This window comes from Tiliqua scincoides, chromosome 5 (assembly GCF_035046505.1).
Source record: "Tiliqua scincoides isolate rTilSci1 chromosome 5, rTilSci1.hap2, whole genome shotgun sequence".
Lineage (NCBI taxonomy): Eukaryota > Metazoa > Chordata > Lepidosauria > Squamata > Scincidae > Tiliqua > Tiliqua scincoides.
This window is the reverse complement of record NC_089825.1, coordinates 117242278-117301634: the sequence shown is the minus strand read 5'-3', so window position 1 is coordinate 117301634 and position 59357 is coordinate 117242278. Positions and strand designations below refer to the sequence as shown.

At 43.5% G+C, this 59357-nt stretch overlaps 2 protein-coding genes across 2 annotated transcripts; both read right to left on the bottom strand.

The window, feature by feature from the left end:
* Positions 1–9665: 9665 nt before the first annotated feature.
* LOC136653402 (vomeronasal type-2 receptor 26-like) lies at positions 9666–19533 on the bottom strand. Its single transcript, XM_066630306.1, has 5 exons — positions 19470–19533; positions 17890–18134; positions 13894–14112; positions 11153–11279; positions 9666–10567 (listed from the first exon to the last, which is right to left on the bottom strand). Exons 1-5 carry the CDS (start codon positions 19531–19533, stop codon positions 9666–9668), a joined length of 1557 nt encoding a protein of 518 aa, XP_066486403.1.
* Positions 19534–23514: 3981 nt separating this feature from the next.
* Positions 23515–50322, bottom strand: LOC136653401 (vomeronasal type-2 receptor 26-like). Its single transcript, XM_066630304.1, has 8 exons — positions 49624–50322; positions 49087–49380; positions 32698–32801; positions 31369–31660; positions 29257–29676; positions 28076–28294; positions 27070–27196; positions 23515–24416 (listed from the first exon to the last, which is right to left on the bottom strand). The coding sequence occupies exons 1-8, from the start codon at positions 50320–50322 to the stop codon at positions 23515–23517; spliced, it is 3057 nt and encodes a 1018-aa protein (XP_066486401.1).
* Positions 50323–59357: the final 9035 nt, after the last annotated feature.

Sequence of the window (59357 nt, the reverse complement as noted above, 5' to 3'; positions counted from 1 at the left end):
AGTGCCCTTCATGTCCTTGTGGAAGGATCTGATGATGCTGAGGAGCCTGGGTGGACATCCAATCTTGGGGAGAATCTTGAAGAGGCCATCCCTGCTGACCAGGTCGAAAGCCTTCATGAGATCTATGAAGGCTATAAAGAGTGGCTGTCGTTGTTCCCTGCATTCTCCTGCAGTTGTCTAAGGGAGAATGCCATATCAGTGGTGGACCTGTTGGCTCGGAATCCACACTGTGATTCTGGATAAATGCTCTCTGCAAGTACCTGGAGCCTCTTTAGTGCAACTCGGGCAAACAACTTTCCTACAACGCTAAGGAGAGAGATGCCACCGTAGTTGTTGCAGTCACCCCTGTCGCCTTTGTTCTTGTACAGCGTGATGATGTTTGCATCCCTCATGTCTTGAGGTACTCCACCTTCTCTCCAGCAGAGACAAAGGATTTCATGCAGCTCAGTGATGATGATCTCTTTGCAGCACTTTAGGACTTCAGCAGGGATGCTGTCTTTTCCAGGTGCCTTGCCAAAGGCAAGGGAGTCCAGGGCCACGTGAAGTTCTTCTAGGGTTGGTTCACTGTCAAGCTCCTCCAGCACAGGCAGGCACTCAATGTTGTTCAGCGCTTCTTCGGTGATTACATTTTCTCTGGAATATAGCTCAGAGTAGTGCTGCACCCAGCGTTCCATCTGCTGCGCCCAATCCTGGATGACCTCGCCTGTTGCAGACTTCAGAGGGGCAATTTTCTTCTGTGTTGGACCTAGGGCCTGCTTGATACCATCATACATCCCCTTGATGTTGCCCGTGTCAGCTGCTATCTGTATCTCGGAACAGAGCTGGAGCCAGTAGTCATTAGCACATCTCCTGGCAGTCTGCTGGACTTTGCTGCGAGCACCTCGGAGGACCTGCAGGTTGTGCTCACTGGGACAGGCCTTGTATGCTGCTTGAGCTCTCCTCTTTTCCTCAATGACTGGTGTCAACTCCTCAGAGTGGGCTTCAAACCAGTCTTAAAGCTTACAATATTAAAGCTTACATTACAATATTACAATATTAAAGCTTACATTAAAGCTTACATTAAAGCTTACATTAAATTAAATTAATATTAAAGCTTACATTAAAGCTTACAATATTGATTTCTCAGCATTAACACTCATTAATCTCCAACACAAATAGACAGTCTTTTTAGCATTCCTTCTTCCAGAGTCTTCTTAAAGGAGTCACAAAAAAAAAATAAAAATAAAAATAAAAACCCCACAATATCAAAGTTATATTTTTTCTCCACTAGATGTCTCTCTACTTCATGGTATCCTTATTCGGTGTTTGAAATATCCCTTACAGTCTGTAGATTATTCTTCCTTACTTGTTGATTGCAGCTTAAAAAGACAGCAAGGCCATCTCAGCACGTCGCTCTGAATTTCCCAAAGTTATTATTTCCTTAATTAGTCTTATCTTTAGTCTTTCAAATTATAAATCACAGCATCTTTGATGTGGGTTTCTGAGGGAACGCCAAGCCCATCTCTTCACTTCCTCCTCTCTCCACCAAGAACAAATTCCCTCAGTCTATTAAACAACTGTATCTTCTAAACAACCCGGTCTTCAAAGACATCAAACTGGGAGATTACTCACTCCTTGACTGAAGAATTGAGAAACAGCCCCAAATGTTTTTTTTCCTTCCTTCGGAGCAGCAGTCCCAGTGATAGGGGAAGAAGGAGGGGAGAAACCAGGCTGTCTCTGCCAGAAGTATTGGCAACCTTCAGTCTCGAAAGACTATGGTATCACGCTCTGAAAGGTGGTTCTGGCACAGCGTCTAGTGTGGCTGAAAAGGCCAATCCGGGAGTGACAATCCCTTCCACACCGGGAGCAAGTGCAGTCTGTCCCTGGTCTGTCTCCCTGGCTATGGGCCTGCCAGAAGAGTTCCTTTGATTTGTTGCTATGAAGACAGGCTTTGCCCCGCTCCTGGGGTTGCTTTCCCCAAGAGTTAGCTAGCCTCCAGTCTCAAGCACTTTCCTGGCCTCTCCTAGCCAGAAAAAGCCCCTCCAAATCCTTGGAGGAGTTTACAAACCAGAGGGACCAATGGAGCTCTAAAAGCTGTGTCTTGTTGCCTGGGCTGTAGCTCCTCCCCCTACACCAAAAGATGTAAGTAAGGATAACTATGATCGAGGAAAAAATAAAGAAACTCTAGAGGATACAACATCCTTAGAGAAAGAATCAGAAGTAGGATCGGACCACAGCCTAGAAGATGAAGAAGCAGAAGGGGAAGAGGAAGAGGAAGAGGAAGAGGAGCAGGATGATGAATCTGAAAAGAAACCATTAAAATTAAACAACAAAGATGTCAACCAAGAAGAGAAGTGAAAATAAAAAGGAAAAGTATAGAATGATAGCTTCAGATACCCAACTTGATATTTTATCCATAAATCTTAATGGATTAAACGCACCACAAAAGAGAAAAAGGATTTTTCATCAGTTAGAAAAAGAGCATAAAGATCTAATAGCAATTCAAGAAACACATATATTGAAAAAAGATTGGAAATTTTTACAAAATAAGAAGTTAGGTGAACTATTCTATACAGCAGAAACAAAAAGGAAGAAAAAAGGCTTAGCCTTATATGTTAAACCTTGGTTGAGTCCAAAATTGATCTATACAGATGAAGATGCCAGAATATTGATAGTAGAAATCACATATGCTGAAAAGAAATTATTGGTGGTAAATATATATGCTCCTAATGACTCTCGTGAAATTTTTTTTGAAAAATTACATAGAAAATTGGCTACTCTAAATGAATTTGACTTGATCTTGTTAGGTGATTTTAACTCAACGTTTGACATAAATCTAGACAGATCGGTTAAAAGGAAAAAAAAAGGAGGGAATCTACCTAAATCATTCTTACAAATGGCAGAAGAATTTAATTGATTGATACATGGAGAGTCCAAAATCCAGAGAAAAGGCAATATACTTATTTTTCAACACGACATATAGTATGGTCAAGAATAGATATGTGTTGGATTACAGCAACAACAGAAGCATTTGAAGCAGAAATATTACCAAATACCTTCGCGGATCATAATCCAACTAGTTTAAAATTTAATAGATCTCGGAGGAAAGGGCTCTGGAGATTGATTTTCAACAAATTTTTGAAATTTTTTTCAACAATTATACAAGAAATATAATGTAGATCCGGACCTGCAAACAGATTATTTATTAAAAAACAATATGTTAAAATTGACATCAGAACAGAAACAAATTTTAGATCAAAAAATTTCCATGCAAGAACTATCAGAAGCAATCAAAAGACAGAAAAATCAGAAATCCCCGGCACCAGATGCAATTCCAGCAGAATATTATAAATTATTTGAAGAGATGATACAATTACCATTTAAGAATCTGGATAATGATATATGGGAAACGGGAAATATTCCAGACTCATGGAAAGAAGCTTTAATTACGTTAATACATAAACAAGGCACAGAAAAGAAAGAAATTAGAAATTACAGGCCAATTTCTCTTTTGAATACAGACTACAAGGTTTTTGCATCAATATTGGCTGGAAGATTAAAGAGAGTTCTGCTGCAAATAATACACCAAGATCAAACGGGCTTCTTGCCAAAACGACACTTAAAAGATAATGTGAGAGTTATTATTAATATAATAGAATATTTTGAGGCACACTCAGAGAAAAAATTAGGATTAATTTTCGTAGATGCGCATAAAGCATTTGATAGAGTAAATTGGAACTTTATGATTCAACAAATGTACCAGATGAACTTTGGGCCAAAGTTTATAAGGGTTATAGAGAAGATATATACCAAACAGACTGCAAGAATAAAGATAAATGGGGATATAACAAGAATGATAGAAATTCAGCAGGGAACAAGACAAGGATGTCCTTTATCTCCATTATTGTTTATTTTAACTCTAGAAATATTAAATAATATAGTAAGAAGAGATGAAAGAATTGTGGGAGTGAAGGTCCAAAATGAAGAATTTAAAATTCAAGCTTATGCAGATGATCTCACTTTTATCTTGGAGAATCCAAACCAGTCTTTAAAATATTTGATAGAGAATCTGACAGAATATGGCGAAATGGCAGGATTGAAGATAAATTATGATAAAACAAAAATATTAGTGAAAAATATGAGAAAACAAGAGAAACAGCAACTACAGGAATTTGGTATTAATATCACAAAGAAAGTTAAATATTTGGGAATTACTGCATCAGATAAATGTAGTGAGTTGATGGAAAATAATTATCTAAAGTTAATGATGGAGATTAAGAATGACCTAAAAAGATGGAATGGATTAAATTTATCATTGTTGGGTAGAATAGCAACAGTTAAGTCAAATGTGCTGCCAAGAATATTATTCTTATTTCAGACAATCCCAATTTTATTAAAAAAAGGCTTTCTTTCAAGATTTGAATAAAATGATGGCTAATTTCATTTGGCAAGGGAAAAAAGCTAGAATAAAGATGAAATTATTACAAGATGTTAAAGAACGAGCTGGTTTTGGAATGCCAAATTGGGAAATTTATTACTATGCAGCGGCATTAAATTGGATAAAGGATTGGGCAGAAGCTGAAAAATCTAGAGAGTTAAATTTAGAACTACACAATTTGCAGGTTGGTCCACATGCCTTTTTGATTTATGATAAAGCCAAATATCATAGTTATTTCAAACAACATCTGATAAGAAGAGCATTGTTGTTTGTCTGGGAACAAATCAGATATAAAGTTTACGAGAAGATTCCAAGATGGGTGAAACCGTTAGAAATTGATACTAGACCAATGTGGTTGCGAGGTTCACAGAATGGGAGATATGATGAACTATTAGATGAGAAAGCAGATATGTACTCAAAAGAGGTATTGTGGGAGAAAGGGATTGGACTGGATTGGTTGACGGACTTACAGATTAAAACAAGATGGTTGAAAGATAAAAAAGAAGGAATCTACCCAGAGGAGATGGAATTTGATAAAATATTTTTATCAAATGAGCAAAATTATATCAGAAGGATGTATCAATATTTGTTGAGTATGGAAATGGAAGACGAATCGGTAAAAGAGGTAATGATTATATGGGCAAAAAATATTGGACATAATATAACAATGAATAATTGGGACCAGCTTTGGAAGAGAAATATGAAGATAATTAAGGCAGTAACAATGAAAGAAAACATATACAAAATGTTTTATAGATGGTACCTGTCTCCAGATAGATTAGCAAAAATGTATCCCGGCAAATGCGATAAATGTTGGAAATGTAAAGAGGTGAAAGGTTTTTTTTATCATATGTGGTAGCTTTGCCCAAAGGCCAAAGAATTTCGGGAAAAAATATATAGAACTATTCAAATTATTTTTAATTGTGAAATACATTTCCAACCAGAATTGTTTCTCTTGAACATTTTTCCCGAAAGTTATAATAATGATCCTAGACATATTTTGTTGTATGCAATTATTGCAGCGAGATTGGTCTGTGCTAGATTGTGGAAGAACCCTGTTACTCCCACTGTAGAGATGTGGATTGAGAAATTACATGAGATTGTCGAAATATATGTGTTGACGGAAAGATTGGGAGATGGCGAAATAGAGAGAATACAGAAATTGTGGAAACCATTGTATGAGTGGTTGGATAAACAATAAGTTATTCAAGGATGATAGGTAGGGAAACATAATAGTATCGGCTACAGTTCTGCGATTTCCTGGTGTTTTTCCCCTTGTGTATTACCCTGTACATATATGTTTGTGATTTTTCCTGTACCCATGTCTTAAAGTAAATTAATAAAAGAAAAAAAAGAAAAGAAAAAAATAAAGAAACTGGCGGAATCCTGGTGGGTCATTGGTGTGAATTATGAAGGATATCGCACCATGGAATGCTTCTGCATCCCAAGTCCTTTGATAGGGCTTCAGTACAAACTCTAACTGGGCAGTCATTATGCAAACTTTACCTTATCCTGTACTTGTCACGTGTTCCTGTTCTGACAGATATGGGAACCATCTCAGAAGTGTCATCGCATCGGATTCTCCACAGACAACCACCACATTGGCTTTAGTGCCCATGATTATATCATGTACTTTTACCCCACGTTGCATCCTGTCAGTCATTTCAGAGACAAACGTTATTCGGGGAATTCGTTCTATGAAGGCGAAACAGATGCCTCTCTGGGAAAACAGTGGAACCACCATCTGCACGAATCTCTCTCCATCATCATTTTCCATAGTGAGGAGCCCAATCCAAGTCCAGCTGAAATGAAGAAGTAGGGAGAGAATCCCTGAGTACTGAACCTCTCCCTTGGGGACCATCTGGTAGAAGGGAATTCCTGGTGTTTTAATCTTCATCATTGGAGCAGGGCCATAAATGAGCTAACGAGGAAAGAAAATAATAATAAACTTTATGCAACTTTTTCAAGTATTAAAAACACTACCATCTGTTCCAGCAATTCTTTCAACAACCCTGCACTGAAAGTTATATTCTATTCCTATCTTACAGAGAAGTCTCAGAGGATGGAAGAACCAGGTTTTCCTAGAAATCCTTTAGTGGATTCTGGGTTCAGAAACCCCATTCCTTAACCATTACACTATCCCAGAGATGGCGCCCCCCAAAGTACCACTCACTTGCCTTCGCAGGTTCACCCCCTCTGTGCTAAAAATGAAACAAAGAGAGGGACTTCCTGGTTTTCCAGCAGCATGCAAGTAGCAAGTCAAACAGAGGAACAGTCTTCTTGCTTGAGAAGGCAGATCACTGCAGTTTGCACTTGCAGCCAGTGGGGGAAGTGGCAGCAGCTTATTCAGGGTCCAAGTTATCCTGTATCTGCTCTCCTTGGAGCTCTCAAAATGTGCCACGGATACAACCCACATCAGCTAGCCTCATGAACTGGCAAGCGCTGAACTGCACCGCTGTTCACAGAGAAAGATGTTGCACAACACGTAAATATGTGTGTGCCCCAATACCTACATATGTAATAGTGTACCTGTTAAATTCACAGAACAGTCTGCCGCTTTCACGCAGGTTCAATCCAGAACTTCCTTCAATAATTGGCTAGGCACATCATTACAAATGAAACAAACTCTCACTGATTTTCAGATAACCTTTCCTTCCTTCAAAACCTTGGTAAACATGGTCTTGCAAGGGTAGAGAGCTTGGGGACAGGTTTTAGCTCAGTGGCATGGTGTGCTGAAGAGGACCTAGGGTTATGTGCTGAAATGTTTCTCGGGTATCTGTTATATTGGCCACATCAGCTTTTTCTACCTAAACATCATGTGCACTTAGAGGTTGCAACAGAACACAACAAGACCACTGTGTCCCCTCTCTATGGTGTGAGCATTTGGGCAGGCAGATAGAGAGCACAATTTTGTCACCACTGTGCCACGTTCCTGGCACTTTCCAAGGGCCAGAAGTGACATCATTAAGCAAGAAGTGACATCATTCAGCTGATGATGGGCAGAAATAAGCACTTTGTTAAGAACATAAGAAGAGCCCTGCTGGTTCAGGCCAGAGGCCCATCTAGTCCAGTTGTACCTCACCTGTATCTCACGGTGGCCCACCAAATGCCCCAGGGAGCACACAAGACAACAGAAACAACCTGCGTGCATCCTGTTGCCCTCCACTGCATCTGGCAATCAGAGGCAGCCTGCCTCTAAAACCAAGAGCTTGCACATATCTACTGACTTGTAAGCCGTAATGAACTTTTCCTCCAGAAATGTGTCCAATCCCTTCTTCGAGGCATCCAGGCAAGACGCCATCACTACTTCCTGTGGCAAAGAGTTCCACAAACTAATTGGAGAACTCCAACACACACAACCCCTGGCAGCAGCCCCATTTTTTTCCAGTGTTGGCTTTTTAGAGGGGGAGACTTGACTCGAGTTCTTTAGAGTCATGAAAGGGCATGCTGGTAATTTCTTTTATTATTATTATTATTATTATTATTATTATTATTATTATTATTATTATTATTATTATTATTATTATTATATCTTCATTTTTTTAAAAAAATGGTAATTATTCATATGCATTCAGTAGGCAAAATGATCAGTAGATGATGCAGAAAACATTAATAACATGAAGCATGAAAGCATTGAACAGGGTGTTTCTGTGAATGTGGTTGGTAATACTGCAAGGATTCCTGAGTTCACCAACTGAGTGGCTGCCCACAAGAATATGATACTGAATTCCCTTTCCAAATGTTCCCATTCTAATGCATTTTTTTCTGAAATTCTAATGCATTTTTTTCTGAAATCTGAAGGGAGAAAGGAAGTGTGAAGGAAGTGTTACAGCCCCATATCCCATAAACAGAGACACTCTACCTGTGGAACCTTATAGATATCCAAGGCAATTGCCACATGAAGAGAGACTTGGGAGTCCAGTCCCCCAATGACTGCTGTCAGCTTATGCTGGATGTCACACTTGTAGTTGGGGACAAATCTCTCCAGAGAAGATAGAAGCAGCATCGTGACATGATAGGTCCATTTTGTGCTGAAATAGTTGTCATAGATGTGGAAGCCCAGAGTGACATTGGGTAAGATGTGGGGATTCTCATTGATCTCCTTCACTGCAAATGCCAAGTCCAGGACATGCTGGTAATGTTTTGTTATTATCCTAGAATGAGAGTTGCATTCTTTATCAGAGAGGTATTCCAAACCATAGCTTAATTATTGAAGCTGGGTACTGCACAAGTTTAAAGCTTTTCTCATTTTTTTTTATGTATGTATTTTTTTTTATGTATGTATTTTTTTTTATGTATGTATGCAGTGACAGTATTAAAGAAGATTCCTTGTACTGTACTGCTATGTTGCAAGCACTCAGCTCCTACTATTCGAGAGGGTGTCTCCTGGGTCCTAAATCTCTCAATTGGCGGGGGGGGGGCGTGCGAGACATGAGGCTTGCTGCCTGGGGTCCTACACCCCCAGCCCACCTAGCGGTCTGAGGAAGCTTTCTTGTTTCCATCCATCTATTTAGGCCATTTCTGCCCAACGTTGCATATACGTAACAGGGACCAAATGCGTACACTTGTGGGCCGGGCAAAAATGGGTTCAGTTATGGAAGAGTTGGAGGTAAAATGTCTACCTGTGCCCATCTTGTAAATCTTAAAAATTGGGAGGGGGCTTGTGAACATAATCCTTCTTCCCCTCTGAATGTTCCCAGAATAAAGATGGTGTAAATGGTGCTTGTAAGTTTGAGTGAATGAGAGCAAGGAGAACTGTTGCAATTTTGAGAAAGGTGCCACGAAACGTGATGGAGAAGAGTCACCCATTCTTGAAAAAATAAAACACTTTCAATATGATTTGGAATTGTGCCTCTGAGGACAAGAATGATATATTTAACCTTTTCCCCAATGAAGATTTGCTGATGAAAAATTACAATTCCATTGAGTACACGGAGGAAGATTTTCAGGCATGACATATATGTTTTAACAGAGTCTCACTAGATCGATATACACCCAGTCACTGAGCCATGACATTGGCCACCACTCAGTTCCTAAGTAATAAATAGTAGCAATTAAGTAGTAGTTTCTCTTTAAAGAAATGTTTATTAAGCTATCTACATGCATATTTAATATAGGGAGCATTTTGGAGTCCTTCAAGAAAGATCTATATATGGTAACTGCTGGGACAGAAACTCTCACAGATAGTGTTTTGTACAGTGTTTTGTACACACACACAAGGTCAAAGAACACCAAAGCGTGAAATGCTTCAGTCTTTTCTTCTTGTTAGTTTTTCTCTGTTGTTCAGCTCAGGTCTCAGCACAATGATGTAACATTTGGGGAAAAAGATCCAGCCCAGCAGACCAGCACTGGAGGCCACGATAGAGAAGATCTCCACAGCTACCATGTATTTTCCTTTGGTGCTTAGGTAGGTTGGGACAAAGGAAAGCCAAACACTGCAAAAGACCAGCATGCTGAAAGTGATGAACTTGGCTTCATTGAAGCTGTCAGGAAGTTTTCTGGCAAGGAATGCCACCGTGAAACTGCCAATAGCCAAGAAGCCCATATAGCCCAAGACACAGTAAAACATAGTTACAGACCCTTCATTACATTCCAATACAATTTCCATAAGCACTGAGTGTGTGTCAGTGTCTGGGAAAGGAGGGGAAGTTGTGAACCACAAAATACATATGCAGGTCTGAATAAGAGAGCAGGAACCAACAATGGATGTGGACAGTCTTGTCCCCACCCACTTCCTCATCCTGTTTCCTGGCTTGGTTGCCATGAAAGCCAGAACTACCGTGATGGTCTTTGCCAACACGCAAGAAACAGCCACTGAGAAGATGATGCCAAAAGCAGCTTGTCGGAGGAGACACGTCACTGTCATGGGCCGTCCGATGAAGAGCAACACGCAGAGGAAGCAGAGCAGGAGGGAGATGAGGAGGGTGTAGGTGAGGTTGCGGTTGTTGGCTTTGACAATTGGAGTGTCGTGGTGTTTCACAAACGTTCTTAGTACCAGAGCTGTGACCAATGAAAGACAAAGAGCAATGAAAGCCAAACAGATCCCCAGAGGGTCTTCGTAGGACAAGAAGGCCACAGCCTTGGGAATACATGCATCTCTTTTTTGGCTCGGATAGCTTTCATCTGTGCATTCATAACAGTCATTCATGTCTACAGAGGAAAAGATGCGGTCTTGATTATACCAACATGCCATGAAAGTCCACAAAATACCATCATACCTAATCCTCTGACCAATAGCATTTCCAGTTGTGGGCTTAAATCAGTAATTTGGCTTATTAAAAGGGTACTTATCAATGAATTTTCTTTGATGCAGTACCAACTTTGGGTCACGGATAAGCATAAGAATTGCAATCAGTGAGGGAGCTACTCTTCGCCCTTGAAAGATTCATTTTGTCTTTTGATTTCACCCAAACCACTCACCATTCTTATTACAATTTTTTTTCCAGAATTAATTATAATTTTATTGACAGTAAATAGTGGTAACTTATGCATGTGCACATATACACATATTTACGTGAGACATCACATTATTTCTTCTTCATCAGCATTCTACCTTCTAACTGGGTTTAAGGATTGCAAAGGGGGTGTGTCCTGTGTTTAGTGGGAAGACCAAATTGATTTATATTATCCAGTGTAGCATTGTTCCCTGTGAAGGTGGAAGTAACCCTAGCATTTTCCTGATCTGATAGGATTACAGTCCTCCTGTTGGATACCTCTGTGCAGTCCATTTCTTACCCTTCTGGTCTGAAATCTTCCCTTCTGGACATGGGATGCAATCATAGCAGCAAAATGGTTCCCCTTCCTTCACTTTCTTGCTAAATCCAGGATGGCAGCTCTCACTACATACAGAACGAGGTTGAACCTGAAACATATGTGAAAGATGAGATGGAGAATCATGGGGAAAATGTGCTTTAAATCCTTAGCTTTCTGGAGCCTTTTTGTATTCATGAAAGAGATGAAGCATCTTAGCAATATGTGAATGGACTCAATATGGACCACTTGGTATACTATAAACAGTTGCTCTTTTTCTTTTGAAAACAGAAAGGAGCCAATCAGGGGACAGATTAGAGGAGGGTTGAGGGCAGTTCACCCAGAGGTTCAGGTGGGGAGCTGGAGACAGTATGGTGTTGGAAAGGCGTGATCTTGGCACATACCACATCCCCTCTGTCCTTCCCTAGCCCCCTGACTCTCTTCAGACTTACACCAGATAAGGAGCTGGTATAGGTCTGAGGATTCCTTGCAGGTGACCGACAGAGAGTTAAATATGATCTTAACCTATTTCTCTTGAGCCATCTTGTCTACTGTGGACCCAGCTTTACTGTGTAACATTATTACAATGCTATAAAAACTTATTAGTTTTCAAAAAAATTCCTATGTGAGTTCCACTGTTCATTGATTTGTCCGTGGTTCTCCAAAGTGCTCCATCACAAATCTGCAGCAGGTGCTACTGGATCTGAAATTTCAGGAGTTGGCCAAGTGGTTAGATCTTCCGATGGCTAATAACAGTTGACAGTGTCTCATGTGACCAACCCTTGACATTTGTCAGGGTCCCCCTGACTTACCTGGGGGAAACCTGGAGGGAACAGGCTTGCAGGGTGAGAGGGAAGCTCAAGGCAAGGAGGAGACCGGCCCCAAGGCCAGCAGCAGGTGGAGTACTGGCCTGGAGAGTCAGGAGAGGAAGAAGAGGGGAGGAACACTAGGCTCCAACCTTTTGGCTCTCACAAGCAGTGAGGGGAAGGGCCAGAAGAGGCCAGTCAGCCTTTTAACCCTCCCATGGAGGAAGGGGCGGGGCCTGGAGGGGCTGGTCATGAGCATAAAGCCCAGCTGGGCCAAGGATGAAGCCAGTCTGGGGCAGCTGGAGGGAGCAGAACCCAGCCTATGAACTAAAGACTGGCTAGGAGCCAAAAAGCCTTAGCAGCTGGGGGAGAAGGGCCCGGGTGATTCAACCCCCTTCCCTCCCCCCCACTCTCTGCTGAGGCCCCAGTGGCTGGGCCATTGCTCTGGGAGACAGAACCTCCAGGGCCCCGCCACTGCCTCTTGCAAATACAAGTGACCCTCCTCAAACCAGGACCCCACAACAGTCATGGGGTAATGTGAAACCAAGGCATTCAATACTTCCCCTCCTTTGTGTTGCCTCTCCTTCATTGCCCACCGCAGGAAACAGGACGGTTAACACTGAACACAATGAAACTAATTCACACACCTGCTTTGAGTGGAAATGATTAGTAGATGCAGAGAATGGAAGCATATTGGCATACCCCTGCTAATTGGGCAAGAGGCACTTTTTCAAGTGGGTGCTCGCTCCTCTTTTTAGCAGGGGGAGAGTAACTGGCCCACCTCACCCCAGCACTGTCTCTTCTAGTGGCTGTCTGCTGGTGTTCTTTTGCATCTTTTTAGATTGTGAGCCCTTTTGGGACAGGGAGCCATTTAGTTATTTGATTTTTCTCTGTAAACCGCTTTGTGAACTTTTAGTTGAAAAGCGGTATATAAATACTGTAATAATAATAATAATAATAATAATAATAATAATAATAATAATAATAATGAGCAGAAGCCATGCATTTTGAGCAACATTAACTTTGGTCCTAATGATGGAATTAGCTGAATGCTGAAGAACATTCATTTTGAGCTTAGATCCATTCACCAGAATAGCGATTTAGGGCGCAATCTGATCCTGCTCTGTTCCAGCAAGCCAATGGGCTTGTACTGTATCCAGTGCAGGATAGGGGCCCAAAGTGGCTCAGCCAGAGCTAAGGGGAAACTTTCCCCCTTATCTCTGGGTAAGGCACCCTGGCCCCTATGGGTCTGCTCAGACTTGCGCCATCTCCTGAGGTGGTACAAGTCCAAGGAGAGCAGAGCGGCTTCAAGCCACTCCGAACTCCCCGGGAACGGGGGTTGGAAACCGGCATAACTGCTGGATCCCAGCCTCGCCTCCCGCTCCCCACCCACCTGCCCCAGGGCCACCCACCACTCGACATCTCCCCGTCCCAGTATGCCTCCTCCCTGCCCACCCCAGAATCTTGTGTTGGCTGACGCAAGGCTTGGTGCCTCTGTCAGCACTGAGGATTATGTCATTCTCTGCAGGCTGGTGCACCTCTGCCGTGCCAGCCTAACCGACTCATGAGGAGGCACATTTCTGCCTCCTCCACATTTGTGCCTTATGGCATGTTTGTGACCCTCTTGGGTCAGCAAAAGGGACTTGCACTGGGCCAACGTGCAGTCTGGGTTGCACTGTTAAATAATATAGTCAGTCCCACTAAACTTTTCTGAATCCAATGCATGCAAGAGCACAGCAAGCAAGCCAAAAGCAGCTGGAGCATCAGCTGTTTTTTCAATGCATAAAATGTCTCCATCGTAGTAAGTATTTATAGGGAATTCTATTCCCTGAAAGTAACTTTGCATATCAAGGCCAAAACTTATATAGTGCTCATTCAGTACAGGAAGTCTTCCTGGACTTGCCAACAACATCATCCTACCTGATTAAACCATCTGTGCCATGTGATGGCATCTTCGTTGATGGTGAATGCCTGGTCTGAAGAAGCCTGGGGATCCATACTCCCAACTTTCACTCTATGAAAGGATTGATTGGAGGAAATAATCCAGTTGATAATATCAAATCCAGCAATTAACTCCCCATTGTGGTCAAAAGAAACTTTGTCCCCAGCACTGTTATTAAATGAGACGATTCTTAGGAACTAGATGGAAAAAGAACGTGTTGAAAGAACATGTAGAAAGCCTGCAGCTGGATATTTGAGATGATCATTTATTAATTTGCTTTATATTTTTTTTTTTTGTCTATTAGAATGTAGACTCAAAGGGCTTGGGACACAGCCTGCTTCATAGTTGTATATTTTTCTTTCACAAGGAAGTACTTGGTACTAAGTATTCTCCAATGATCTGCAGAATGATCACTGGTCAGTTTTGGGGCTGGCCAAGACTGATGGGAGAACACTGATGGAAGACTGATGGAAGACTTCCAGGACTGCTGGAAGAGGATGCAATGACTGAGGCACTTGTTTTTACTAACCCAGAGGCTACAAGCAAAACACTATATTCAAGGAAAACTACAGTGGGCACAATCCTATCTTGCGCAAGAACAGGCAAGCCAAGAGGCTTGTGCTGTATCCAGCGCAGGATAGGGGCCCAAAGTGGCTCAGCCAGAGGTAAGGGGAAACATTTCCCCTTACCTCTGGGTAAGGCACCCTGGTTCCTATGGGTCTCCTTAGACTTGGGCCACCTCCTGAGGTGGCGCAAGTTTGAGAAGGGCGGAGTGGCCTGAAGCTGCTCAGAGCTCCCCTGTAATGGGGGTTGCGATCTGGTATAACTGCCAGATCCCTGCCCCGCTCTCCACCTGCCTACCCCCAGAGCCACCCACTGCCTGCCCTCCCCCTGTCCCAGAATACCTCCCTCCTGCCTCCTCCCTGTCCATCCTGGAGTCTTGGGTTGGCTGAGCTTGGCTGACGCAAGACTTGGAGCCTCTGTTGGCGCAGAGGCTTCTGCCAGCCTCCGCAGGTCGGCGCGCCTCCGAGCACCGGACTTGCCAAATCATGAGGGACTTGTGCCAGCCCAACATGCAGTCTGGAGTGCGCTGTGTATCACTGAATAGAGGTTGTTACTCATATGAGAAGTTTATAGAGAAGAGGGAGAAGAACAGAGATACGTGTTCAAAAGAGTCAATTCTGCATTTCTGTCTACAAGTGCTCAGAAAGAAAATGGGAAATGGGACAAAGGAAGAATTTTGAACACAGTTTATTTAGAGATGGGCCTGCTATAATCGTTAATTCATGGTGTTTTGCTGCATGAGGAGGCTGAGTTCATTACCTGCCACAACTGCTGGTTCCAGAGCTTCAGTTCCCTTCCTTCAAGTAGGATTTTGTGTGGGTATGTAGACGACGACAGGGCATGTAAAGCACGAGCCACAGCATGGACAGCATTGTAAACACTGTAGCTGTGTCCAAGCATGCTCATTTCAAAGAAGGGTCCTGGAAGGCTTCCGAGCTTCTCATACCCTGTGCAGATATCTTCATTCACTGTGCCTTGGTCTGAATCTGGGAAGACACAGTTGAATGCATTTTGCCAGAAACTTCTGATAAAGCCATCTCCATTGGTGCTGAATGGGTTTCTGCTCTCAAGAAACTGGTGAAATCCTGGTGGATCCGTGGTGTGCATTGTGAAGGATATTGCACCATGGAATATTTCTGCATTCCAAATCCTTTGATAGGGATTCAGTACAAACTCTATCTGGGCAGTCAGTAGGAAAACTTTACCTTTTCCACTATTTGTCATGTGTTCCTGTTCTGATAGATACGGCAACCATCTCAGAATTGTCATAAAATTTGATTCTCCATAGACAACGACTACGTTTGCTTTAGCGTCCATGATTATATCGTGGATTTTTGCCACTTGTTGGAACATCTCACTTATTTCAGAGACAAAAGTCATTCGGGGGATTTGTTTTACGAAGGCAATGCAGATGCCTCTCTGGGAAAACACTGGAGACACCATCTGCACAAATCTTTCTCCGTCTTCATTTTCCACAGTAACAAGTCCAATCCACGTCCAGCTGAAATGCAGAAGTAAAGAGAGAATCCCTGCATACTGAAGGGCTTCCTTGGGGACCATCTGGAAGAAGGGCAGTCCTGGGGTTTTATCATCCATTTGTGGAGCAGGGCCATAGATGAACTAATGAAAAATGGCCAGGTGGGGCCAAGAAAAAAAAAATAGCATTTATATGACTTTTTTCAAGAATTTAAAACACTTCATGTACATTGTGTTTTAGCAATCTTTTCAACAACTTTGTCGAGAGTGTTATTGTTACTATTCGCTTGTTACTGACAAGTATCTGAAGCTGAGAGAACAGTGGCTTTCATGACAACACTAAGGGCGCAATCCTAACCCCTTATGTCAGTGCTTTCTAGCACTGGCATAGCAGTGCCAATGCATCCTGCAGTTGGGTGTCAGTCATGGAGACGTCCTCAGGGAATGTTTGTTCCCTTACCTTACAGCTGCATTGCCCTTATGTCAGTGCTGGAAAGATATGGAAGTTCTGAGGCAGGTAATATCCTGAACCCACAACACACTAACAGCACAATCCTAACCCTAATCCTAATGGAAGTTCTGAGGCAGGTAATATCCTGAACCCACAACACACTAACAGCACAATCCTAACCCCTTATGTCAGTGCTGGAAAGCACTGACATAAGGGGTTAGGATTGTGCTGTTAGTGTGTTGTGGGTTCAGGATATTACCTGCCTCAGAACTTCCATTCCATATCGACTACACAAGATTCAGGAGCCGCATAACATAGAATGCCAGCTGCACTTCAAATACAAACACTCCAACACCCTTATCTGATGTCATTATACCTTCAGAACTTCAACGACTGATGACTGTATGTGAGGAGCATAGCAAGGAGGGGAATGACCTGCTTCAAGAAGGGGGTGCTTTCATTGTTGCTTGCAATGGGGGTGGCAAGTCTATAGTGAAAGGTGTTCTAATTCTGCCACATTGGGCACTTTGCAATCTGCCACTGATGCAACTCGCATGTGCACACGAGGGCCCTGGGTAATCCCACATTAAGAGAATAAGATGTTCACAATGCAGTAAATTCTTGCTTACATTTCCTCACAATCATATCCATGCCTACTGAGAAGTAAATTTCATTGTATCCAGTAGGGCAGTGGTTCTCTAACTGGCGAGTCGCCACCCACCAGTTTGTGTAATGCTTCCCCCGTCCCTTTAAGGTGCAGGGGAAGAGGAAAGGCAGGGAAGCGATCCCCAGGATTGTGTCCCTAAAGGGAGTGAAGTGGGAGTGTTTTCACTTACTTGGACTCAGTGAGGGCTGCTGGAGTCTGCTGGAGATGCAGGGAGCCCTGTGCAACACTTCACAGAGCTTCCTGAGGTTTGGAATCTTGAAACAGAGTGATTGCAATGCACCTCATTGAACAAGTGATCTTTATTCAAAAAGATGTTTCCTTTCTTCAAAAGATCACTCATCCTCTCTTTCAAAAGGTATATTGGTGGCTTACAGTATGACTTACTGATCCCCAAGAATAAAGCTACAACATTGCTACATTCCACCCCAGCAATAAAATAGTCGCCCCTCCCTTTGATGTTCCTGGATTGGCATGGTTCTATCTGCATAGCATGGTTCAAATTATATACCAGGAACTGTAAATGAATGAAGCATTAAGTATGCCAAGTGAACCATATACAAAGCAGAATAGCATCAAGCATGAAAGCACTGATTGGCATGTTTCTGTGAAATTGACCTGTAATACTGCAGAAATGCATGGCTTCCTCAACTCCATAGCTACCCAGAACAATAAGAATGAATCCTCATTATAGTTTTTTTCCCTATTCTGGTTCATAGGTCCACTACTCCAAACCGCAAAGTCTGGAATAACAGTGGACATATGAATGAAGCCTTAAATTCTCATAGAGCTGTAAGCAAAGACACCAGAGTATCCTACCTGTGGAACTTTGTAGATATCCAAGACACTTGCCACATGACGGGAGATTTGGGAGTCCAGTCCTCCAATGACCACTATCAGGTTGTGCTGCATGTCACATTTATAGTTGGGGACAAATCTCTCCAGGGAAGACAGAAGCAGCATTGTGACATGATAGGACCACTTGTCACTGAAGTAGCTGTCATAGATGTGGAATCCCAAAGTGACGTTGGGTAAGATGTGGGGATTCTCATTGATCTCCTTCACTGCAAATGCCACAGCCAGGATGTGTTGGTAATGTTTTGTTATTGTCCTAGAATGAGAGTTTCATTCTTTATCAGGAAAGTGTTCCAAACCATAATAGAATGAATGAAACTGGGTATTGCATGTGTTGAAACCCTTTTCTTTTTTTAACATCATATGCCTTGCCTTTTATGAAGAGGTGTAGGCCCCATCATACAAAGGACAACATGTGTTTCACCTTTCAGATGGTGTAGTTGTAGTGTTACATTAGAAAGAGAAGGGCAGAAGAAGATGTCATGAAACACAGCAAGTAGCAACCAATCCCTATTGGTATCAAATGTCAGGAAGATACTAACAGGGTGATTGGAATGATGACACGAAAGACCACTATTATTATTATTATTATTATTATTATTATTATTATTATTATTATTATTATTATTATTATTATTAACAGTATTTATATACCGCTTTTCAACTGAAAGTTCACAAAGCGGTTTACAGAGAAAAATCAAATAACTAAATGGTTCTACACTACAATGTACTTCACATGAAATAAGATCAAGTTCACTCTTTTAAAAAGTTCAAATATTTAAGTTTCAGATATCGAGATGCATAGTTTGGGTAGTATCTTCGTCAAAGAAAGGTACCCCTGTGCCCTCTTCCTGAATGCCGCTCTACAAAAAGCAGTGTTATGTAATAATCTGGTTTGGGTCAGTCAGTCAGTCTGTCTGGTGAATGTGATGTGATGTGAGAAAGCAATTGATGGAAGAAGAAAAACAAGTGAGGAAAAAAATAAATTGTTATACAAAGAAGTCAACTAATGTTTAGAAGCATCTATGGAGTGACTTTCCTTCTCTGTGTTTCTACTCTTCAGAACTTCCTTCATGCAATTAACCTTTTCTGCAGTCAGTCTAAGAGCCACTGTTTTGTGCCTGCAGCTCTTAGGGCACAATCCTAACCCACTTTCTAGCACCGGCATAAGGGCAATGCTGCTCCGAGGGAAGGGAACAAACATTCCCTTACTTTGAGGAGGGCTCTGTGAGTGCCATCCAACTGCAGGATGCAGCACACGTCCTATTGGCACAGCTATGCCAGCGCTGAAAAGTTGGTTAGCATTTGGGCCTTAAGGTCTGAGCTTAAGTGATGAATTATTTCATCACTCAAGTGATGAAATAAATGGATAGAAGAACAAACTTCTTACGTCAGGTGTTCGAGTAATGTTGGTGGGGGTTCTTCGGTGAAGTCTATTGAATCGGCAAGAATGAAGGATTGAGAAGCAACCCCTCCGATGATGAGATCTCCCGGCTGATGATACATGTGGAGTGGAGGGTGTGGATCACGGACTTGGCACTTACCAATGTGAGCCTTGCAGGCCCACAGAAGCAGCACTTCCAGAGACAGCAACACAAATGCCAGCATCCTAAGCACAGGACTTGCTCCTCACCCCCTAAGTAGAGTCTCCATATTTCCTCTCCCAAAATGAATGGTATTTTGTCTCCTAGAATACCTGGACTCTGGAATGTAGTGTCTAAAGTACCCAAGATACGTCTGATGGTTCCTTGCCTGTTTCTTGCCTTAGTTCTAAATGGTAGTTCTGGGAATATTTATCATGTCCATCCTTGTCTTTACTGAACGTTTTCCCAGCTGCCACTGAAACTTCATAGAATTTTTTTTAACAAGTACCTGAGTTAATTACAGTCTGTTAAGATAATTAAACAAAAAAAAGCTGTTAGTTCATAATTGGTGCTCCCTGTGGAATTGATGAAGAAAATGATTTTTGGTTCTGAAGTGTCAACATATGTATTGTTTAAGAGTGAGGGACATGTAGGTTTGGAATGACCTACAGCAAGTTCAGGACACCCAAGAATAATACTCTATTGCAGTGGTTTCCTAACTTTCCAGCACAGCCACCCACCTTGTCCTCCACAGTGGGTTGCATCATGATGTTCATTGCAAGGCCTTCTCAGGAGGCCTCTTTTGGGCCACACTGAGCCAGCAATGCACACTATTGACCTGTGTGGGCCTCAAAATGGCCCACAGAAGTGAAGAGAAGCGACTTCCGGTTAAACTGGAAGTTGTGTCCAAAAACTGGAAGCCACTTTCAGAGCTTCTTCAGGACATTCCAAGGCCTGTGGAGGCCAATAGATTGGATCGCTGGCCCAGCATGTCCTAGAAGAGGTCTCTGGGGCTTTCCATTGCTTCTGGAATGGCTGTAATTTGGAGCCGACCAGAAGTAGTTTGGACAGGGGGGGAACCCATGACCCACTACACCCACCAGTAAGTTATGAACCAGACTTTGGGAAACTATGGTCTATGGCAGCCATATTTTCAACCACTATATTTTGGCACACTGGTGGTCTGCAGGTGTGACACAGGAGTTTGGGGGAGGGTAATTTATTAGTAGGGCCATGGGGGGATGTGAGCCCCCCACCAGCAGCAGCGTGTGCCTTGTCAATTGTCAGAAAACCGATGGGATGCCTTGACAACTTTAGTACCTTGTCAGTGGGCCGAGAGGCGAAAAAAGGTTGAAAATCACTGGTCTATGGTCTGAAAGTCAAGGAAGACTGTATATGTTCATGAAAGGGCCGTGTTTCTGGCAGTGCTTTTTAACCACCTGTAACATGCACACATGCAGGAAAAACAATGTGAGGATGCTCAGGTTCTGTGTATTGGCCAGTGGTATAGCTGTAGTTTAGCAGGAAAAAGACTACAGAGAATTAGGTGATAAATGCAGAAACAACAGGATTAATTATAGAACCATAAGGAAAATAAAAACAATGATTCATAAAACAGTGCCCAGCTGAACACACTCATTCAGCTAGACAAAAAAAAATCTATTTCCACACATTCTTTTGCAATGTGACCCCATGTATAAGATGTGTAAGATGAGTCTGAAGGTAAGTCCTGGCATACAGTCAGGGAGTAGACTTTGGGCCAAATCCTATCCAATCTTCCAGCACTGGTGCAGCTCTGCCAACAGGGCATGCGCTGCATCCTGAAGTTGGGGGGGGGGCTTTCACAGAGGCCTCCTCTAGCTAAGGGAATGCTTGCTCCCTTTCCTCGGGGCTGCATTGTGTCTGCACCAGCATTGGGAAATTGGATAGGATTGGGCCCTTAGGATCCAATCCTAACCATCCTTGCTCTTCAAGTTAAGGGAATGCTGGGTCTCTTATCCTGGCTTTGCATTGCGGCTGTATTGGTACTGGAAAGTTGGGTAGGATGGAGACTACAACAATGAGGGAAGCAGGGCAAGGGAGCCACACTGCTTTTCTGGAGTGAAGGGGCACATAGAGAAGTGGTCACAAAGGTTTGCCGGCCAGCCTGGGCTGGTTCAGTGGCTTCAGTTTCTCTCTAGGGATAAGGAAAGAGAAAGGTTGGAAATAAGAAGGGGGTGCGGGGTCTACAAATCTTGGGAGATGACTAGCCTAGTCATCCTTGGATGGCAGCTGGAATCAGGGTGGCTTGTTGCAGCACCAGCAGGTTAATGCTCCACATGACAGGATAGTGGGCAAAGAACAGGAACACAAAGGTCTGGGAACCTAGGCTTTTATAAGGGTGCAATCCTAACCCCTTATGCCAGTGTTTTCCAGCAGTGACATAAGGGCAATGCAGCTCTGAGGGAAGGGAACAAACATTTCCTTGCTTTGAGGAGGCCTTCATGAGTGACACCCAACTGCAGGATGCAGCACACATCCCATTGGCACCGCTATGCCAAGTGCTGGAAAGCACTGACATCAGGGGTTAGGATTGCGCCCCAAGTTATTTCATACTTCTGTACTTCTATACTTTTAAGTTTATTTTATACTTCTGGGATCCTTTGTGGAGTTAACTAATCAGAGGACCCCCCCCCCCACCTGCCATGTTAGATGAGAACCCTTGCTAGGTTCTGCATTTATCTTTCACATCCAGTTGAAGTTGTGGTGTCAGCTTAGGCGTCTGATATTTTGTAAAGAGAACTTCTGAATTGAATTCCAGTCATGGGTATGGGGAAGACAGTTAGAGTAAAGGATTCTTCTTTAACTTTATCAAACTTTTTTTTTTCCATTTTCAAAAATGTTTACATTTTTGGTTAGAGAAAAAAAGTCCTTGTTATTTTTCTGCCTAGAAATTGTTTCATCCATAGCAAGGGTGCTCAAACCCCGGCCTGGGGGCCATTTGCAGCCCTCGAGGACCCCCCAATCCAGTCCACAGGGAGCCTCCAGTCTCCAATGAGCCTCTGGCCCTCCAGAGACTTGCTGGAGCCCATGCTGGATCAATGCAACTGCTCTCAGCATGAGGGCGACTGTTCAACCTCTTGCGTGAGCTGCAGGCCAAGGGCTCCCTCCACTGTTTGCTCTTTCACATCTGTAAAGCAGCAGCAGCAGTGAAGGAAAGATCGGTCTTGCTTTGTGCATGGCCTTTTATAGGCCTTGAACTATTCATTCATTCATATAAGTTCCATCTCTGGTATATTCATTTATGTAAATTTATTCAAATTTTTAATGCAAATTAATTCATCCCCCCCCCCCCCGGCACCTGACATAGTGTCAGAGAGATGATGTGGCCCTCCTGCCAACAAGTCTGGACACCCCTGATCTATAGCCTAGTTGCATGAATGACTCAGTAAATTCACTGACATTGTGTTGCTTTTTATTATGGAATCCCCTCCCTGCATTTTATCATCATTCATAAATTAGTTTTTTTTTTCACTTCTTGTATTTTCATCCTCACCTCCCTCTTCTTATATGCCCAACCTTGACCACTTGACCAATTCACCCAGTCCCTGCATACTCAATAAATTCTCCCATGTATACACATTGCTTGTGTTCTGAACAGCACTAATAACATCCAGTAACTTTAATGGCTAGTAAGATTCAGAAAGAGTCAACGTTTAAGATTACCCTTGTTTCTGCACATTTGCAAAAGACTTTCTAAGCCCATACACCTTTTTCTATTACAGTAGAGTCTGAAGCAAAATTTCTAACTGTACCCACCTTGATAATCTTGAATATGGGGGGACGGGGGGACGGGGACTGGTGAGTATTACTGAGAATATCTGGAGTAAGATAATCCATCCACCTACCTATGTATTACCTACTCTTAGTGGCAGTAAGTTTTCAAAGCAGTGGCGTTCCAGGTGGGGGGGAAACACTATGTTTTTCTGGCGCCTGAATGCTTGATTAAAGTGGCCCCAGCATTGCCCTCAGAGCCATTTGTGGCTGCAAAAAAGCAGAGCTTTCGCAGCTACTGGAAAACTTTGTGACCCCCTTCCAAAATGCTCAAGACCTACAAAGGGTTGGAATCCACTTTGGGAGAACACCATTATATAGGACACCTGTTGAGAGAGAACCTTCACAACTAGTGAACTGCTTGCAGCTCTTGATGTAAACTGATACCAAAGGACGAAGACATTGAAATGCATCAATATTTTCTTCTTGTTAGTTGTTCCCTATTATTCAGCTGAGGCCTCAACAAAATGATGTAACATTTGGGGAAAAAGATGCAACCCAGTAGCCCAGCACTGGAGGTCAAAATAGAGAAGAGCTCCACAGCTACCATGTATTTCCCCTTAGTGCTCAGATAGGTTGGAAGAAAGGACAGCCAAACGCTGCAAAAGACCAACATGCTGAAAGTGATGAACTTGGCTTCATTGAAACTGTCAGGTAGTTTCCTGGCCAGGAATGCCACAGAGAAACTGACAATGGCCAAGAAGCCCATATAGCCCAAGACACAATAAAACATAGTAACGGACCCTTCATTACATTCCAGTACAATTTCTTCAAGCACTGAATGCTTGTCAGTATCTGGGAAAGGAGGAGACATTGCCAGCCACACAATACAAATGCCTGTTTGAAGAAGTGAGCAAGAAAGAACAATGGAGGTGGCCAGTCTTGTCCCCACCCACTTCCTCATCCTGCTTCCTGGCTTGGTGGCCATGAAAGCCAGAACCACCATGATGGTCTTTGCCAGGACACAAGAAACAGCCACTGAGAAGATGATGCCAAAGATAGTTTGTCGGAGAAGACAGGTCACCACCCCAGGACGTCCAATGAACAGCAATACGCAGAGGAAGCAGATCAGGAGGGAGACGAGAAGTGAATAGGTGAGGTTTTGATTGTTGGCTTTGACGATGGGAGTGTTGTGGTGTTTCACAAATGTTCCTAGCACCAGCGCTGTGATCATAGAAAGGAAAAGAGCAAAGAAGACCAAAACAATCCCCAAAGGGCCTTCATAGGACAAGATGGCTACAACCTTAGGAATGCATAGATCTCTTTTCTGGTTTGGATAGCTTTCATCTGTGCATTCATAACAGTTATTCATGTCTAAAAAGGAAAAAATGTGGTCTTGATTGTACCATAAGTTGTACCATTGATGCCATAAAACTCAACAAAATACCAAAATTCTTTCTCTTCTGACCAATAGCATTCTATCTTGCAGGTCTAAGGGTCCAAGTCTATACTTACTTAGTGCTGACATTGAGCCCTAGCTGGGTGCCATTAACATGCCATAAAACACGTTTATGGTACCTGGAGAGTAGGGAGCACTGTGCCCAGCACCAACAGACACACCGCTGCTGGCGGTCATTGAGACTGCCAGGTGGCAGTGCTGCCTCTGGTGGTAGGTAAAGGGTGGAACGAGGGTGGGGCAGAGGGAGAAACTGGGGCAGAAGGGGGTGGGACTGGGGCAGACCTGCTCCACCAGATCCTGAAGTGTGTGTCAGGCTGGAAGGTCCAACACTTTGGCTCTTGCATCTGTGCCAGCAAAATAACCGGCACATGCACAAGGAGACCCATTTCTAGGACTGGGGCTCTTCTCATGGGAATGGGACAACAGTCTCCTTCCCCCAAAGAGACTCCTGGTGGCTTCCTGGCGCCCACAGGATAAAGTGGTAGCCACTTTGGTGCAGCTGCTCCAGTAGGCACCGGGAGGCATAAGACTGGGCTGTAAATCAAGACTTTGGCTTGTAAGCACCAAGATCTGGAAAGTCACCTGAGACTGCAGTCCTCTTAAGCACATCTAGTGTCCAGCTTTAATGTACTGCTTTAACAATGCACTGCCTTAAAAAATGCTTTGGAATGCCCAACTATCATGTTTACAAACTCATGAATGATGGTTGCTAAGGCAAGAAGAAAGGTTCAGAGGGTACTTCTTATTAATAAAGGTGAAATCCTTGCTGTTGTGTTCCTGGTAGGCTGAGGAAACCTCAGATGTTCAGATCTGTTCCTGCAGGGAAGAGATGGGCGAGGAAGCCTCTGATGGAGATGCTGGCAGCCTGGTGAGAAAGCTCCCATTGGCTGCCTGCTCCTTCCTTGGCCACCCTGGTGTGTTTTGTGATGGCCCAAAGCACCATAGAATTGCAGAGGTGTCAGATCACACAGCGGAAACTGACTCTGCAGTCTCTTGGTGCCATTGGAGATGAACCACAATGAGTTTTAAACAACAACAACAACAAAAGCAGGGGAGATGAAGGAAAGCACAAAAGAACTTGTGTTAGTTCATTTATTCTGAAATAGTGTTTGATTTCATTTTTTACAATTATTTTTATGTTGTTTTGCTTCATTGCGCATTTTCCACGTGCACACACCTCTACGTATTAATGACCGCAGTACCAGCTTGATGATGCAGTACTACCAACTTTGAGTCAGGGATAAGCATGAGATACAGGCTGCAATGAGCAAAGGAGCTCAACTTCACCCTTGAGAGACGTATTATCCAGGGATGGGAACTCAGCATCCTGGTGATACTTAGGACTTGACTCAAGTCTCCACCCCCCCCCCCAACTTGACTCATGCACAAGTCTTCATGTGCTCCCTTTGCTGACTTGCCCCCTGAAATTGCCCCCTGAAATTCATTGTGACTCAGTGTCTTTTGGGTCAGGCATGCTAGGGAATGGACCAAAAGGGAGTAGGAGGTGTCAAGGTGAGTAGGAGATCAGCAAGGTAAGTGAGGGCAGGATGGACAGTGGGAGGGGACAGAAGCAGCAAGTGGGTCCCATGGTAGCAGCTGGGAGGCTTATGTTAAGAACACAACTCAATTCTTTGCAGCTGTACTCACAAGTAGTCCCATTGCCTGTCATTCAGTGAAAATGAGGCAGCTTCTTCCTCCCAGATAACAATGGTCAGAGCCATGAGGAACCGCTTTCTGGCTTTCCCACCTCCTTTCCCCCCTCCATCCAATCCTAAGGCAAGAACCTCCTTGGGCTCCTCCTCGTGCCCTCCCTTGTCCAGAGAGAAAAAAAGACCACCCATCCTTTGTCCAGTGATCATTGGTTCCTTCAGAGATGGACAAGAAAGCTCCCTCCCTCCTCGCTTCCTGTTTGATGAAAAAGATTAACCCTTCCCTGCCTCCTGGCTGGAGCTTTCCTGCTGCTGCTTGCCTGGTCTGAATTATGGCTCAATGAGGTGTTTCACGTGCTGAGTGTAAGCAAGCACACCCTGACATAGACAGACTCAAGTCTGCACATGTGAGAACTCATTTCCGAGTCAGTGGCCTCAGACTCGAGTCAGTGCCGATTCATTGACACATCTGTCTCGAGTGTACACAAGTCAACAAAAAACACATGTTTTTGAGTCTCAGACTCAAGTCACCTGACTCAAGTTCCCATTCCTGCTATTGTCTTTTGGGATTTCACCAAAACCACCCTATATCTTTATAACATTTTTTTTCCCCAAAATTAAATATAATTTTATTAATGGTAAATAGTAGCAATGCATGCATATGTGCATACATGTACATTTACTTGAGACATCACTTTATTTCTTCTTCATTAGCACTCTTCCTGCTAACTGGACTGGACCATTCCAAAGATGGTGGGTGTCTTAGGTATAGTGGGAGAGACCAAATGTCTTTATTTTGTCCAGCATAGCATCATTCCCAGTGGAGGTGGAACTAACCCTAGCATTTCCTGATCTGATAGGCACATTTCTCCAGAATACAATCACTTCATTTGATACTTCGGTGCAGTCTATTCCTTACCTTTCTGATTTGAAATCTTCCCTTCTGGACATGGGATGCAGTCATAGCAACAAAATGGTTCCCCCTCCTTCACTTTCTTGCTGAATCCAGGATGGCAGCTCTCACTACATACAGAACGAGGTTGAACCTGAAACATATGTGAAAGATGAGATGGAGAATCATGGGGGAAATGTGCTTTAAATCCTTAACTTTCTGGAGCCTTTTTATATTCACAAAAGCATCTTAGCAATATGTGAATGGACTCAATATGGACCACTTGGTATACTATAAACAGTTGGGATTGGGGTGCACCCACCAGTCTCTGCAGCAGCCTTCCCGGGGTGTGGGGAGCCCTGCATGAGCCTCTGCAAGCCACCCCAGGAAAGCAGCACTGAAAGTGAGCGATCGCGCTCTGCCTCTGCAAAACCAGAAGTGGACCGTGATCGCTCCACTTTCACTGCTGCTGACCTGGGGAGCCTTGCAGAGGCTTGCACAGGGCTTCCCACACCCCGGGAAGTCTGCTGCAGGGACTGGTGGGTGCACCCCAGTCCCTGCAGCCTCATCAGAAGTGCAAGTGGAGTGATCACGCTCTGCTTCTGGTTTAGTGGAGGTGGGGTGCGATTGCCCCACTTTCACTTTGGAAGCCACACAGGGTTCCCCGCACCCCCAGGAGGCTGCAGGAGGCTGTGATAAGTGCAACCAAGCCCCTGCAGCCCCCTGAGTGGCACGATCCTGGGGATCGTGCTGCTGCCTCCTCCTCCCTGCCTCCTGGCTGCCTCCACCCCACCCCTTAAGGGCAAAGAGGCCAGGGCCTTCAGGTTGGGGCATTGCGATGCCCCAGTCTGACAACCTCTGCCTTAGGAGACTAGGTGGCCTATGGAAAGGTAAATAAAAATATTCTTAACCTTCTTCCTATTTATAGAGGTTCCAATTCACTGAAAGTAATGTTACACATCAAATAAGAAACTTATTTAAAGCTCATTTAGCACAGGTAGTCTTCTTGAACTTGCCAACAACATCATCCTACCTGGTTAAACCATCTGTGCCATGTGATGGCATCCTCATTGATGGTGAATGCCTGGTCTGGAGGAGCCTGGGGATCCACACTCCCAACTTTCACCCTATGAAAGGATTGATTGGAGGAAATAATCCAGTTGATGATATCAAATCCAGCCATTAATTCCCCATTGTGGTCAAAAGTGACTTTGTCCCCAGCACTGTTGTTAAATGAGACAGTTCTCAGGAACTAGATGGAGAAAGGAAAAAACAAGAGTATAGAAAGACTGCACTTGGAAGTTGGAGATAATCAGCTTATGTACTTCTATTTATATCACTTTTGTCTATATGAATGATTACTCAAAGGACTTGGGATACAGAATTTCATATTCTTCATTAACGTCAATGATTTTTCAAGTCTTCTCTGGTGATATGCAGAATGATCAGGTTTCCATCAGGCCAAGACTGATGGAAGCAATGCTTGTTTTTAGTGACCCAGAGCCCGCAGGATGGAACATGGCATAATAAGAAAATCACAGATTTACTGAACAATGAACAGACAGACAGACTGCACTTGCTCCCGGTGTGGAAGGGACTGTCACTCCCAAATCGGCCTTTTCAGCCACACTAGACGCTATTCCAGAACCACCTTTCAGAGCGCGATACCATAGTCTTTCGAGACTGAAGGTTGCCAACATGACTGAACAATGAACACAGCTCATTTGTGAAGTTCACAGAGAAGAGGGAGGAGAGCAAGGCAGTGGTGTTGCTAGGGGTGTGTGTGAGGGATGCAGACCACAGCAGGTGAGCCACTCTGGTCACTGGATTTTGCTAGTTACTAATACGTTGAGTGATCTGTACTGTTATATATCTAAATAAATAAAATAAATGAGGGTTACAGCAACCCTAGTGATGCCACTGCATTGAGGCTGTGTGTATGATGTAATTTATTCTGTATCACCTGAATCATGGAGAGGTTCATCATGGGGAGGGGCAATGAGGTCCCACACTACATGACATGAACTTTAGGGACACTGAAGCAGGGACAGATGTTCAGATGCATCCATTCTGCATTTCAACCTAGAAGTGCTCAGAAATAACATGGGTAACTGGAGAAAGGAAGAATTTGGGGAGGCAATTCATTTAGATATGGTGGCTGCAGTAATTGCTAATATATGGTGCTTTACCACATGAGGTGGAGGAGTCCATTACCTGCCACAACTGCTGATTCTGGAGCTTCTGTCCACCTCCATCCACCAGCACTCTATACTGGAGTCCAGATAAGGACATGGCATGTAAAGCACGGGCTGCAGCATGGACAGCATTGTAGACACGGTAGCTGTGTCCAAGCATGCTCATTTCAAAGAAAGGTCCCGGAAGGCTTCTGAGCTTCTCATACCCTGTGCAAATACCTTCATTCACTGTGCCTTGGTCTGAATCTGGGAAGACACAGTTGAATGCATTTTGCCAGAAACTTCGGATAAAGCCATCTCCATTGGTGCTGAATGGGTTTCTGCTCTCAAGAAACTGGTGAAATCCTGGTGGATCCGTGCTGTGCATTGTGAAGGATATTGCACCATGGAATATTTCTGCATTCCAAATCCTTTGGTAGGGATTCAGTACAAACTCTATCTGGGCAGTCAGTAGGAAAACTTTACCTTTTCCACTATTTGTCATGTGTTCCTGTTCTGATAGATATGGCAACCATCTCAGAACTGTCATAGAATTCGATTTTCCATAGATAACAACTACATTTGCTTCAGCGTCCATGATTATATCGTGGATTTTTGCCCCACGTTGGAACATCTCACTTATTTCAGAGAAAAATGTCATTCGGGGTATTTGTTCTATGAAGGCAAAGCAGATGCCTCTCTGGGAAAACACTGGAGCCACCATTTGCACAAATCTTTCTCCGTCTTCATTTTCCACAGTAACAAGTCCAATCCACGTCCAGCTGAAATGCAGAAGTAAGGAGATAATCCCTGCATACTGAAGGGCTTCCTTGGGGACCATCTGGAAGAAGGGCAGTCCTGGGGTTTTATCAGCCATCTTTGGAGCAGGGCCATAGATTATCTAATGAAAAATGACCAGGCGGGGGCAGGAGAGAAAATAATAATAGCATTTATATGACTTTTTTCAAGAATCCAAAACTCTTCACGTACACTATGTTTCAGCTATTTTTTTAAACGACTCTGTAGAGAGCATTGTCTTTATTATTCTCTTGTTACTGTCAAGTATCTGAGGCTGAGAGAACAGTGGCTTTCCTGACATCACTAAGAATATTGTGGGACCAAAATATTACTTGCTCAGAACTCAAATTCCATATAGACTACACAAGATTCAGGAGCCGCATAACATAGAATGCCAGCTGCACTTCAAATACAAACACTCCAACACCCTTCCCATGGTCCTTACCTGATGTCATTATACCTAGACGTGAAGAACTTCAAAGACTGATGACTGCATGTGAGGAGCATAGTAAAGTGGAGAATAATCTGCTTCAAGAAGGGGGTGCTTTCATTGTTGCTTGCAATGGGGGTGGCAAGTCTATAGTGAAAGGTGTTCTAATTCTGCCACATTGGGCACTTTGCAATCTGCGACTGATGCAACTCGCATGTGCACACGAGGGCCCTGGTTAATCCCGCATTAAGAGAATAAGATGTTCACAATGCAGTAAGTTCTCGCGCACATTTCCCCACAATCATATCCATGCTTACTGAGAAGTACATCTCATTGTATCCAGTAGGGCAGTGGTTCTCAAACTAGTGTAATGCTTCCCCTGTCCCTTTAAGGTGTGGGAGAAGAGGAGAGGCAGGGAAGCAATCCCCAGGATTGCATCCCTAACAGGGGGCGTAGTGGGGGTGCTTTCACTTTCTTGGACTCAGTGAGGGCTGCTGGAGGCTACAGGAGGTTCAGGGAGCCCAGTGAAGCCCTTCGCAGGGCTCCCCAAGGTTTGGAATCTTGAAACAGAGTGATTGCAATGCACCTCATTGAATAAATGATCTTTATTCAAACAGTTTCCTTCATTCAAAAGATCACTCATCCTTGCTTTCTAAAGGTTTATTGAAAATCACAAGCACAAAGCACTGATTGGCATGTTTCAGTGAAATTGACCTTAATGCTGCAGAAATGCATGACTTCCTCAATTCCATAGCTACCCAGAAAAATATAAGACTGAATCCTCATTGCACATTTTTTTCCCTTCTATTCTGATTCACAGGTTCACATCCTCAAACCACAAAGTGAAGTCTGGAATAATAATGGACATATGAATGAAGCATTAAGTTCTCGCAAGCTGTTAGCAGAGAGACCAAGGTATCCTACCTGTGGAATTTTATAGATATTCAAGACACTTGCCACATGACGGGAGATTTGGGAGTCCAGTCCCCCAATGACCACTATCAAGTTGTGCTGCATGTCACATTTATAGTTGGGGACAAATCTCTCCAGGGAAGACAGAAGCAGCATTGTGACATGATAGGACCACTTGCCACTGAAGTAGCTGTCATAGATGTGGAATCCCAAAGTGACATTGGGTAAGATGTGGGGATTCTCATTGATCTCCTTCACTGCAAATGCCAAGGCCAGGATGTGCTGGTAATGTTTTGTTATTGTCCTAGAATGAGAGTTTCATTCTTTATCAGGACAGTGTTCCAAACCATAATAGAATGATTGAAACTGGTTACTGCATGTGCTGAAACATTTTTTAAAAAAATCATATGCGTTGCCTTTGATGGTGTAGGCCCCATCATACAAAGGACAGCACGTGTTTCACCTTTCAGCTAGACCACTGTGTAGTTGTGGTGTTGCTCTAGAAAGAGGTGGGCACAAGAAGATGTCATGAAACACAGCAAGTAGCAACCAATCCCTATTGGTATCAAATGTCAAGAAGATGCTAACATGATCAGGGTGATTGGAATGATGACACGAAAGACCATTACAATGTACTTCACATGAAATACGATCAAGTTCACTCTTTTAAAAAGTTCAAATATTTAAATTTCAAATATCGAGATGAGTGTTCAAAAAATGATTCTATAAAGCCCACAGCTGAACAAGGTGCACAAGTAATACAAATAGACTTGGAAAAATCTACTGTGTATGGAACAAATGTATGTCCTCAAGGTAGCCACAAAAGAGTGTACAGGAGGAAACCCATTGTCAAGCTGGAGGGAAATGGCTGAGGAAAGACCCTGGTAGTGGTTGATCACATCCTTCGCATAGAGAGCTGCAGTTCAGCCCATGTCACCTTCAGTTCACAGTGACTCATATATAAATCAGCATTGGTATATGTACTACAGAATATGCAAAAAAATATAGAGAATGAACCCTCTTGCAACAGGGAAAAGTACTGCAAGGACAGTTTTGGTAGTATCTTTGTCAAAGAAAGGTATCGCTGGACCCTCTTCCTGAAAGCTGCTCTACAAAAAACAGTATTATGTAGTAATCTTGGGTTGGGTCAGTCAGTCAGTCTTTCTGTCTGTTTGGTGGATGTGATGTGATGTGAGAAAGCACTTGATGGAAGAAGAGAAACAAGTGAGAGAAAAAAATAAAATGTTATATAAAGAAATCAACTAATGTTTAGAAGCAGCTCTTAAGGTCTGAGCATTCAAGTGATGAAATATATGGATATAAGAACAAAGAAAACCTTACGTCAGGTGTTCAAGTAATGTTGGTGGGGGTTCTTCGGTGAAGTCTATTGAATCGGCAATAATGAAGGACTGAGAAGCAACGCCTCCGATGATGAGATCTCCTGGCTGATGATACATGTGGAGTGGAGGGTGTGGATCACGGACTTGGCACTTACCAATGTGAGCCTTGCAGGCCCACAGAAGCAGCACTTCCAGCAACAACAACACAAATGCCAGCATCCCTAAACACAGGACTTGCTCCTCACCCTCTAAGTAGAGTCTCTGTATTTCCTCTCCCAAAATGAATGGTATTTTGTCTCCTAGAATACCTGGACTCTGGAATGTAGCGTCTAAAGTACCCAAGATACGTCTGATGGTTCCTTGCCTGTTTCTTGGCTTAGTTCTAAATGGTAGTTCTGGGAATATTTATCATATCCATCCCTGTCTTTACTGAATGTTTTCCTAGCTGCAACGGATACTTCATAGAGTTTTTTTTTAATGAGTACCTGAGTTAATTACAGTCTGTTAAGATAATTAACCAAAAAAAACAAACAAAAAAAAAAACAAAAAACCACCTGTTAGTTCATAATTGGTACTCCCTGTGGAATTGATGAAGAAAACATGATTTTTGGTTCTGAAGTGTCAACATCTGTTTAGTTTAAGAGTGAGGGACATGTAGGCTTAGAATGACCCACAGCAAGTTCGGGACACCAAAGAATAATACTTTATGGCAGTGGTTCCCTAACATTCCAGCACAGCAACTGTCCTTCACAGTAGGTTGCATCATGACGCTTATTCTCACACTGCAAGGCCTTCTTGGGAGGCCTCTTTTGGGCCACACTGAGCCAGTAAGGCACACCATTGACCTGTGTTGCCCACAGAAGCGACAGGAACATAAGAACATAAGAACAGCCCCACTGGATCAGGCCATAGGCCCATCTAGTCCAGCTTCCTGTATCTCACAGCGGCCCACCAAATGCCCCAGGGAGCACACCAGATAACAAGAGACCTGCATCCTGGTGCCCTCCCTTGCATCTGACATAGCTCATTTCTAAAACCAGGAGGTTGCACATACACATCATGGCTTGTAACCCATAAAGGATTTTTCCTCCAAAAACTTGCCAATCCCCTTTTAAAGACATCCAGGCCAGATGCCGTCACCATGTCCTGTCACCGGGGCAAAGGTCCCCCATGTGAAAATCCATCCCCCCCCCACTCACCAGAGGCTCATGGAGCCTCATGCGACTCAGGGTGGCAGGGAAGCATCTCTGAGGTTCCCCAATGCTATAAACTGTGTTTCTGGAAAACCGGAATCACAGTTGCCAACCCCGTCCGGAGCCTCAGAGAGGCTTCTGTGGCTCCTAGAGGCTTGCACCTGGGGCATTTGCCCCATAGAACCCAATGGTAGGTCTGCAACAGACACACATTGTTCTTGATGTCAAAACAATATCAAAAAGACTATAAAATACTTCAGTCTTTTCTTCTTGTCAATTGTTCCCTGTTATTTAGCTCAGGCTTCAGCAAAATGATTTAACATTTGGGGAAAAAGATGCAACCCAGCAGCCCAGCACTGGAGGCCAAGATAGAGAAGATCTCTGCAGCCACCATGTATTTCCCCTTAGTGCTCAGGTAGGTTGGAACAAAGGAGAGCCAAACACTGCAAAAGACCAGCATGCTGAAAGTGATGAACTTGGCTTCATTGAAGGTGTCAGGTAGTTTCCTGGCAAAGAAAGCCACAGAGAAACTGCCAATGGCCAAGAAGCCCATACAGCCCAAGACACAGTAAAACATAGTTATGGACCCTTCATTACATTCCAGTACAATTTCTTCAAGCACTGAATGCTTGTCAGTATCTGGGAAAGGAGAAGAAGTTGCCAGCCACACAATACAAATGCCTGTTTGAAGAAGTGAGCAAGAAAGAACAATGGAGGAGGCCAGTCTTGCCCCCACCCACTTCCTCATCCTACTTTCTGACTTGGTGGCCATGAAAGCCAGAACCACCGTGATGGTTTTTGCCAGCACACAAGAAACAGCCACTGAGAAGATGATGCCAAAAGCAGCTTGTCAGAGGAGACATGTCACCGTCCTGGGTTGTCCAATGAAAAGGAATATGCAGAGGAAGCAGAGCAGGAGGGAGATGAGGAGGGTGTAGTGAGGCTGTGGTTGTTGGCTTTGACGATGGGCGTGTCATGGTGTTTCTTAAATGTTTTTAGCACCAGAGCTGTGACAATAGAAAGGCAAAGAGCAAAAAAAAGCCAAACTGATCCCCAGAGGGTCTTCATAGGACAAGAAGGCCACAACCTTAGGAATACATGCATCCCCTTTTTGGTTTGGATAATTTTCATCTGTGCATTCATAACAGTTATTCATGTCTAAAAAGGAAAAGATGCCGTCTTGCGCATACCAATATGCCATATACCTTAACAATATGTTTTAAGTATTCCTCTCAGACAACATTTCAGAGGTGCAGATCCTGTGAGATGTCACAGAGGAAGTTTAAGCGTTTAGAGCTTTGTGAATGTATACCAGCATTTTGACTCAAAGGCACCAAGAACTGGAAGTCTACCTGATATCACAGTTCTCTTAAATGTAACTAGTGTCTCACAGCAATGCTCAAAGTCAAAGAAATTCATTGCAAAGCTCATCGTGAAATAGGTGAAACTAAATCTTGAAATAGGTGAAACATCTTGAAACTAACTTTTATCTTGCTAACTAAACTTATAATGCAAGCCTTTTTGTATCTACTCAGAAGTAATCCCCTTTGTGTTCAGTGGCCTTGTAAACAGTGCTATTGGGGGGGGGGAACTAATTCAAAGTGGTGCTAAGTTACACAGACTGTTTTTATATGCAGGTGTGCACCATTTAGTTGTGACCAATGATGGATCACCCATACAATGTTGTTGGTTTACTGTAAAGCAGATGAAACCCTTTACCTTGATGCTGGTGGTGTCCTTAGAGGCCCCAGAGGTCTCCTCCGGATGGTGTCAGGCCTCCACCAGCCTCAGAATTACCCCTCAGAAGACTCCTTGTGTTGTCAGAAGGTACAAGGAATAGGCAACAAGATGCAGGTTCTTGTGTGCTCCCTGAGGCATCTGGTGAGGTACAGGAAGCTGGACTAGATGGCCTTTGGCCTGATCCAGTGGGGCTCTTCTTATGTTCTTATGTACTGCAGGTTTTCAGAAAACTACTTTTGGTTTGTTTCTGAAAACCAGAAATAGCTTCTGGATGCTCCTGATGGCCATTCTGAGGTCAGTGGAGGCCTGATGTGACCCGGAAGAGACCTCTGGGCTATCTAAGGACACTACCACTGAAGTAAGCTTTTATACATTTTTTTCCATAACAGTGGAATCACTTAACAACAGGGTTCGGAGAACGTGACACATGTATGTGCTGCAAAATAAGAGCAAGAGGAGCAACTGCTCATAGACAGTGAGACGTAAGATAAAAGGAAGACTACCTACTGAGAAGTATAGTCAAAGTAGGATCTGCAAATAAAATATTTAAACTGGGAACTGAATAGGTGGCTGCTCTCCATACTGGTGGAGATGAGCACATACATATCCATACAAATTAGCTCTTGTGTTGTCACGCTTCCAGCAGGTCTTATTCCCAGGCAACTGTGTATAGGATTTCAGCTTAAGAACAACTCTTCAAGTGGTGGTTCTTGTATATACTGTATAGGAGAGGGAGAGGAAATGGGAGAGGAAATGTCCCACCACAGTGACTCTGACAGACAGACAGACAGACAGACAGACAACCTTTATTAGGCATAAAACTTGACAGTTGCCTAAGCAACTTACCCAAAGATTACATTCCAGCAGGTCATCAGAACAGAAATAAATATACATTCAAATAAAATTTCCCTCCATTTTCCGTTTAGTTAAAATCTCATATAAAAAGTCAGCCATTGGTTTTATCATTTTCTCATTCGTAAGTAATATCTGTAATTTCAATTCATCATGACAATCGGAGTGATTAACAAAAACAAGTTCTTAGTACATAGATCTAGACTCCTTGTAAAGTGGGCAATGGAACACTATGTGGATCAGAGACTCCCTGGAGCCCAAAACAACTTTACCTGAAGTTGCATTAACCTGAATGTAAGTCCAAGTGAACTCAATGGAACTTACTTCTGAGTAGACACATATAGACTTGCACTGGAAGTCTTGTAATACACTTGTGCCCTAGACTATATCATCTAAAGTATCCAGGATCAGACTGATTTATTGTTACCTGTTCCTTATTCCTTGGCCTAGTTCTAAATGGGAGGTCTGGGTATATTTGTAATATTGATTATGGTATTTGCTGTTAATTTTTGCTAGTACCCACTGCAACTTCACAGGGATGTTTTACAAGCAGCTGCCTCAATTACAGTTCTTTAGCTAATTAAACAGGAAGATAGTTGTCTGGTGTTAATAACTAACCAGGAAGGTAGCCCTTACCTTCAGTGTCCAGAAATCAGAATCAATCTCCAGTGATTACTAAAAACAATTCTGGAGATTTTAACATGTTGGGGGGGGGGGGGGAATGTCTCTAGGAATCCTTTGTCTGGAAGTTCCATTTCCCCCCAAACCTGTGCTGAAAGTGGATTTGGTTTTCCTCCCTGTCTGGAATGGTTACTCTCCTTCCAGAATTGGCATGATCTTAGAAATTGGGCAGCCAAATCTGTCAGTCTAGATCAGGGGTGCTCAAACTTTCAACTTTAGGGATGCTGGACCTTTAACAAGTGTATAGAAGAGAGAATTTCAGCAGGTGCACCTTGTCATCCCACAGATGACAAGCTGCACCTGCTGAAATTATCTCTCCTACACAGATTTAAAGGTACAGGATCCCTAAAGTTGAAAGTTTGAGCACCCCTGGTCTAGATCAAGAGAGGTAGATAGGTGGGATGGAGTGACCAGATGTGTTCTATTCCTCTCATCAGACAATTTGATGACATCATCAACTCACAGTTATAAAGTTCCCAGCCCACATAAAGTCTTCATTAGTTGCCTAAGTGATCCATTTGTTGGGAGCTCAAAGAACAGCACTTGCTTGCTCACCTGTGAGTGCAAGGCCTAAGATTTCCTTGAGCAATGCAAGTAGCTTAAGTGAGAGGGTGTTTAGTTAGATTGTGTCAAGGAAAGCTTTTTCCTTTGTCTGCTAAGTGACTCTAGCTGGTGTGAAAACTTCTCTGAGCTTTAATACATGGATGGGTTTGTTGGGCTAAGAGTTTTGATTAGCAACCCTGTTCCATCTGGTGGGCAACACTGGTTACTGTAGACAGTTTGGTAAAAAATTTTCTCTATGCTTTCCAGTCAAGTTCAGTCAATTTCCATCAGCTTGCTTGTCCTTTCAATACTCACCCTTTCCCCAAATTTTGTTTCATGCCCTTTTCTTTCAATAAATGATACATTTTGAACTTTAGTCCATCTGTTCCATGTTCAGCACTTCTCAATCTGGAACCTGAGTTTTTGGGTTACCAACTCTTACAAACGATTACTGGATTTTTCTTTTCCAAACTACATGAAATGTTGGAAATTTCTGGAGGTCTTGTTAAAATCTCCAGCTTTCAGTAGTCATCTGAAGATAGATACTAATTTTTGAAGAGTCTAGGACAGGGGTGCCCAAACCCCGGCCCTGGGGCCACTTGCGGCCCTCGAGGCCTTTCAATGCGGCCCTCAGGGAGCCCCCAGTCTCCAATGAGTCTCTGGCCCACCAGAGATTTGTTGGGGCCCACACTGGCCCAACACAACTGCTCTCAGTGTGAGGGCAACTGTTTGACCACTCGCGTGAGCTGTGGAATAAGGGCTTCCTCCACTGTTTGCTGTTTCACATCTGTGATGCAGCAGCAGCAGCAAAGGAAAGGCTGGCCTTGCTTTGTGCAAGGCCTTTTATAGGCCTTGAGCTATTGCAAGTCCTTCATCTATTCATATAAGTTCATCTTTAATATATTCATTTATGTAATCATATGTAAATTTATTCAAATTTTAAATGTAAATTAATTCTTCCCCCCCTGCCCCTGACACAGTGTCAGAGAACATAACATAAGAACATAAGAACAGCCCCACTGGATCAGGCCATAGGCCCATCTAGTCCAGCTTCCTGTATCTCACAGCGGCCCACCAAATGCCCCAGGGAGCACACCAGATAACAAGAGACCTCATCCTGGTGCTCTCCCCTACATCTGGCATTCTGACTTAACCCATTCCTAAAATCAGGAGGTTGCGCATACACATCATGGCTTGTACCCCATAATGGATTTTTCCTCCAGAAACTCATCCAATCCCCTTTTAAAGGCGTCTAGGCTAGACGCCAGCACCACATCCTGTGGCAAGGAATTCCACAGACCGACCACGCGCTGAGTAAAGAAATATTTTCTTTTGTCTGTCCTAACCCGCCCAACACTCAATTTTAGTGGATGTCCCCTGGTTCTGGTATTATGTGAGAGTGTAAAGAGCATCTCCCTATCCACTCTGTCCATCCCCTGCATAATTTTGTATGTCTCAATCATGTCCCCCCTCAAGCGTCTCTTTTCTAGGCTGAAGAGGCCCAAACGCCGTAGCCTTTCCTCATAAGGAAGGTGCCCCAGCCCCGTAATCATCTTAGTCGCTCTCTTTTGCACCTTTTCCATTTCCACTATGTCTTTTTTGAGATGCGGCGACCAGAACTGGACACAATACTCCAGGTGTGGCCTTACCATAGATTTGTACAGCGGCATTATAATACTAACCGTTTTGTTCTCAATACCCTTCCTAATGATCCCAAGCATAGAATTGGCCTTCTTCACTGCCACCGCACATTGGGTCAACACTTTCATCGACCTGTCCACCACCACCCCAAGATCTCTCTCCTGATCTGTCACAGACAGTTCAGAACCCATCAGCCTATATCTAAAGTTTTGATTTTTTGCCCCAATGTGCATGACTTTACACTTACTGACATTGAAGCGCATCTGCCATTTTGCTGCCCATTCTGCCAGTCTGGAGAGATCCTTCTGGAGCTCCTCACAATCACTTCTGGTCTTTACCACTCGGAAAAGTTTGGTGTCATCTGCAAACTTAGCCACTTCAGAGAGATGATATGGTCCTCCTGCCAAAAACTTTGGACACCCCTGGTCTAGCTCAATCCTGAAGTGTTGGTATCCCTACAAAAACCCATGCTCAGGAAGGGCCTACCTGTGATAATGGCCCTGGTTGGATAGATGGGACTTGAGATATTATTTCCCATCTAAACATTGACCAGATCCCAGCCTCCTTAGCAGCAATAAGGTGGTTGCATCATCTATGTTTTTAAGTGTTATGCCAGTTATTGGACCTGTTTGGGGGCCTAGATGGGTATCACCCACAAACTGATCTAAGTGAAGGACCCCCCCACCAAAAAAGGATGAAAAATAACTCAAACTGTTCTTTATCTGCTAGCATTTTCGTCATATTTGATCTACTTTAGTTTCAAAGATCAAAATGCATCAGTTTAGAAGGAACAATACAAACTGAACTGGTTGTATCTCATATGTGTCTTCATATGTGGCTCAGTGGCTTCTACTATAATACACTAATTTTCAGTGCATCCGTTCAATGGTATTGTCTGCCTATTTAGTTTCAGATTAGGTTTTTAAGATATTTGCTTTAAAAATTTTAAATATATATTCATATCAGATGTCATTTACACTCATATCTATATACAGGGCTTTTTTTTCTAATGGAATGTGGGGGGACAGAGTTCCAGCACCTTTATGCAGGGGCCCCTCCCCTTCAGAGGCATTCCAGGAGGGCGGGGAGCAAAACAGAGGCAGAAGAGACAGGCACAGGATTGTACTCTAAGGCTGCCATCCTATCACAGTAAGCCCCATTCACTAAAGTGGACTTCTGAGTAGACATGCATAGGATTGGGCTCTTAGGCTGCAATCCTAGGCATTTTCCTGGGAGTAAGCTCCATTGACTAGAACGAGACTTACTTCAGAGTAGACATATCTAGGATTGGGCTCTTAATCCTGGCAGAGGTATATATCTGTACCCGTTTTCACATGCTAAGGGCAGGTGAAAAGGGATTCTACGTGTGTACAACATGCTGTCCAGCCTTGCCAGAGATTTTCCTCGTCCTCCCCCACAAGCATGCTCTCCACCAGCCAGCATTTGCAGCTCCTCTCCAGCAATGCACAGCAGCTGCTCAGGGCAGCAGAGAACATACAATTGCATGCCAAGCGCCTTCCCAAAGACACAGAGTATTCTGATACCTGAATTAAACCATATTTAATCGCTTGTTTGCAAAAGTAGCTGTTTCTATGTGCACCTAAGGACCCATCTCATGTAAGAATTCCTTTTTTGTTCTTACTCCCACAGTTGCTTAGAGTAATTTTACTACATGGAACTCATGTAAGCCATTTTTTGGAATCCATTCACTGCTTCCTCTCCTCAAAGTAGTGCCACACTACATACTACACGCTACAAGTGCACCTATACAGTATTTTTCCACGTGTGTAGAAAAAGTAGCTATGGGGAAGGGGATGTGGAGATTGACAGCCCAATCCTATGCATGTCTACTCAGAAGTAAGTTCATCTTTAGGGGGGAAGCACATAAAAATATTTTATTTCTCCAATAAAAAATGGTTTATAAATAAATAAATAAATAAATAAAATATTAACAAGTTGTGAGTTCCTGCACCTTTCTTTCCACAAAAAAAGCACTGTCTATATATGATTTCTAATGATTTTGTACCTTAACTTCTGGGATGTCATTGTATATTGTTGCTATTTAGGGGCCTTTTCCTTCTATACCTGCTATGAAATGCTGCCCAATTCTAGTACTAGAGGCTGAAAAAAGCAAAACAGTAGTATATAGTACATACTTCATTTCAAACTAACTTTGACAGCGGAAGTCCTGCCCCTTTTTAACCAGAAATCTCGCCCTCTAAGGGGGTTCAAGTGACCCCTCAAACAACTTTCCCCAAGACCGTCGACCACTAGGGAGGGATTTTGTGGCATCCCGACACTTGGTTTGGTGGGAAAAGGAGCCCCCCAATAAAGTGTTGGAAAGGGCTTCATGTGACCCCTCAAACAACTTTCCCCATTCCCCTCGACCACTAGGGAGGGGTTTTGTAGTACCCCGACATTTGGTTTGGCAGGAAAAGGAGCCCGCCAATAAAGTGTTGGAAAGGGGTTCATGTAACCCCTCAAACAACTCTCCATGTTCCCCTCGACTACTAGGGAAGGGTTTTGTAGCACCCCGACATTTGGTTTGGCAGGAAAAGGAGCCTGCCAATAAAGTGTTGGAAAGGGGTTTATGTGACCCCTCAAACAGCTCGTCCCATCACTGTTGACCAATAGGAATGGGATTCGTAGTTCACAGACCACCGCAGGGCCCAATGGGGAATGGGAACAGGCCCTGGCATGCCCCTGTATTTAAGGCCCTGGCCTTCGGGGGGAGGGAGAAAGCCGATCAGCTTGCTGCAGCCATGGCATCCCCTTTGAAAAGCTCACCGCCTTCTGAGATGGAGACTCCCCAGTTGGAGTGCGAATCCCCTGCTAGGGAATTGACCAAGATGGAGAGCCCCGAAGAAGAGAATGAACATGCCGCCTTCTAGGATGTAGACCCCTGTCAGACTGACTGATTCTCAAACCCTACCGCAAGCACCTATGAAGAAGCAGAAACGCAAATGTGATGATGATGATGATGAAACTTCAGACGTGTTGCCGTTCCCATCTCTTAACCTGGTTTACGAGTTTGCAATGGAAGATGCACCCATACCTCATGAAACTGATGCAGAGAATGAGCCAGTGGCAAAGGTAATTCTTTGCGCATTAGTGCATGCATGTACACATGTGTCTGTGTTGACTGATTTGTAAAAATAAAATAAAAAATCTTATTTGTGTTTTTTTCTGTAGGCTATTTCATTGGATGAGAAGCAAGAAGCTTTCAAAACATTATGAAACATTTTGGGGGTTCTCCTGCTGGACAGACATAACAATTTGACATCACAGACAAGGCAGAGAATCACAAAAAGTGTGCTGAGAGCAACCCTGTACGCCATTGTGAAGTATTGTGTGAGCAACTTTCTAGAAAATTTGTGTGACGGGTGTAGAAAAAAGGATCCAGCCCAGGGTGCTCATGAATGTATGGAATGGACTCAGGACTTCATAAGAGAGAAAATGTGCAGAGTTATGAATAGAATTGATATTGCACGCCTGGTGCATACCGACCTCTGCATTGATTTTTCACTGGGGTGTCTGGAAATAAAACAGGATTTTCCAGTAATCCTTATGCACATGCGTCATCAAATCGAATCTGATTCTGAGCCAATCAAAGCAAATGAGAAAATGATCAGATATGAAGATCGCGTATTTTTGATTTCTGTTGAAAGAGTGGTCAAAGCAAAAGCATACTGGTTTTATCTGAGATGAGCAGGTGGGGCTGATTTATTAATATCTGATTGTATGAAATAAAATACAGGTCTTGCATGCTAGGGAAAATGAACATAATGTAGAAGACATGAGGGATGTGAGGGAGGGGTTGCTTATTATTGTTCTATGTGTATGTATGTATGGAAATAAAAAATAAATACAGGGCTTGCATGCAAGCATGCTAGGGAAAATGAACATAAAGTAGAAGACATGAGGGATGTGAGGGAGGGGTTGCTTATTATTGTTCTATGTGTATGTATCTATGTATGGAAATAAAAAATCAAATTCTTTACAAGGTCTTGTGTGTTTGTTGCTTTCTGGGGAGATTCATTCAAATGAATTTAGGCTTTTTGGGTGGGGGAATGTGAGAATAAAACAGAAGAAGAAGTTGCTCATTCAGGATTACCCCAATGTCTAAACTGACCACACAATCTGTTCGATATGGGGGAAAAAATATCTGCTATTTTTCCAAACCAGGAGCATGGGAAGCAGAATTTGGGGGTCTGTTTTTTATGTGTAAAAAAGCATTCCAATAGTTTGGAAATATATCAATCTTTGACATGGGAAGCAGAATTTGGGGTCTGTTTTTCACGTGTAAAATAAACATTCTGATAGTTTGGAAATATATCAATCTTTGACATGGGAAGAGAATTTGGGGTCTGTTTTTTACGTGTATAACATCCAACACCTGTGACTTCTTTTAAGATTTATGGTGTGAAAAAAAAACATACTAACTTACCAACATTTTTGTTTATTGTATGGGCCTGGGAAGAAAAACTAATTGGAATGTCCAGATGTGAGGGGTACAGAGATTTTTCCTATAAAAGGGAACACCGTTTTGTGTGTGTCAGTACATTTCCCCCCCCCCCAAAAAAGGCTGCAGTTCTTTTGGTAAGCATTTTCCTCTCTCTCTCTCTCTCCTTGCCTTGGAATTTGTATGTGTGGGGTGTGTATGTGTTCTGTGTTCCTGTGTGACTCTGTTAGAATTAAATATTGCTTCTCTCTATCTATCTGTGTCTCAGAGGCCAATTAGGGTGTCTTTAATTCAGGGTTTGTTTTGTTCACTCTGCATGTGCTCTGGGGCATTCTTGGTCTGAGAAAATCTTACACCTATCTCACTGGCTGCGCAATTTTGTATGATTGTACCATTTTCAGCACTGCAGGTGCTGTGTGACTGTTAGATTTTAATTTTGCTGCATTTTTATTCAGGGACAGAGTGGGTCATGCTCCTCAGTGTTCTTGGCCTGATTTGGTTTTCTTGTACTATGCCAGCCAGCATGTCTGTGTGTGTGACTCTGTGAAACTTGCCTCTGTGTGTGTGTGTGTGTGTGTGTGTGTGTGTGTCAGAGGCCTAATAGGCTCTCTTTAATTCAGGGTTTGTTTTGTTCACTCTGCATGTGCTCTGGGGCATTCATGGTCTGAGTAAAACTTCCATATGCTGGAAGTTATTCAGGGAATATGCTTTTTCATGTGTTCTGTGTGTCTGTGTAATAGATTCAAAAACTGCTGCTTTCATACAGGGCTATGGGACAGCCTAGCCAGATTTTTCTGGCATGAGGTGGTCTGTCTGTCTTGAATTTTGAACATTTTTCAGCTGAGCAATGGTGGTGTGCCTGTGTGTGTGTGTGTGGGGGGGGGGGTGCTGTCAGCAGAGGCCTCTCTTATTCAATGGGGGCTGTGAGCCTTTACACTTTACAAGTGGCCAGTGCAAATTGTTTTAAATCTCTGATTTTTTGGGAGGGGAGGGGTGGAATGTTTTGAGCATTTTCCAACACTGCAGGGCCCTATGTGACTGTTAGATTTAAATTTTGCTGCATTTATTCAGGGACAGAGGGGGTCATGCTCCTCAGTGTTCTTGGCCTGATTTGGTTTTCTTGTACTATGCCAGCCAGCATGTCTGTGTGTGTGACTCTGTGAAACTTGCCTCTGTGTGTGTGTGTGTGTGTGTGTGGCTGTCAGCAGAGGCTTCTCTTATTTAATGGGGGCTGTGTGTCTTTACACTTTACAAGTGGCTAGTGCAAATTGTTTGAAATCTCTGATTTTTTTTTTTGGAGGGGGGGTGGAATGTTTTGAGCATTTTCCAACACTGCAGGGGCCTGTGTGACTGTTAGATTTAAATTTTGCTGCATTTATTCAGGGACAGAGTCGGTCATGCTCCCCAGTGTTCTTGGCCTGAATTGGTTTTCTTGTACTATGCCAGCCAGCATGTCTGTGTGACTCTGTGAAACTTGCCCCTGTGTGTGTGTTGGGGGGGGGCTGTCAGCAGAGGCTTCTCTTTTTTAATGGGGGCTGTGTGTCTTTACACTTTACAAGTGGCCAGTGCAAATTGTTTTAAATCTCTGATTTTTTGGGAGGGGAGGGGGTGGGAATGTTTTTTCATGTGTTCTGTGTGACTGTGAATCTGATAGAATTAAATATTGCTTCTCTCTATCTATCTGTGTGTCAGAATCTTAATAGACTGCTTTTATTCAAGTTTTGTATTTTCCTCTCTGCATGTGCTCTGGGGCATTCTTGGTCTAAGAAAATCTTACACCTATATCACTGGCTGCGCAATTTTGTATGATTGTACCATTTTCAGCACTGCAGGTGCAAGCTCTGTGTTTGTTGTTTTTTTGGGGGGGAGGGGTGAGAATGTTTTTTCATGTGTTCTATGTGACTGTGAATCTGATATAATTAAATATTGCTTCTCTCTATCTATCTGTGTGTCAGAATCTTAATAGACTGCTTTTATTCAAGGTTTGTATTTTCCACTCTGCATGTGCTCTTTGGGTGTGGTGAAATGGGAAAAAACTTTGATTGAGCTTTTTTTCCTGTTGTGTTATAATTTCTAGATTGAAAATGTCTGAGGACGAAGAAGATGGAAAGATGAATAATCTTAGACTTTCATTTCCTGTTAATTTTTAAAAGTACAAAATACAAATCTTTTTGTCTTCTGATTCAAATCCGGTTCTCTTTATGGGTGCCCTAAATGAATCTACTCCTAACCAAGGCAATTCTTAGTGTTTTTTTATTTTCCTTTCTGAGCAAGCAAAAAAAAAAAATGGCTTGAGAACAAATGTACTAATAGGGGCTTTTACAACCACATACGCATGGTTAGAGCTTTACAACTTGCTAGACAAGTTACAGGACAGGTGCTTGTACCACGACACAGATTCTGTGATCTTTGTACATCGTGAGGGGGACTGGCGTCCCCCCTTAGGAGACTACTTAGGGGATCTGACAAACGAGATACCCCCAAATGAGTGCATCACAGAGTTTGTGTCAGCTGGTCCAAAGACCTACGGCCTAAGACTGTCCTCAGCGAGGTCTTACATGCGGGTGAAGGGCATTACGCTCCACGCACAGAATTCTGAAAGGGTCCATTTCAATAGTCTGAAACAACTGGTTCTGGACTATGGAACGGGATCTAAAGAAATTGTTCTGCAGCAGAGGGGCATTCTGAGAAATAAAAAAAAGTGGCGTATCAAAACAGGCGGTCTGAAGAAGACGCTAAGGGTCGTATATGATAAGAGGGTCCTTCTGAAAGACTTCCAGAACTCTACCTTATGGGTATTAAGATGGATGTGCAGTAGAAACACCCCTTTTTGGCCATATTAGCAGGCCCAAGCAACTGCAGGAAAACGTATTTTATAAAAAATATGTTGGATCACGCGCGTACTGTGCTCTCTGTCGTTCCTGAAAATATTGTATGGTGTTATGCATGCTGGTAGCCTATGTATAAGGAGCTCCTTCAGAAGTACCCCCACATACATTTTATGGAGGGGCTCCCTGTGACGTTTAATGATGATGAATTATTACCCCCAAATAAAGTGAATCTTGTTATCATGGATGACCTCATGGCCTCTGCTTCTTCCAGCACTGAGATCGCTGATGTTTTTACCAAGTATGTGCATCATCGTAATTTAAGTATTTTTTTCATCACACAGAACATTTTCTTCCAGGGAAAATCCAATCGCACCATTACCTTAAACGCAAAATACATGGTGCTCTTCAAAAACCCCAGGGACAAACTACAGATCGTTACACTGGCGCGTCAGATGTACCCTGGAAACATTCAGTTCTTTCTAGAGAGTTTTCAGGATGCGACAGCAAAACCTTATGGCTATCTGTTAGTAGACTTAAATGCTTCCACGCCTGAGTCTTACAGATTGAGGACAGGGCTTTTCCCACCAGACTGGTCGGTTGTCTACACTATGAAAAAAAAGAAACTTGGAGCCCTTTACAAAAGCAAGTGAGTTAACCCCAACGCCCTTCAATTGTAAGTGCGTCCACCGCATGGCAGCATGTCTAACTGCGTGAGAAGAAATCTACCCCTTTTGCAATTGCTTATCAAGGCCCCGCCGCGACAGAGAAAAGCCATTCTGTGCGCGGCTCCTCACGACCTGGTCTCGGCTATCTCAGAAATTGCACTCAACACTTTAAAAGGTAACATTCCCTTATCCGGCAGTCAGATTTCTCAACTGAGAAAAAACTTCTCGCTCATCAAAAAACTGAGTAATAAACGGGTATCAATAAGAAAAAAGAAGCAGCTGGTAAATCAGTCTGGAGGGTTTCTAACGCCCTTGTTAAGTATCGCTCTTCCCCTAGTCGCAGAGCTTTTATGAAACCGATGATGGAACACGCTGAAAAAATGTTCCTTGTACCTAGCCACCAGCTAGAGCAACTGAAAAATCCTTCCCAGGGAGAAGAAAACATCAGAACTACAGCCCTCAGTTCCTTAGATCTTGACATGCGGAATGTTTTACAGAGAAGGGACTTAACGGAATATGAAAAGGCAAAACAATATTCCGCACTGCTTCAAAAATATCTAACTCACGTGAAACAGGGGGAAGCTGAAAAAGGACATCTGAGCCTGTTGTTACCAACGCCGCCACCAACAGCAGCACCTGAGACAGCTAGTGAAGCACCTTCTTCTGCAGCTCCAGACAATGTGTATCATGAAGTCTTGGACAGTTTGTCAGATTTAAGAACCCTGCAAAGATAGTGCTAAACAAAATGATGCAAAACAAGTCTGTTTCTTCGTGGAATGAAAAGGGGGCTTTTGTTTACAAAGGGGAAACTATCCCAGGCTCCAACATGCTGGACTTGGTGAAAGGAATCACACAAATCCATGCGCTACCATCTGCACGCACCCCTAAAGGCTGGGATGTCTTTCTGAAGGCGCTGGCTGAACTAAATATCCCTTCCACGGTTGTTGGCAACCCTGGAAACAGGGCCTCATTGGACCACTTGAAAAACCACAGCCCCGTTACGGAATTAAAACATACCCCCAAGGCTTCCAGAAGATCTTCTAAAAAGCAGAGACAATCTAGTTCTGTAGCATGGCTCACCTTATAAAAATAAGAGCAGTTTAAAAAAAAAAAACAAGCTGATTCGGTCTTTTTTCTTTTAAACCCCTCAGTGGGGTATCTTTTTATTGAAAAACATACCCATGAAAATTACTACATGACACACAGGTTTGGGGCTGATAAAAAAACTGGGGGGCAAGCCGTGGCATGTACTGCTTCTTTTTTACAAAAAGCAGTACCATTCGATCGTTCCTTAGCAAATCATCGGAATAGAGTTCTTGAATCTGGTTGAAAGTTAGCCCCTTACAGCGCTGGCACCAAAAACACACACAATGGTATCCGCAGGTTGCAGAGTCCGGGGGCTGAACTTGTTTTGCTTGAAATGTCATAACAGGGCCACATTTTCTTAAAAAATCCATGATTGCCTTGGGGAATCGGGGATGGTCTGGCGGATGTCTGTAGGAGTCAAAAAACTCTATGTGGTTTTCTTCTGGCAGGTACAAAGCTAGCCAGTGCTCTCCCGGTTGGTCGTGAGGGTCCGTGTTGACCACCAGCCCTGCGGGTCTCTGTAACTGATTCGCTTTAGGAAGTTGGTCACAAGGAAACACTCCCTTGAATACCCTACGGGTGGCGGGGTCAGCAGACAGCAACCGTGTTAACTGCAGAGTGTCCATGTCACATATAATCAAACAGAACATTCCTCTGGTTATTTATTTCAATTATATTGTAAAAAACACCATATACGATCATGTTAACGGTCTGTGGGAGGGGTTTGGCAAACCGAACTTCTGCTCTAAGGTTCCCCGTGTTGATCAAGGAATAGTGCTCGCCGCATTCCTGGTCAGGGGACAGGTCGAAGGCGAAGAGCGTGTAGCCCCTCGCAAAGTCTTCTCTGTTGACTATCAGCCCTCTGTCTTTCATGTGCTTACCACTGGCATGCACCAGGCTCATGTACTCCCTCACACAGCTTCCTTCTTGAAAGTCTGGTTGAAACGGCTTTGCAGGGATCTGGTAGCCCGACAGGTAAATAGCAAAAAACTGATGTCATAATGCTTAAAGTTAAACGGGTTTTTGCCGAAGGTCCCGCTGAAAGCGTCGTTGTCCACCAGGCCTATTACGACCATCTTCGGTAGTTGCCCAAGAAATAGGTTCTCCTGGTTACTGACGTGACTCCCCACAGGGAGACTAAACACATTCATACTGACATGGTCCACGGGGTACTTGGCTGTGGCTGTAAGCAAAGCATCGGCATGCCCCAGCTATATCCTGGGGGTGTCTCACTTTCTTTACAAACAGCGATGTCAACAAAATCTTCAACTTGTAGCATACGTTGGCATCGTCCGTCATTAAGCAGAAACTGTCTTTGCTCCGAGTGAGTTTAATTTTCATGTCCACACCGTTTAACAGTAGTTTTTCTTGAAAAAAGAGGTCTGCGTGGAGATGACCCAGGAGTTCTATTTTTCTGCTTTCAGCAGTCAGCCCCACTCTTTTAATAAACCCCTGGTTGTGCCCGTCCAGGTCCGCTGAGTCGTGTTCACCAGGAGTGTCTTTGTAAAACATTCCTGCAGAGAACTGGCTGGATAGCATGTCTTCGCCATAGTTTAACACCGCCTCGATGAAAGCCCTATAGGGGTAGCAGTTGTTACTCTGACTGATGAGTTTGTCTCCCAGGGTCACATCCAACTGACTAAAAATGGAAGCGATCGGGTAGTTCACCAGCGCCACTTCGGCCTGCCTGTCAATGTTGCCGCCATCTTCTTTTACAATTCTACACCTCAGGTATAGTAAAGTGTTTAAATCCATATAATCCTCCCCATTCCCCACAATGAAAAACTCCAACGATGAAGTCTCCGTCACCGCTGTCATCGGAGGCACCTCCACATAAACGCTCCCTTCAATGCTGGTCTGTGTAGGGGCTATTTGGAACAGGTCTAGTTCGGATTTTGTACACTCTTCTGAGAAGCTGTGAATAAAAGCCATGATCGTTTTAAAAAATGTCTCTAGAGAGGGCTCTCTTTCTACACCTCGGTCTCCGCACTTTTCTCTTCTGCGTCATCCTTTGGTTATTAGCCTTTCTTTTAAAGGGCCGGGGTGGGCCTGTCAGCAGCACTCGTGATGCTTTTCGTTTAACCGCTTTCCTTCTTTTCACATACATCAGCCCCAAGCCCCTTTGCGGAATAGCTTTATTCAATATGGCCTGAGAAACGTTCCCGACCACATCTCGGGTAATATTGCGGGCAGCTAATTTTATGTGCGGCTTAATAATATCTAATCCCCTCCTCAAAAGGGGAACCGCCTTTCGAAAAAGACATCGGAAAATGCCTCCAACCCCCGCCCCATACATAACAGGTGCTCCATGAAATCCTTGAAGGCCTTGCCCCGCCTGCACCCTATAGTAGTTGCTATAAAGGGTAGGATCCCCGTAACGTTTTAAAATAACCTGTTTTTCCTGGGACGGAAGTGCAGCTTCACAACCACTGTGAAACGAAATGACACGTTTTTGTTCTGGTCTGTCTTTATCTCCACTGTGATGGTGTCTATATGGTCCCTGTTTACAAGGACATAATGTGGTCTATCGTAAGTGATTATGACTCAATCACCGTTCTCTCCGCGAATAGGAACACATCGCAACAGAGGCACATAAAAGTCCCCCACGACCTGGTGGTCTATAATGTCTGTGTAAACATACAGGGTGCTAAACCCCCCTGTAATATTTGCAGTGAAGGTTGATTTTCTAGTGGCTAAACTTGTGTCCAGCCCTAATATATGAGACAGTTCCGCTTCTGCTTCAATTTTGTGAAGCGACGGAGCAATAAGATAGACCTTCCTATCCACAGAATCATAGGTCAGAGATGTATCAGGTGGTGGATTTATATGATTCTTTATTACCTTGTTCATATTATCCAGTATGTCAGGTACTGAAGCATAATAACCCCTCTGTAGAGTGAATAGCCATTCTGTCCTTCCATCGTCACAATGGAGAGAGGTGAAAAGCAGTGTGCCCCAAGGATCTGTCCTGGGACCGGTGCTTTTCAACCTCTTCATCAATGACCTGGAGACAGGGTTGAGCAGTGAGGTGGCTAAGTTTGCAGACGACACCAAACTTTTCCAAGTGGTGAAGACCAGAAGTGATTGTGAGGAGCTCCAGAAGGATCTCTCCAGACTGGCAGAATGGGCAGCAAAATGGCAGATGCGCTTCAATGTCAGTAAGTGTAAAGTCATGCACATTGGGGCAAAAAATCAAAACTTCACATATAGGCTGATGGGTTCTGAGCTGTCTGTGACAGATCAGGAGAGAGATCTTGGGGTGGTGGTGGACAGGTCGATGAAAGTGTCGACCCAATGTGCGGCAGCAGTGAAGAAGGCCAATTCTATGCTTGGGATCATTAGAAAAGGTATTGAGAACAAAATGGCTAGTATTATAATGCCGTTGTACAAATCTATGGTAAGGCCACACCTGGAGTATTGTGTCCAGTTCTGGTCACCGCATCTCAAAAAAGACATAGTGGAAATGGAAAAGGTGCAAAAGAGAGCAACTAAGATGATTACAGGGCTGGGGCACCTTCCTTATGAGGAAAGGCTACGGCGTTTGGGCCTCTTCAGCCTAGAAAAGAGACGCCTGATGGGGACATGAATGAGACATACAAAATTATGCAGGGGATGGACAGAGTGGATAGGGAGATGCTCTTTACACTCTCACATAACACCAGAACAAGGGGACATCCACTAAAATTGAGCGTTGGGTGGGTTAGGACAGACAAAAGAAAATATTTCTTTACTCAGCGTGTGGTCGGTCTGTGGAACTCCTTGCCACAGGATGTGGTGCTGGCGTCTAGCCTAGATGCCTTTAAAAGGGGATTGGACAAGTTTCTGGAGGAAAAATCCATTATGGGGTACAAGCCATGATGTGTATGCGCAACCTCCTGATTTTAGAAATGGGTTATGTCAGAATGCCAGATGCAAGGGAGGGCACCAGGATGAGGTCTCTTGTTATCTGGTGTGCTCCCTGGGGCATTTGGTCGGCCGCTGTGAGATACAGGAAGCTGGACTAGATGGCCCTATGGCTTGATCCAGTGGAGCTGTTCTTATGTTCTTATGTTATGTTATGTTCTTATCATCAATTTGAAACTTTCTATCGTCTGTGAGTGTGTCCCAGGTGTGGGGGTACTGTATCTCTGCTATCCCAATTCCCACTCCCCTGGAAGATCCAGGGAGCGCGCCAGACGGATCGTGAAGTCAGCACTGCTGTTCTGATCAAATATTTTATTGCAGGCGTTGCTAGGAAGGATGATGTATAAATCGTTTTCCGCCATTTTCCCCCTTCTCTACTTTGCTTCACACAGCTCAGAGTCTGCGACCCAACTATTAAATTTCTCAGGCCACCCTAACCATTTAGCCAAGTGTTGCTTTTTCTTACCCCTCCCCCTCGTAGCTAGAACTTTTTCAACCCTGTAAACCCTATCCTCTTCCATCCTCAATCTCTGTAATTCTTCAGGATAGAAAGTCCCTGCAATGCTCTCACCCTCATAATCTTTTAAGCTGTACACGGGTCTTTTCCCCTTGCTGCTGACTTGGTCGACTATGAAAATCTCACTGGTAAAGCTTTGTTCATAACCTTTTTCAAATACTTTGAGATCCTCACATGATCTCCTTTTCTGAACACAGAAACCTCTTTTCTCCCTCTAACCCAATCTCCGTACACTGTTTTCCAGACAGACACAGCGTTGGATTGGTTCACATCCGCAGGTCAAACCCCTGTTGTTCTGTGCACCATGTGGTTATAACTGCTGATAAGTCGCGGTAGCACTTCCTTGTATCTAAAAGTGTTGTTAGCTGTGAAAAACCTCCACATTCTTGATTTTAATGTTCTATTAAAATGTTCCACAACTGCAGCTTTGACCTCATTCCCTGTAACAAAGTGATGGATGCCTTGTTTTTTTAATAGTTCTCTCACAGTACGGTTTAGAAATTCTTTACCAGAATCAGTCTGCAGTTTGCATGGTATTCTCCCCTGTTTGAAAATGTGCTGAAAAGCAGCAGCCACTTGTCTGCCTGTTTTGTCTTTCAAGCTTCTGGCCCATGCGTATTTAGAAAGTATATCCACCACCATTAAAATGTACTTGTGCCCCGCATTGTACTTAGAAAATTGCTGCAAATCCACTAAATCAGCCTGCCATTGTGCATCCATTCCCGAAACAACCGTTTTGTTTCTCTTAAATCATACTCAAGGCTGTTTGTGCAATGTGTAAGCATCTTGCTCTGCAAGCCACTCCCGAACATGTTTTTGAGTCAGAGATTTACTGTGCTTTATGGCCTGTTGAAAGAGGGTATTTACCCCTCCAAAGCTCCCGACCGCCTCAGGTGTATAATATATATTTTTTAAAATTTCCTCATGCTTTTCCATTGTTCCAGTTTAGCACAGAAAGATGCACAATCAGATAATGTAATTCGATTTTATTTTCTTCTTCACACTTTATTTTCATTCCTCTGGAATTTTAGGGGAGCAGGAGTGGGCTAGTTGTTCACTGAGACTCAGTTTTTCAAGACCCCCAACAACAACCTCTTCAATTTCCTAGACAGGACAAAAAAATCATGTCTCACACATTTTTTTTTTCCTCAGTGATTAAGGTGTCTAGTTATATTTCAGACCCCCCCCCCCAGTAAAATTTTACATACAGACATGCACGGACACTGGGGATTTGTCTTATTTGGGACTTTCCAGATATCTTCACTGGTATCCCCATCAGCCGACCAGTCTAGTGGCGTAACATCTAGTTCCCCATCTGATTTTTTTTAAAAAGAAAATTGCAAATTATTTCCACTCCACCCCATGTACCCAATATCGAAACCATCCCATACCCTCCCCCCCCCAAAAAAAACACTTTTTTTTTTCTTTTTGCTTACCATGGATTGTGTCCAATAGGGTGTTGAATCCACTTCACTTTCCTGGCTGTCAGGCAGAGAGCTACCCCTGTATAAAACCCCCTCTGGAGTTCCAACATAGGGCTCTGGTTCTTCACTCTCCAAGGGGACCTTTCCAATTAAATCATCCATGTGTGTACCCCATTCAAGTGAATTACTACGCGGATCCACAGTGTTATAAAAATTGATAGTTGTACCCAAGCACCGCCCTTCTACAGTCTCCATTTTTATTTTTTATTTTTTTACACTCAGGCCAGTTGTCTTAAATACAGGGGCATGCCCTGGCATGCCCGGACATGTTCCTGAAAGCCATATCCTATTGGTTCATTCCTTCCCCTGCCCCTCCTCTCCTCAAAAAGCAAACATTTTGTGGGCCTTCCATTTTCTTTTATTTATTTTTAAAAATCATACAATGTTTTCTTACATCTTCACTTCTTACAAACACTTAGACAACAGTGGCCTCTTGCAAGAAACTTTTGATACTTTCTTTCAAAACCACGAGCTCTACATACTCAAGGTAAGTGTAATCCTCCTCCCTCATCACAGAGTCAAGCCAATTCAGGGTGTCAGGAAAAGCCTTCATGCTAGCGAACAGGCTTAAAATATAATCAACGGTTGTGGCGGTCAGATGCAAAAACCGTAAACTATAAGCTATATTAATCACAGTGTTCAGAATTGCCAGCAGGTAGATTCTTTGACACACAACTTGGAATATTCCTAATCTTTCAAAATTATCCCAATCACAGCAACTGTAAACTTCCTTATCCATGCAATTAATTTTACATCCAAAACAACAGTCAACTGAATACTCCTTATAACAATGCTTAAGAATTACATACATCATAGCTCTGATTAGTGATTTCATAGCGCCTGAGCGGCAGCTTGGGCTAAAATACCCCACAGGGGTCTTCTGAAGGCCTAAAATATCACAGAAACTTGTATGGCCTACTTGTTTTCCTGGAACCTTCTGGGTCTTTAGAGAACCGGGGCATTCTTTCTCATCCAGGGATTTCTTTAAAAATATAAAAAAAACAAACTTAATTTCTAATATTTCTGTCTTTCTAACTCATTAATACATCAATGAGTATCAAGCATGTCTGCAAAAAAAAAAAAGTTACCTGCGCGATCTTGATTGCAGCTGCTTCCGGAAAGTCGGATACTGTGTGGAAAAGCACATCCCCACAGTCACAGCCTTTTTGGAGAAATGCACAGTCTCTTCATCCCATGCTAGCTTGTAAAGAAGCTCCATACGAAATTCTTCACTAACATCGATTTCACAGCAACGGCTTCTCTTCCTCAGTGGAGATCCCGTCAAACGCTCAGAGACTGAGGCCGAATGGGGGAGGTTCTGAAACACTGATCTGAGCACCCTGTTGTTAGGCGATTCGATGGGGCTCTGAGAATTAGTAGGTCTGACCGGAGTCTCCAGGTCTTCTTCTTCAGTGCTCTCCATCTGCCAAGCATGGTATTTACAAGCACGGGTCTTCTGGGGAGTCTCCATCCCAGAAGGCGAAGCGGGTGAGCTTTTCAGAGGGGATGCCATGGCTGCAGCAGGCTGATCGGCTTTCTCCCTTCCCCCGAAGGCCAGGGCCTTAAATACAGGTGGCATGCCCAGGCCTGTTCCCATTCCCCACTGGTCCCTGCGGTGGTCCGAGAACTACAAATCCCATTCCTATTGGTCAACAGTGTTGGGATGAGCTGTTTGAGGGGTCACATGAACCCCTTTCCAACACTTTATTGGCAGGCTCCTTTTCCCACCAAACCAAATGTCGGGGTGCTACAAAACCCTTCCCTAGTAGTCGAGGGGAACGGGAAGAGTTGTTTGAGAGGTCACATGAACCCCTTTCCAACACTTTAGTGGCGGGCTCCTTTTCCCACCAAACCAAATGTCGGGGTACTACAAAACCCCTCCCTAGTGGTCGAGGGGAATGGGGAAAGTTGTTTGAGGGGTCACATGAAGCCCTTTCCAACACTTTATTGGGGGACTCCTTTTCCCACCAAACCCAATGTCGGGGTGCAACAAAATCCCTCCCTAGTGGTCGACGGTCTTGGGAAAAGTTGTTTGAGGGGTCACTTGAACCCCCTTAGGGGGCGGGATTTCCGGTAAAAAGGGGCAGGACTTCCGCTGTCAAAGTTAGTTTGACATGAAGTATGTACTATATACTACTCAAAACATTCATGAACTTTTGAGGCATCTTACTTTGCTGATTAAGCACACAAAATCTTACCTGGGTGTGCAGTTGCTCTTTGGTTACACCCTTAGAGCAAAACAAAATAACATTTTGACCTACTTGCAGAAGCATCCCACTGCTGACTCATAGCAATGCTGTCCCACCTTTTCCTACCAAGAACTTGGCTCACATCAAATCCAATTAAACTGGAAAATGTTTTCCCTTTCTTGCCTACACACAAAAGGGTTAAAGGATGCCACCTACATCAAAGAATGGGTTCAATCAGGAAGTTCTCAATGATTCTATTGTCTATGAAGATGAGACATAAATAACATCCTTTAAATATGACATGATCAGAGCAGCACAAATGCTCTTCTCCTTGAGATCCATCAAGGAGACAAGCATAGATTAATTCCATGTCCACACAGTTCCTGTTTGGATGTTTAGTACAATACTGGACTTTCAGGAGGTAATTACCAGAAAAAGGAAGACATATGTCATTCAGATATTTTGATGTACCAATATTTTTGTCCATGCACCACCACATGAACCTGCAATCCTCCACATTTTCCATTAGATCAGGGGTGTCCAAACATCTTGGCAGGAGTGCCACATCATATCTCTGACACTGGGGAAAAAAACTGCATTTCAAATTTAAATAAATTTACCTAAATTTACATAAATGAATATATTAGAGATGGAACTTATATAAATGAATGAAGGTCTTGCAATAGCTTAAGCCTATAAAAGGCATTGCACAAAGCAAGGCCGGCCTTTGCTTTGCTGCAGGTGCTGCATCACAGGCATGAAACAGGAAGCAGTGGGGGGAGCCCTCGTCCCACAGCTCACATGAGAGGACAAACGGTTGCCCTCAACTGAGAGCAGTTGCATTGGGCCAGTATGGGCTCCAGCAAGCCTCCTGAGGGCCAGAGACTCATTGAAGACTGGGAGCTCCCTGTTGGCCAGATTGGGAGTCCCTGAGGGCTGCAAGTGGCCCTGGGTCAGGGTTTGGGCACCCCTGCATTAGATAAAAGTCATGGAGAACATGAATGGACACACTGGGGCTTCAGGATTTCAGAGCAGCAACATATGTTGAAATGGGATCTTGCTGAATTTTGGAATCTGATTACATTTCTGCAGCAGATTACTTATGTCAATTTTAGATTTGGGGTACTGATTTTAGAGGGTACTTCAAAACATTTAAATCACAGGAACTGAGACTTGCAAGGCACCAATTGCAGTGAGACTGTTCATTTCGTTGTCCAAATCTCCTGAAGATATGACCAGCTTTCCTTGAACAGGAAACTGAGAACACTTTTGTTCTCCCATCTATGCCCCTGAGTAAAAGAAATGCTGTATTCATTTACACATTTTAAGATAGCAAAGGTGTGGTTGTGTAGCTTCTTTCAAACACTCCAATGAATGCTTGAAGAGCAGGGAACAGGATTGTATGGAGACACTTCTGTGTACAGCTGGACTGCACAGTGTCTTTTCAGACAGATAAACAAATGGAATTTGGTTGAACATAATCCCACACTCCCCTGCAAAGTCATGAAACATCTAAAGTGTAGGGGTGTATTGGGGAGTAAAAATTCTTTGGTTCTGCTTTTCACGACAAAAGTTTTTTGTTTTGTTTTGCAAGTACTACAGTACTGCACTCTGTTATCTGTATAATTCCGAGGCTGGAATAGGAAATCCAAGAGCTATTCCCTTGGCATGACTGTGTAAGATCTCATGGCATGGTGAACTCCATGCAGCTGATCAGAGCTCATGGAGAGAAGTCTTGCACCTTTGTAGATCAGAGGGTGGAGAGGGAAGGAAGCCAGGAAGGGACAAACCTTCACAGGTCAAAGAGGACAAAGTAAAGGTTCAAGACAGGTAGCCTCTGAGTTAAGTGCCTCCTGGACAATACACTGCCCCTTGGTGCCCTTGTACCCACTTCCCTGCACTTGGCAGACATGTTTGTCCAGGCAAAGGTTCCTGACAGGTAAAAAACACTTTAGAAAACAACCAGTGTGGCAACAAATATGCAACTGCTTGATGAACTGAAAGTTACTATTCAGAGGAGGAGATCATCTGCACTTGCTGCTGGAGGGCAGCCTTGCAGCTGCATCAGCACCCATCAGTGGCATCGCTAGGGGGGTGCGGGATGCACCGGGTTGTTACCAAAAAGGCTGCTTTGTTTAGGGGAATTAGTATATTAGCCTTTTGGAAACTTTTGGGACCATAGGCTGGATACCAAGACAGCGTTAAGCAAAGAGATCCCTTGCCTAGCTTAATGAGGAGACTGGGAGGAAGGTAACTTTCAATCAAAGGATTATATTTTTATTGCAAAAACACACAAAGGTAAACATAATACACATGGAGAATTGATAAGTATAGATTTCTAGTACTTGTGTATAGTGTACTTAGCTAGTGGTGGATGCATGTACTATGTATTTGGGTGCATCCGAAAAGGAATCAGAAATGGATAGGGTGTAGGGAAGTATTTAGGGGTTCCTTAATCTGCTGAACCCAGTTGCTGACTAAAGATGGGGGAGAAGGGAGGAATAGATAGGGAAGAAGGGAGGGAGTTTAGACGCAAGATATATTTACCTGTCGGGGGGGGGGCAGTTGGAGGAAGAGTCCCATGTAGGACCACTTCCACAGGAGAGCAATCAGAGAGAGAGAGACATGTGCTCTGAGTTCTCTCTTATAAGAATTGTCTTTGACCTGGAAGTTGACCTAAACTGACCGGAAGTATCCCAGAACTGTGCACATGCTCAGTACACACAATGGTACACGTGGAGTATGTGATGAACCGGAAGTATCCCAGAGCTGTGCACATGCTCAGTAACACCCAGGTGAAAAAAAAGGTGGAAGGGTCCAGAAACCAGCTATCAGCAAAACCTGACTCTGGGGGAGGGAGACAATCTGCATAAG

Coding starts and splice junctions, on each gene's coding strand:
- LOC136653402 (XM_066630306.1), bottom strand. CDS start 19,533: ATGCTGGCATTTGTGTTGCTGTCTCTGGAAGTGCTGCTTCTGTGGGCC. Junction 18,135..19,469: donor GGCCTGCAAGGCTCACATTG/GTAAGTGCCAAG, acceptor TGGCATTTGCAG/TGAAGGAGATCAATGAGAAT. Junction 11,280..13,893: donor GGCACAGATGGTTTAATCAG/GTAGGATGATGT, acceptor CATATGTTTCAG/GTTCAACCTCGTTCTGTATG.
- LOC136653401 (XM_066630304.1), bottom strand. CDS start 50,322: ATGGCTTTTATTCACAGCTTCTCAGAAGAGTGTACAAAATCCGAACTA. Junction 32,802..49,086: donor CACAGACCGTTAACATGATC/GTATATGGTGTT, acceptor ATGTATCATCAG/CCAGGAGATCTCATCATCGG. Junction 29,677..31,368: donor ATATCTATAAAATTCCACAG/GTAGGATACCTT, acceptor CTGACTGCCCAG/ATAGAGTTTGTACTGAATCC.